The sequence below is a fragment of the Populus trichocarpa genome, chromosome 18, assembly GCF_000002775.5.
Source record: "Populus trichocarpa isolate Nisqually-1 chromosome 18, P.trichocarpa_v4.1, whole genome shotgun sequence".
NCBI classification, from domain to species: Eukaryota; Viridiplantae; Streptophyta; class Magnoliopsida; order Malpighiales; family Salicaceae; genus Populus; species Populus trichocarpa.
The window spans coordinates 14930022-14988242 of NC_037302.2; the positions used below are offsets into that span (position 1 = coordinate 14930022).

Here is a 58221-nt window from a genome sequence, read left to right on the forward strand (position 1 = left end):
GGATAAATTTTGATTTTTTTTTTTTTTAATTTTTAATGTGCTGATATCAAAAATATTTTTTAAAAAATAAAAATTATATTATTTTAATATATTTTTAAGTAAAAAATACTTTAAAAATAATAATTATATTTTTTATTTGTTTTCTGGTTATATTTAAATTTTCATCAACATTCCTAACATAAAATAATAAGGATTAAGAGATGGGAGACAAAAAAATAAAGAAAAAGACAAGGCAGTTCAAAAGAAGAAAAAAAAAGAACAATAGTAAGAGAAAGAGGAGAGAACCAAAGTGGAGCAACTAAATAAACTTTATAATTACTAATATTAAATTCAAAATATTAGTATTTTTATAAGTACTTAGCCATCACACTTTTTTTTTTCCTCAGGATGGGTCCGACAGACAATCACCATCATGCATTTACAAGTTCGTGAGACCATTGCCATATGCGCTTTGGTCCCCGATAGCGTTGCTTTTCCTCGAGATGAGCCCGTGAGACCATTTCCATCATGCATTTATGAGTTCCTGAGACCATTTCCATCTGTACATTGGTGATTGGTCCCTGAGACCGTTGCCATCATGCATTTTTCCTCGAGGTGAGGCCGTGAGGTGAGACCATTTCCAACCATCATGCGTTTTTTCCACGAGATGGTTAATTCTTAAGCTTAGAAGATAAGATATATCAACATTCAGAGTTATTCGAGTGTCATCATTCTAGTATATTTTATTTTTTTTATAGGTTTTATAAATATAATGAGAGAAAGAAAAAAAGAAAGATAAATAAAGCAGTCCCAAAAATAATACAAGAAGAAACAATAATGAGAGATAGATAAGAGAATAGATGGGAACAGTTTTTATTAACTAAATAAACTTATATTATAAAGTTATAATTATTAATATTAAATTCAAAATACATACACATTGCACATATTTAAATATTTTAAGTGGTTTAATAAATTAGATTTTGACTAGGCTGTGGATTGATTTATTTAGAGATTAACTTATCAATCTTGAATTTAATTTAATAATGCTGATTAAAACAAACAACATCATAGAAAAAAAATAATTGAATTACATAAAAGCAATTAACCGAAAACTTGTATTCTTCTTATAAAGTAACCCAATGTCAGTTTTTTTTTTTTTATGAAAAAATATGAATAAAAGGTTAACACTAGAAAGCTCACTTTGCAGGACAATGATGGATACATAAGACTTGCTACTTTCTTTACGGAAATGAACAACAAATGATAATATTTCTAAAATACGTCTTGTTATTGTCATGACAATAAGTTTCTATTTTTTTCTTTCTATAGTTCTTATCAATCTATTTTTTGTAACATAGTCAACACGTAAGATTGATAGGAATTTGCAGTGTGAGATGGGTTTGTGAGACTATTGCTATTTGCATTTTTTTTCACGATATAGGCTAGCGGGATGGTCCATGAAACCATTACTATCAAGCGTTTTTTGTTTTTTCTACGAGACGGGTCCATGAGACCATTGCCCCATAAGCTTGAGAAGGGGTAATATGCTTTAATTTCAACATTAATCAATAACTCTTAATATCTTTCATTTTATATATATTAAAAGTAAATATTAAAACCTATTATATTAGTTAGTTATAATTATTCTAACTAATTCATATTTATTTTGATATTGATATCCCCATCCATTTATAGTTAGAGAAAAAAATATTACCTGTTTTTATTTTCTCTTCTTGTCTAAAAGATAAGACATGTGAACATTCAGAGTTATTCAAGGGCCAATCATTTTAGTAGATTTTTTTTATATCAATTAAATACTTTATTCTTGTTTTCTTTGATGGAGTAACTTTGATCAAAAGAAAATGAGTTTGGGTTTTCCTTCAGAATAACTAATTCATATTTATTTTGGTATTGATGTCTCCATCTATTTATAGCTGAAGAAAAGAACATTACTTGCTTTTATTGTTTCTTCTTGCTTGGAAGATAAGATATATGAATATTCAAGCTGTTTGAGTGCCACTCATTTTAGTAAATTTTTATTTTTCTTATATTAGTATACCAATTTTTTTATTATTATATTAATTAAATACCTTTTTTCTTGTTTTCTTTGATGGTATGACTTTGATCAAATGAAATTGAGTTTGGGTTTTCCTCCGGAATAAATAATTGTTTTGATGAATAAATAATTATCTCCCCATCAAGTTTTTGCCCCACCACTTTGATGGCTCACTATAGAGACAAATTTGGTCCATCTTTTGGTTTCTAATTCCATGGCTTTGGTCTGATTTATTATCAGTCATTCTCCAAATATCTTTGTTTCTTGATAGACTTTTCCTGGATATGTCCTAGATGATATTGTTTTTCAAATAAAAATCAGATAAAATTTGATTTTTTTATTTAAAATTATTTATATATATATTTATTGAATTTTTTAATATAATGATATTAAAAGTATTTTTTTAAAAAAATAAAAAATATATTATTTTAATTTATTTTCAAATAAAAATACTTCAATTATTATCCAACTTTAAATCTAACTTGAATTCAGCTTGTCGTTGTTAACTATTTGATTTTCACTATAATTAATTGCTTTATCACGTTGACGCCAGCAGTCAACAACTATCTTACATTCCCTTGGCATCGAATTCCATGCCTTTGCAAAATATCAAAGGCTCCAGTGCCTCTCTAGTAATAATTAATTTTATTTTCCCCCAAATACATGTTTTAATTATTTATCGAAATAATTAAATTAATTACACCAAAAAAACAAAACAAATAGATGCAGTTACCATACTATTCCACAATTAATTGTTTTTTCGATTGGATAACTCTTGAATCATCAAGTAGTGAAACACAAGAAGAATCAAGAAAATAAAGAATAATCAAAGTGCAATGTGAGATCGGTTCGTAAGACCATTGCTATCAGGAGTTTCTTCGAAAGGGATGATAAGAGTCAGTGAGACCATAATATATATATATATATATATATTAAATGCTATGTATTTAGAATTTTGAGGGATTGAGACAACAAAAATGGACCAGTTTTTATTAACTAAATAAACTTATTTTAGGAAGCTATAATTATTAATATTAAATTCAAAATACATATTGCAAACTCTTAAACATATCATTTGGTTGATAGAAATTATTTTTATAAACATATGTGACTTAACATCATTAATCAAAAACTTATAATATCTTTCATTTTATATATATTAAAAGTAAATATTAAAACCTATTATATTATTAATTCGGATGCGAATTATAATTCTAAACTGTTTTTAAAAAATTCTCTATATACTATAAAAGTCATCTTCTTCGGACCATACAGTACCCAAAAAATAAAAAATAAAGAATTGCATGAAAGTAATCAACCGCAACTTATATTCCTTCTTGAAACGTTGACCCCCAATCAAAGTTTTTTTTTTTTTTAAAAAAAAAAATGAATAAAAGGTTAACGCTTTGAGCTCACTTTCCATTTCCTTGACAATAATGGATACAGAAAAGTTGCTCCTTTCTTTCCAGAGATTATTAGTATATTTGCACGTATATTAACTTTTAAAATGTTAAAAAAATATTAAAAGTATTAAAGAATGTTTTAACTTTTTTAGTAGCGGCTATGTCTGATTAATTTTTTTATAATTTTTTTATTTTTTATAAAAAAAATAATATTTAAATTATTCTTTAAGGATTCTATATAATTTTTTTATAAGTGTTTTTATTATTTTATAAAAATAAATTTACATTATACTTAAAGCATTCTAAACAGAAATTTTAATTAACTATTTAAAAAAAATAAAAGAATAAAAACACTTGTGGAGCAAAAATAAGAGCTCTATATTCCAAGGTCAATATAGTAATTTTACTATAAAAAAATGAAATGACAAATATAACTTCATAAAATATATTAAAGATAATTATACCATGACAAAAAGATAATCTTATCCTTTTTTTTGCAACAACAAATTTATAATTATACAATTATAATGAATAGTAATTTATGAATAGATCCGCACTAACATAACTGGGAGCTTTAATGTTTTTGATAATGATATTAAGTGATCAGCATTTATATTAAGATGGGGCTATTAATTAAATGTTGATGGTGTTAGTAACGATGGTTTTCTTTAAGGATGACTGCCTCTTGGTTGCTTGAAAATATATGTTTTTTTTTTTAAAAAAATTAAGTATTATAGTATTATAGAAATTTTTTTATTATTGTTACTTTTTATTCAATAAACTATAATGCTAATAAAAACTCCTTTTGTTTTGAAAAAAAAAAGTACATAATTCAAAAAATATATTTTTCTTTTATAATTTTATTTACTATTTTTTTTAATATTTGTTTTTATTATCTTATAATTGAATAAAAAATTCCAAAATTTTCTTATAACAGCGTGCGAGAAATATCCTTGAAATTTCTCAATTTCATCTTCAAAGTTTAGTCTGTAACAATTGCCTTCTATAGTTTTTATGCTTCATCCATTTATATAAATATCAGTGTTGTTTTTAAAATTCAAGGATAAAAATGTTTCTTTTGTAAGACTATAACATCCATGTTTAACCTCTCTTTTTTTTTCGATTCATTTTTTTTTAATTTTACTTTTTTATAAAAAAATAAAAATTAAATGGTCTTTGATTATAACTAAATCATCAAAAATTAAATTTGAAAATTAAATTAAAAAATATAAAATTTTATATAATCTATCCTCAATATTATTCGAGAAAACAGTGAGGCCTTGCGGAGTAAAAAAATCCACGCAAGCAATACTTAATAATATCAAAACGAAAACGAAAGGAATTGTGATGAAGAGTACATTGCCGTCCTCTGCCATCATGCATTTTTTACTCCATTTTTAACCAGAGTTGGGCTCGTTAGAATTGGATGATTTTTCTCTCCTTTGTAAACTAGAAATTAAAAAATAATAAAAATAAATTTTTTATATTAAAATTAAATTAAAAAATATTAAAATACTAGAATAGTATAATTTACATGATTTTTAAAATTTAAAAACCAAAATGCATCATTTACAAAATTATAGCATTGCACTCATATTTGATGTGTTTCCCTTCTTGTTTCAATTCTATCTTTTTATAAAAAATTAAAATCAATTGAGTTTAATTAGAACTAAATTGTCAAAAACAAATTGAGAAACAAATTAAAAAACATAATTTTTTAAATAGTTCATTTATAATAATATACAAAAGAATGAATAGTAAAGTCTTGATAAGAAAAAAAAATCAACGCGAGCAATACTTAAGGGTGTTTGGAAGTGTGGTAATTATTGGTTTTTAAAGTGTTTTTCGTTTGGAAATGTATTAAAATAATATATTTTTTTATTTTTTAAAAAATATTTTTGACATCAACATATTAAAATGATATAAAAATATTTAAATAAATAATTTAAAATAAAAAATTTATTTTTTTAAAAAATAATATTCAAACGTAAAACAAACATGGTAGTATCAAAATGAAAACAAATGTAATGAAGAGGACACTGCCGTCCTATGCCATCCTGCTTCTTCTTCTTTTCCACGAGATGGGTCCGTTAGATTATTGCCATCATGCATTTTTTTCATGAGTTGGGTCCGGCAGAACATTTCCATCATGCATTTCTTCCATGAGTTGGGTCCGTTAGACCATTTCCATCATCCATTTTTCTTCAAGATGGGCCCGTTGGATGGTGCCATCGTGCATTTTTTCCCCATGAGGTGGGTCCGAGAGAACATTTCCATTTTCCAGCATGCATTTTTTTCTAAAAGATATTCAGATTAAAAGTATTATAAAAAGAAAGTACTATAATTTCCATGTTTCATCCGTTTATATAAGTAAAGAGTCACACAATATATATATATATATATATATATATATATATATATATATATATATATATATATATATATATGAATAAATCTCAGAGTTGTTTTTAAATTTTATATAAAATATTTCATTCTCATCCAAAAAATATTAAAAAGTAAGAAAGAAAAGAAAACTTAATAAAAATAAAACAGAAAATATGACAAAATTTGAGAGAATTAATTCTTCTAGAAATCCTAAAATTCTATTCACTTAATTCTCATTCATCAACAATAACTAATATTTAAAGAAGTGATCAGTAGTGTTTTTTTTAAAAAAAACTTGTCATGTTTCTTTTAAGATATTCAGATTAAAAGTATTATAAAAAAAACAAAGAGATTATATATATTGAACAAAAATGTTAAATGAATGAATTCAGATTATGAATTATGTATTAAAATAAAATAAAAAAAGTTGTTTTTAAAATATTTTTTTAAAATTAATTTTAATATCAATATATCATAACGATAAAAAAATATATATAAAAGATAATTTGAAACAAAAACATTATTTAACAAAAAACATGATTTTAAATTTATTCGTAAACAATCTTTTAGTTTAAGAAATGAAGCTTCTAACTTATGTGGCTGCTAAGTGTGTTTTTCATAAAGATATTTTTTAAAATTACTGAGATTTTTTTTCAGATTTTTTAAAAAAAATTTATTTTGCTTAAGAAAGTCAGTTTTTTTCCACGGGGTGGGTCCGTAAAGTCCTCTATAAAAGCCCGAACCTCCTCGCTAGCTGTCCTCTATAACAAATATTGATCACCGTTTATCTTTTGATATTAAGATGTTGTTGGTTTTAGTAATTCTGATGGTTTCGCTGCAAGGATGGGTGCCTCTTGGTTGCTTGGAGGAAGAGAGGATCGCTCTGTTGCACCTCAAAGATTCTCTTAACTATCCCAACGGCACCTCCCTTCCCTCCTGGAGAATAGCCCACGCCCACTGTTGTGATTGGGAAAGTATTGTCTGCAACAGCAGTACAGGTCGAGTCACCGTACTCGATCTTTGGGGCGTAAGGAATGAGGACCTGGGAGATTGGTACCTAAATGCCTCCTTGTTCCTTCCTTTCCAACAACTCAACGTTCTCTACTTGTGGAATAATCGTATAGCTGGTTGGGTTGAGAACAAAGGTTTGCTCTCTTAAGTATTACAAAATATTTATATTACTTTTGTATTTTTAGAATTAATGAAATAAGGTGTTGTTTAATTAGTACTATCATTTTGGAAGAAAATAGAAAGCATATTTAGTAAAAAGGAGTAATTTGTTTAATTCCTTACATTATTAATATAATCATTTTGGTTCTCATTGAGGGTGAAATGCAGCTTTACATGTAAATGCATATTCATAACGAACACTAAGCCAGTGATCATGGAAGCAATGGACAAGTAGTAAATTATAATCTTAATTTCTTTCAACCTCTTTACATGAATTCATCGTACCAATTACATGCCTCTTCATCAATAATAATTCAGTTACTCCAATAATATCTTTTTTATTATTATTCTTTACATGAAGTCTTTATTTATTTATTTATTTATTTGTTTATATAGGTGGTTATGAGTTACAGAAATTGAGCAATTTGGAGATCCTTGACTTGGAATCTAATAGCTTCAATAACAGTATTCTATCATTTGTAGAGGGGCTTCCATCTCTCAAATCACTATATTTAGATTATAATAGACTTGAGGGGTTAATAGATTTGAAAGGTTAGTTTTTTTTATACACTATTATTTTTATAAATATTAAATTTAATTAACACAATTATATATCTATTAAATTTAATTTCAAAAAACACAATTAATGAGTATTGTATTAATTTATTTTTTTATATAAATATCAAGAATCTTTGAGCGGCTTGGAGGAATTGAGACTGGACAACAATAATATTAGCAAGTTGGTAGCCTCAAGAGGTAATAATTAGTAACACATTCACATTACCTAACTGGCTGGTAGCATCATGAAGATAATATTAATTATTCTTGTTTCTTCCCTAACTAACTTGCAGGTCCAAGCAAGTTGAGGACTCTATCCCTATATAGTATCACAACCTATGGAAGTAGCTTCCAGTTACTGCAATCATTAGAAGCATTCCCAAACCTCACAACACTTTATCTGGGATTCAACGATTTTAGAGGAAGAATATTAGGTGACGGTAAGTCATAAATTATATTATATATAGTGATGTTTATATATTTGGGTTTAATTGAAAAATACAATTTGCTACTTTTGAACAAAACAGAGTTGCAAAATTTGAGCTCCTTGAAAATGTTGTATCTGGACGGTTGTTCTCTAGATGAACACTCCCTTCAAAGTCTTGGAGCACTGTCTTCTCTAAAAAATCTTTCATTGCAAGAACTTAATGGCACTGTACCGTCTGGAGGTAAATTAACAAATTTCAACTCCACTATTACTTATCATTGATCATTTTATTTCTCTCTGTACCTGCTACAATTAGGTGTCTGTATAGATTTCTTCTTTTATGTTTTAGCAACCTACAAAACAAGTCTTGGAGAGACAATTAAATCTCAAATTTAGAAACTAACTCAATTGAAATCTTTATTATTTTAAAATTCTATCATCCATTTAATATAAATAATATTTCAATTTAATTTTGCCCCTCCTCTCTCTTTCTCAACACTATTTCAGTGCAATGTAAATAAAATGATAACATAAAAAAATAATTTCTTTAATGAAAAGGTAACTTCATACATAGAGAGTGCTATTTTTAGGAGAAGAATAAATTAACAATGGTGTATTTTTATTTTTTGGGTTAGATGCATAAAAAATCCTTCTCTTAAATGGACAGTACAATTTCTACACTTAACTTATATTTTTAGTTTTTTTTAGCCATGATTAATAAGTAATGAATTATTTATAATTTTAATTCCTTCTACGCTAATATAATTTCTTGTTTAATTGATCTGGAAGGCTTCCTTGATCTCAAGAAGTTGGAATACTTGGATTTGAGTTACAATACTCTCAATAATAGTATCTTCCAAGCCATCGGAACGATGACCTCTCTTAAAACATTGAAATTGGAGGGTTGCAGTCTAAATGGCCAAATACCTACAACACAAGGTAAGGTTAGGTTGATGACTCTTATTCTCTCTCTCTCTCTAGGTTATGTATTTTCTATTAGACACTCAAAGTTTTATTTTTTTTCTAAACTATAATGTGATTAAGCTTATGTAACTTAAATCATCTTGAAGAGTTATGTATGTATATAATTTCTCTTTTATGTTTTCGCAACCTACTAAACAAGTCTTGGAGAGACAATTAAATCTCAAATTTAGAAATTAACTCAATTGAAATCTTTATATTTTAAAATTCTACCATCCATTTAATATGAAAAATATTTCACTTTAATTTTGCCCCTCTCTCAACACCATTTCAGTGTAATGTAATTAAAATGATAACATAAATAACAATATAAATTCATATATAGAGTGTGCTATTTTTAGGAGAAGAATAAATTAACAATGGTGTATTTCTTTTTTTGGGTCAGACATATAAAAAAAACCTTCTATTAATTGGACAATATAATTTCTACACTTACCTGATGTTTTTTATTTTTTTAGCCATGATTAATAAGTAATGAATTATTTCTAATTTTAATTCCTTCTACGCTAATATAATTTCTTGTTTAATTGATCGTGACAGACTTTCTTGATCTCAAGAACTTGGAATACTTGGATTTGAGTAACACTGCTCTCAATAATAGCATCTTCCAAGCCATCGGAACGATGACCTCTCTTAAAACATTGATATTGGAGGGTTGCAGTCTAAATGGCCAAATACCTACAACCCAAGGTAAGGTTGATCACTCTTATTCTCTCTCTAGGTTATATATTTTCCATTAGACACTCAAAGTTTTAATTTTCTCTAAATTATAATGTGACCAGGCCTATGTGACTTAAATCATCTCCAGGAGCTAGATATGGGTGACAATGATCTTAGTGGTGTCTTGCCTTCATGTTTGCCAAATTTGACTTCCCTTCAACAACTCTCTCTCTCTTACAATCACTTGAAGATTCCTATGTCATTGAGCCCATTATACAACCTTTCAAAACTCAAGTCTTTTTATGGTTCAGGTAATGAAATATTCGCAGAAGAAGATGATCATAATCTGAGCCCAAAGTTCCAGTTAGAGTCCCTCTATTTGAGCGGTATTGGACAAGGTGGTGCATTTCCCAAATTCCTTTACCATCAGTTCAACCTGCAATCTTTGGATCTTACAAACATCCAAATAAAGGGAGAGTTTCCAAATTGGTTGATTGAGAACAACACATACCTACAAGAACTTCATTTAGAAAACTGTTCTCTTTTGGGTCCATTCTTGTTGCCAGATAATTCTCATGTGAATTTGTCATTCCTGAGTATATCCATGAATCACTTCCAAGGCCAAATCCCTTCAGAAATCGGAGCTCGTTTGCCAGGGTTAGAAGTTTTATTTATGTCTGAAAATGGTTTCAATGGAAGCATTCCTTTCTCATTGGGTAACATTAGCTTGCTGAAAGTGTTAGACGTGTCCAACAACAGTTTGCAAGGGCAGATCCCTGGATGGATAGGGAATATGTCTTCTCTTGAATTCTTGGACTTATCAAGGAACAATTTCTCTGGTCTTTTACCACCTAGATTCGGTTCTTCCTCAAAATTGAAATTTATTTATTTGTCTAGAAATAACTTGCAAGGGCCAATCGCAATGGCATTTCATGACTCCTCTGAGATATTCGCATTAGATCTTTCCCATAATGATTTAACTGGTAGAATTCCAGAATGGATTGACAGGCTATCTAACTTGAGATTTTTACTCTTGAGTTATAACAATCTTGAAGGTGAAATCCCAATTCATTTATACAGGTTAGACCAATTAACCCTAATTGATCTTTCTCACAACCACCTTTCTGGTAACATCCTCTCTTGGATGATATCTACTTATAATTTCCCAGTAGAAAACACTTACTATGATTCTCTGTCCTCATCACAACAATCCTTCGAGTTTACAACGAAGAATGTATCCCTTTCTTATAGAGGCAACATTATTTGGTACTTCATAGGAATTGATTTCTCATGCAACAATTTCACAGGACAGATTCCTCCTGAAATTGGAAACCTCAGTATGATCAAGGTATTGAACCTTTCGCACAACAATTTGACCGGACCAATTCCACCAACATTTTCTAACTTAAAGGAAATAGAGAGCTTGGATCTTTCCTACAACAAACTGGATGGAGAAATCCCACCTCGACTTATTGAACTATTTTCTCTAGAAGTTTTTAGTGTGGCTCACAATAATTTGTCTGGTAAGACTCCTGCGAGGGTTGCACAGTTTGCCACGTTTGAGGAGAGCTGCTACAAGGACAACCCTTTTCTTTGTGGAGAACCGCTACCCAAAATATGTGGTGCGGCTATGCCACCATCACCAACGCCAACTTCAACGAACAATGAAGATAATGGTGGCTTCATGGATGTGGAGGTTTTCTATGTGAGCTTTGGGGTTGCATACATCATGGTGCTGCTGGTGATAAGTGCAGTTCTGCGTATAAATTTATATTGGCGACGAGCTTGGTTTCACTTTATTGAGGTGAGCATCAACAATTGCTATTATTTTCTTGTAGACAATCTTCCCATTTTATCCAAATTTGGATTTTCATAGCCTTGATGGTACCAAGACTTGGTGCATCGTTGTGTATTCTAGTTTTAAGATTTAAACAAGTTTAAAGGCAAGCTCAAGCGATGTTGTATTAATTTATACAATTCCATTCGGTTTTGTGGGTTTTTATACAGCAGGACTTTTCAATTCCATGAGTTTTTACTTCCCTTGTATATTACATTATTACTTGATTTTTTTACTGATGATCAATTCAAATTTACAACACAAATATCCAAAAATATGTAATATTAAAGGGAATACATTACAACACAAATATCAATTCAAATTTATTTCACTGATTGTATATAAGCTTGTGAGCACTTAGATAATTTGCTTGATCTACAACTTCAGTAACTGAGAGTATTGAGCTGTCTTAGATTGAGTTTCCCAGTTAATATCAAAGGGTAATGTCGAGAACGAATCCCTTCTGGGCTGACCCTTGCCCATATGGCACTCCCCACTTGAAATGGATGGCCCCCCGGTACTGAGCAAATTAATGAATCAAAGCAGTCTCGAGATTCCACATAACAATTCATCTCCACTTCTGAATACTCTAATCTCAAACATCCAGCATATACTGCAATGCTTGATTAAAGTCATTTGATTACGCTTAGACTAGGTATCAGATGTTCCAAAAGTGATGTACAGAAAACTAGAAAACCTTGTATTTGATATCATTAGCTTTCACCTGGAGGTAAAAAGAAAAAAATTAAACTTCCTCTAAAAAAAAACTATAAAATGAGAATTACAAGAATAATAGATCCAATTAGACATGGACAAATATCCGGTGAAAGAATACATGAAAATAAAGTTAAGTCTCTTGTTAGAATCTTTAATTACCTCCACTTGCTTAAGAACACAACATACCATTAAACATTTTGGCTGTAGTCATCAACCAGAAGATACAATCCCTCCGAATGCACTGCTCAATGGCTGAAAGAGGCCACCAAGTTTTCAACTTTTCCACCTCTATATGCAACCGATATTTGGAATGTAACCTTCTCTCTTCATCTCCTCATTCAGCAATTGGTATATGTTCTCCGAATGATGATGTAAGCTGCCACCAGCATGAAATTCATGAGCACGAGCTCCAACGTCAATCCAGCTACAGCCAGGGGTTTTAGAGACACCACACTGCGTCATCTTTGCAGAATCATCCCACCTTCTCATATTTGCATATATCTTAGATGAGATAATTGCATCTCTGGAAACAATTGAATGACCCTTTCACCAACATCTGCATTTCTACGCCTCTGACAGGCACCAAGCAATGACCCCAACACAATTTCATATTGTTTTCCAGGCATCTTCTTGATTAAGTCCCAAGCTTCGTTCAGAAGTCCTGCTCGCGCACAAAGATCAACCATGCAAGAATAATGCTTGACTTTTGGGACCAATCCAAATGACAATTTCATTGATTCAAACAATTGGCGGCCTTCATCAACCAATCCGGCATGCACACATGCAGAAAGTACTCCTTGTTGTATTAAACTCAATCAATCTAGAAGGTCAAGGAAGGCAGCCACCAGCTGTCACCGCCCAGCCACCAACCGCCCAGCCGCCAGCCACCAGCTGTTTGCCGCCACAGCCGCCAGCCGCCTTCACACTTGAAGGTTGAATTTTCTTGTTTTGAATCGTGTATAAATAGCTAGCTAAGCTTATGTTATTTTGTGTGGGAGATAATAGAGAGAAACACTAGAGAGAAAGAGAGAGGGCGTGTATTAAGCTTTTTGTGTTTGTAAGCTTTTGTTTCTTGAAATAAAACAGTGTGTTTTATCCCCTCCGAGTGTTTCAAAGCCACCACCAGTGGTTTCTCCCACCAACAATTGGTATCAGAGCCCCGTTCGTCAGAAAACAGAAGTGTTTTGGGAGATATCTGAATTTTCAAAGTTGTCAAAAACACGTTTTGATCATTCTACAGTGTAGAGCTCATCCATACGAACTCACTGGTGCAAGAATCAGCGTCATCGGAGCCAGCGGTAGCCCACACGCGCCACCTGAAGATTCTGCACTGTTTGACCACGCGCAGCCGACGCGCCCAGAGGTTGAAGACGAGTGCCGTCCACGCGCGCCATATTTGAGCCGTTTAAGCCGAGCCCAGCTGAGCCGTTAGCCGAGCCTCCAGCCGCGCTGAAGAATATTCCCGAGAATATTCCCTTTTCAAGCCGAGCCGCTCGTTAGCCGCAGCCGAGCCGATAGAATATTCCACAGAATATTCCCGGTTCAACCCAGCGAACCGCCCGCCGTACAGAATTGGTTTTTAGACCGGTTCACCCATTTTCTGACTCGATGTTTACAAAGTCGGACCGGTTCCCTACTATTTGAACCATTCCGGATCGATCTACAGTGTCCGTTTGGTCAAATACGTCTCCCAGAAGGAGATATAGTCATTCAAAGAGCAAAATGACTACAGAAAGTACACAAACACTCATCCCGAAGCTGACGAAAGACAACTATGATAGTTGGTGCATCAGATTAAAGGCATTCCTTGGTTCACAAGAGTGTTTGGAGATTGTACACTATGGTTATGATGAACCAGAGTCCAAAGAAGAAGAAGATGCTTTACAAGAGGCACAGAAGCAAGCCTTGAAAGTCAACAGAAAGAAAGACAACAAAGCAAAGACGATCATCTATCAAGGTCTTGATGAAGACACATTCGAGATCATTGCTTCCGCTGAAACATCACATGATATATGGGAGGCTCTCCCAACAAAAATACAAAGGTGCTGACAGAATCAAGAAGATTCGTCTTCAATCTTTGCGAGGTGAATTTGAGTTATTGCAAATGAAGTCCTCATAATCTATTTCTGATTATCACACAAGGATTATGGTGATAGTCAATCAGATGAGGAGAAATGGAGAAGCCATCGTCGATTCTCGAATTACTGAGAAAATTTTGAGATCCCTAGATCCAAAATTTGATTTTGTTGTTGTCGCCATTGAAGAGTCCAAGGAAGTGGACAAGTTGACAGTGGATGAACTTATGAGTTCTTTGCAAGCTCATGAGCAGAAGATTGTAAAGCGAAATGGAGATAAGGCCATCGAGCATGCCTTACAAACAAAGTTGTCGCTCAAAGACAGATATGAGCAAGGGGAGACTTCAACAAGTGGGTATACCACTCAAGCAAGAAGTCAACAATCCAGAGGAGGATTTCAGCAATTCCAAGGAAGAGGATCTTGGAATACAAGCTTTAGAGGAAGAGGTGGGAGAAACACCACCAGAGGAGGTCGAGGACAACAAGCATTCACTCCTAGAGGAAGAGGAGGCGGTTACAATAACCGTGACAAGAGGAATATCCAATGTTATAGTTGCAATCAATTTGGGCACTATAGCACTGAATGCAGAAGGAAAGCTCCGTTGGAGATACGTGAGCAAGCCAACTATGCAGAGAAGGATGACAGAGAAGAAGCTGCATTTCTTGTCCAACAAGAACTTGGCGAGAAACAGGAAAATATATGGTATCTAGATACTGGAGCCAGCAATCACATGTGCGGCTACCGAGAGTTATTTAGTGATCTAGATGAGACCAAGCAAGGTCTAGTTACTTTTGGAGATACCACAAAGGTTCCATTCAAAGGTAAAGGCAACATCCCAATTAAGTTGAAGAACGACGATTCCAGCTACATCGCCAATGTCTATTATGTCCCAGCCATAAAGCAGAACCTGATCAGCTTAAGTCAACTTATGGAGAGAGGTTATACTTTTTACTCGAAGAATTGTCATCTGACAATTAGAGACAATAATTGGAGATTAATTGCCTATGTGAAAATGTCCAAGAATAGGATGTTTCCTTTGAACATCCAGTATGATGCAGCAAAGTGTTTGAGTGCCATCACCAACAGTGAAGAATGGCTCTGGCACCTGAGGCTTGGACATCTGAATTTCACGAGCTTGAAGATGCTAGCAAGCAAGAAGATGGTCAAAGGTATGCCTCACATTGATCATCCATGTCGCACGATGCGCGACGTCGCGGCGATCGTCCACCCTCGCATGTAATGTAATGGGGGGATATATATCTGGTCAATGTAGGGAGACAAGGAATTCGTTGTCTCTTAGCAGTGAAAAATGGTGTGGGAGTCGCCACCTAGTATTTTGGTCACTAGGAACCCTAACTGGTCTCAGAGATCGGGTACGGGGACTGGTTGCGTAAAGGGAAGGTATTAGCACCCCAAATACGCCATACCTAAGGTAAGCTGCATCGTTTTATTGTCTGATAAAATTTAAGGTGTTTTCGTTGTGTTTCCTAGTTGTTGGTCCGTCCATGGTTCAAGAAAAGTCCTCCTCAATAAGGAGGTCCTTATCTTATCGGGTAAAAAAAAAAACCTAACCGTTCTAACGTCTATGTAAAAAATCATATTTTTAACATCAGGAATACATTTTACATATAAATTCTTAATCCCAAATACTAAAAGAGGATAAAAAGATTTTGTTAGAATTTTTGAAATATTGGCCTAGTTCTCATGGCTTGAATAAACTGGTTATTAAAGCCAAAATGCATGCTAATACATATATTGTTTTTTTGAAATTTCCTTTGTTGTGTGAAAATATGATGTTATAATATTTATATATATATGTTGGAGAGACTAGGCCGTATTTTAAAACAAAACATTTTTTTAAATATGTATTTTGGTACGTTTTGACGCAAATCGGGTATTTTAATACTGGGTTTGTATCCTTGCGGTATAAAAATACAACCAAATATTAATTCACTTTGATAAAACAAATGCAGAAAAATCAACAATATTTTCAAAGATATTTTTAGAAAATTTTTGAAAGCAAAAGACATTTTTTATTTTGAAAATCTTTGATGTTTCGATGAAAACCGGGTATTTTAATACCGGATTTTGTATCTTTACAGTATAAAAATACCAACCGATATTAATCAAAATACAGTAATAAAATTACAACAAAATCACATATATTTTTTATAATTTTTTTATAATTTTTATAATTTTTTCATATATATATATATATATATAAATAATACAAAATATAATATATATAATATTAAATAAAATGGGTTGGGCTGGTCCGGCCCAACCGACTGGGCCGGACTCAGGCCCAAAAGGGATGGGCCGATTTCGGCCCAAAATGGATTGGGCCGATCTCGGCCCAAAAAAACTAAAAATTCTCTTCCGGACCAGACCCGGCCCAGAAGACAGGGCTGGGCCAGGATCCGCCTGGCCCAAGCCAAAACGGGCGGGGGGGGGGAATTATTTTCCCCCCACCCCTGCATGCAGAACGCTACTCGTTCTGCATGCAGAGAAGGAAAAGGAAAAACAACGCGAGAATGAGGGGGAAGAAAAGTTACCTGGCGCGGAGGCGGAGGCGGTGGCTTGCTGCGTTTCGGGCGGTGCTGTGGTGGAGGCCGGTAGTGGTGTCGCTGCTTACTGGCGGCGGCTCCAAGCAGCGGCGCTGCTGTCTCAAGCGGCGGAGAGAGGGATTCTTCCTCTTTCCTTCTCCTCTGTTTCCTTCCTTCTTCTTCTTCTTCCTTAGTTTTCTTTCCCCCTGTTTTCCTTTCTTTCGGTTCTCTCTTCTTCCTCTCCCCTTTCTCTCTCTTTTGGTTTTTTCCGTTCTCCTCCTCTCTCCTCTGTTTTTCTCGTTTTTTTCTCCGTCCGTTCTCCCCTGTCTCCCAGCGTTCTTAGGGTCCTATTTATAAAGCCAAGGGCGTGGCTTTGTACTGTTCTCATGGGGAGCAGCCGGCTGGTCGGCCATTGGCGCGACTGCCAAGGTTCGGCCCCCCTCCCCGGCTTTCTGGCAGGTGCGCGGTGGGTGGTCGGCCATTGTGTCCGGTCGGTGGGCTCCAGGCGAGAGAGTGGCCGGCAAAAAATTCAAATTAAAGCAACCCTTTTTCCTTCTTCCCCGCTGCGTGATCGGGGGAAGAAGATGAACAGTGTCGTTCAAAACGACACCGTTCTGCTCTTTCTTTTCTTTTTTTTTGAATGTATGAAACGGCGTCGTTTTGGAGAAAACGCGCCGTTTCATTTGAATGTGGCGCCAAAACACGCCAAATTCCAAATCAGCCCTTAATCATCTTTTTTTCCTTCAATTGCATCCCTGCCAATTTCGGTCTCCGCCCCTCTTGTTGGCCGCGTTTTTCACTTTAGTCCTTGGCCTCTGATTTATGCAATTGAGCCCTTAATTGATCAAAAACTTCCAATTTCTTCAATTAGGCCCCTGAATCAATTAATTCCAGCCCCTCCATTTACGCGCCTCTTTCAATTTGGTCCCTGGTTTCAGATTTTCTCAATTAAGTCCCCAATTGGCCCTTAAACTTCAATATTTATGCAATTAGGCCCCTGATTTGACCTAATAAATTCCTAAAAAATATATTTTGGCCCCAGAACTTAAATTTCTTCTAATTAAAGCCCAAATAGACTTAAAAATCAATTTTACTTACAATCAAATCTCCTATAAATTCATTTAAAAATCCAATTAAGTCCATAAACATCCAAATTTGGGCTTTTCTCCTAAAAATTCAAATTTTCCTTCTCAACAGGTTTTTCCTCCTTCAAGAATATACTGTCAAAAATCCAATCTTTGTATTTTTAACCTCATTGACCAATTTTCCAACCATTTTCTGAGCGCTTCTGCCTCCTGTTATTTTTCTAACCTCCTTTGGCTATATATTTTTATATATATTTTGTGGGGACCCAAAAATGGGTTACAACAATCCAGATGAAGTCTGTGAGAGTTGTGTCCTCAGCAAACATCACAGATCCAGTTTTGCCAAAGAAGTCAACTGGAAAGCAAAGAGGCCACTGGAGTTAGTACACACAGATGTGTGTGGCCCAATAACACCTATGTCGACTGGACAAAATAGGTACTTCCTCACTTTTATTGATGATTTTAGTAGAAGGACGTGGATATACGTTCTGAAGAGGAAGTCAGAAGTATTCAATTGTTTTAAAGATTTTAAAGCAATTATGGAGAAGCAAAGTGGCTACATGATCAGAACAGTGAGATCTGATCAAGGTGGAGAATATACAGCAAATGACTTTGAAGCCTATTGTACACAACAAGGCATCAGACATCAGACAACACCAGCTTATACACCACAGCTGAATGGTGTAGCTGAAAGGAAGAATCGCACGATTCTTGACATGGCAAGAAGTCTGCTCAAAGCAAAGAAGTTGCCCAAGCAATACTGGGCTGAAGCTGTATCATGTGCAGTGTATCTACTGAATCGCTGCCCAACCAGAAGTTTGCAAGGAGTCACTCCAGAAGAAGCATGGAGTGGTCACAAACCAAGTGTTACTCATCTACGAGTCTTTGGTTGTGTGGCATATGCAAAGATCCCAGATGCAAGAAGGAGAAAGCTCGATGATAAAAGCGAGAAATGCATCTTTGTCGGATATGGTGAAAGAAGAATGGGATACAAGCTGTACAATCCCATCACGAAGAAGGTGATTATGAGTAGAGATGTTATCTTTGAAGAAGATAAATCTTGGGAATGGAATGATGATCAAGAAGCAGTCAAATGGATCAACATTGATTTGATCCTTGAAGGTGAAGAAGTACCAATAGTACTTGTCGAAGAACCGATTGTGCCAGCAGCTGAACCACAAAGTCCGGTGATTATGCCAGCAGCTGAACCACAAAGTCCGGTACACAGATTCCCTGTATTCAACAGGAGGAACACACCAGGAGCATCATCATCAACACCACCATCAGCATCCTCATCGTCAGAAGGACCAAGAAGGATGAGAAATCTTGACGAGTTGTACGATGCCACGCAAGTCATCGAAGATACAACTCTATTTTGTTTCTTTGCAGAGAATGACCCACTTGGCTTCAACAAAGCTATCACAGAAGAGAAGATAGAAGCAATGGATGAAGAAATGCATGCCATTGAAAAGAATGATACCTGGAAGCTGACTTATCCACCAGAAAGCAAGAAAGCAATAGGTGTCAAATGGGTCTATAAGACAAAGAAGAATGCAAAAGAAGAAGTGCAAAAATACAAAGTCATCGAAGAGGGAAACACTTATCAGAATGAAGTTCATGCTTGGCATGACATCCCTCGATTGAGTTTAAAGGGGAGATTTGTTGTATTAAACTCAATCAATCTAGAAGGTCAAGGAAGGCAGCCACCAGCTGTCACCGCCCAGCCACCAACCGCCCAGCCGCCAGCCACCAGCCACCAGTTGTTTGCCGCCACAGCCGCCAGCCGCCTTCACACTTGAAGGTTGAATTTTCTTGTTTTGAATCGTGTATAAATAGCTAGCTAAGCTTATGTTATTGTGTGTGGGAGATAATAGAGAGAAACACTAGAGAGAAAGAGAAATGGTGTGTATTGTAAGCTTCTTTGTGTTTGTAAGCTATTTGTTTCTTGAAATAAAACAACAGTGTGTTTTATCCCCTCCGAGTGTTTCAAAACCACCACAAGTGGTTTCTCCCACCAACACTCCTATGAAAGTGATGTCATTAGGCTGAACAGTGCCATTATCCTTTGACATGCGTCTGAATAATGATAATGCTTCCAGGGCCTGCCCATGGAAAGCAAGAGCAGAAATCATGGCATTCCATGAGACCTCATTTTTATGAGGCATACTCTCAAAAACCCTGAGTGCATCATCCAAGCTCCCACATTTTGCATGCATATCAATTAATTCACTCGCAACGTAGACATCGTGCTGGAAACCTCTTTCTGATGCATGTGTCTCAACCCATTTCCCCAAATCAAGGGCCCCTATTGTGGAACATGCAGACAATACTTCAATCATTGTGACTTTATCTGGATTAGGACCTGCCTCTCTCATTCCGTTGAATAGTACAATTGCTTCATTGGAAGCTCCATTATGTGCACACATATGAAGTGATAGTTGAACAAAAAAAAAATCATATTAACTTGAAACGCATTTACAAATTTCATATATTTGTGTGGTTTTTATTTCATAGCTGATTAATTAGGAAGAATTCAAATTTCAAGTTAGTTTAAAGGAACAGAAATAAACACAATTCTACTATATGTGACAATTACAAAGTATAAAACCGATCTAATTACCATGTGATAATGGCATTCCAAGTGACAACATCCTTGTTTGGCATTGAATCAAAGACCCTCCTCACACATATCAAATCCCCACACTTACCATACATGACAATCAAGGCAGACCCCACATACGAATTTACCTCCATCTTCTTCTCCAAAACAAGCCCCTCCACCCATCTCCCCAAACCCAAATCCCCACACGCCCCAAGAACATTCACCAACGTCATCTCATCTGGCTCAAACCCCTCCTCCCTCATTTCCATAAACAACCCAATTGCCTCTTTAGCAAAACCCATCTTAGAATACCCAGAAATCATCGAATTCCACGACACCAAGTCTCTGTCACCCATTTCATCAAACACCTTCCGTGCAAACCCCATTTCACCACAACTTGCGTCCATTGTAGTCAAAGAATGATTCACATGCTCATCACCATCCAAACCAGCCTTAAACACCAGACAATGACCAATCTTTCCATGAACCAAACCCCAAACATTCCTTCACGCTATAAACAAAAAAGGGAATGTGAAATTATTTCCTTTTAGGCCTAAAGACTTCAACTTGTAATACAATTCAACACAAAAATCATAAGCATTGTGTGTGGATTTGTTTTAGTAGGTTTTTCGATTTGCCTTGTTTTATCAGAGATAAAAGCTTTTCAGTTAGGGTTTGATGAGGTTTTTTTTGGGTTTGGAAGTTGAGGTTGGATCTTCCTGTACTGAATTCATCACAGAATATGGATTTGTCTTTGTATTTTTCTTTTCTTGGTACCTAATATTTCTTGAAGTCACAACTGATCTAAAGGCAAGGTTGTCCTAAAAGAATTTCAGCAATTAAGCTTACATGATATATTCACATACTAAGCACCTTACCAGTTCTTGCTGAAGTTGCTTAATTTGCTGGAAAACAGCATATCTCTCCTCTGTCATCTAAGAAATAAGAGCACTTGCCTGAAATCACAAATATCACTTCAAGCACATGACAAGGTCTCCGTATCAACATCCTAACAAGTCTATTTGGTGTCAAAGAAACAACATTTATACACCACGGGGACTTCATAAAAAAAATTTGTTTTCCATGCATGTGACTTTGAAAGAAGACGCAGGAAGAATGTATATCCTATAATGTGGAGAAAATTAAAGATGCAGTCCCACCAAAATTATCCAAAGGTTTCATAAAATATTGAGAATGGTGGTCAAATCCTAGTCATGCAATTGTCAATGAATGAGAGAAAAATACAGCCCAGAAGTTGGTAACCTCAAGAGGTAAGTAACACATTCACATCATGATTGATGAGTAATTGGTATGGCAACTTCACTTTCAGAGATTATTCTGTATGTAGTGCATCGTGATTGTGTTCTACTGTTTTTATTCATGAATATTTTCATGGCAATAATTGCTATGAAACAATGTACCATCTCTTCAACTACTGAGCTTTCCTTTATATTTACAGCTGTCATTTGGGGGACAGAAACCAGGATAGCAATGTCTCTGACATGAAGTTTGGATGGCTTGATCTCTTTGCATCAAGAATGTCAAGTTACTTAAATGTATTATTCACAAGGTGACTACATGTACCAAAATCTAGTGTTTCAGGTACTGTGTCATCTTGCCTGTTCTTGTGGAGCTTTCTCAGTTGACATTACTTTTTTTTTATCTTGTAATGAAGTCTTGGGAAACATTTTTCACGCTTAACTTTATATATTTCCATTTTCAGATTGCTATAGTTAAAGTTTTGTATGAAATTCGTTTATTGAGTGGAAAGAGCTATTGGAAGTATGGATGCAAATGAAGATGGTTTGTTAGATCTTTGAATTGGTGTGTGGATTCTGGAAAGCTTTGAATCCTAGACATTGAGGTAATTAACATCTTTGACTCTTAATTTTGAACCAGTCCAGATTATAATTCTTCTTGTTGCCATTCTAATAATCCACAGCCACCGTTACTGGTCTGTCACCTTCTAGATTCTGAAAAGCCTTTCGTTTGCTGCTCCTTATGGTCCTCAATCCATGTTTGTTATTATTATTCCAATTATTATTAAGAATTGAAGCTGCAAAGCGGGGGAAAGAGAAAGAAAGACTTACCTGGAGCTGCTACTTAAAGACGAAGACGATGGTGATGGAGGGCTGGCTAACCAATGTTACTTTCTTCCCCTCTACTTCTGTTTTTCGTTCACTTCACCTCTGTTCTTGCTTTTCTCTGCTTGTTTTCTCTCTCTTTTTTTTTTTTTTTTTTGCCTTCTCTTGTTCCCTCTGTCTCTCTCTGTTCTTGTTCCTCTTGGTATCTCTCTGTATTATCTGTGTTTGTTCATTTCGTCTGTGTTTTTTTTTTTTTTGTATTATCTGTCTGTGGTTCTCCCCTTTTTCGTGGCCTTTCTCTATTCGTCCTGGTTTCTCTGGGTTTGTATTTGGTTGGTTGGATCAACAACCTACGGTGAGGGGAAGTTGAAGTTCCCTTTTGCTGGAGGAAGGTCACAAGTCTCTGTGTCTTCTTTATGTCTCTGTTTTTTCCCCCATGCCTCTTCGTCTCTGTGTGTTGTGGTCTTTATAGGGCAAGAGAATGCCCCTTCATCTCTCCCGGGATAGTGTGGAGATTAGCACGGTCCTGTCATGCTTGAGAAAAAAAAATGCCCATTACTGGACTGTTAGGGGCACATTGTGGAGGAGAGATACTGGATAGAGACGTGACCATGATCTACTGCCGTTTCTGCTGAATCGGTGGGATGAAGGAGATGAATAGTTTGCGTTGAAACGGCGTTGTTTTCACCTGAAAAGGCTATTTTAATTTTTCTCCTAGATCAATTGCAATTGAAACCCTGTTGCCATTTACAAAACAATTTTTAGTTTTCAATTTAATTAATTCATTCTTTACTTAGCTATTTAACTTTTAATTATTTTAATTGAAACCCTTGTAAGTGCACAAAAAGTTGCAACTGGTGTAGACAGGATAAGAGCACATGGACATGCACTGACTAAAACAATCAGTGCTAAGTAAAACCAGTGATCACGGTTATGAACTCGTAATGCTACTGGAATCAGTGCTACGCCAGCCGGCATGAATATCACCGCTGCAAATCTGAACAATGAACTAAAATGAAAACTTTCCCACAAAATGAAAGGAAGGATTGTCTAGCAATGGAGCTGACGATTCATTCTAAAAGAATGATGTGAAGGACTGTCCAAATACTCGTTCTCGGTACCCTACTTCAGTGAAAGCCTATAAAACTGGATGAGTAATTGGACTGCAGTATGCCTAACCTGGAGTATAGTACTGAGCGAATTTGTCTATGAATCTTCGAGTTTTAGACTTGCTGTTTCGAGCTTCTTCCACAAGCTTTGCCATTTTAGCCGCCACACAGTCTTCAGCTAAAGCAGTAGTTCTAACACCCCATTACCACCAAAGCCAAAATGCATTCAAAAACAATTCATAGAGTGTCAGAGAGAACTATTGACACCATTTAAGTTAACAGTTCCAACCCACACTACGGAATCCACTTGTTTGGTAACGGGAAATGACCCTCCAGTTAAAGTTTTCTCATCCACTTCACAGTTACCATCAACAACTCCATCAATTGGTATAACTTCACCAGCCTTAACTGCAAGAACAGTGTTTAACTTGACCTCATCAACATCTACTTCTTCCCTAGTGTTGCACATGTACGCGCAATATCGGGGTCGATTAGGAGTCGCCATCTAGCTAGTTGTTTGGTTCAGGGTTGCTAGGAAAACTCAGGTTTATTGGTATTGTCAGAGATTCGAGGGTAAGGGACTGGTTGTTGCTAAAAAAGGTATTAGCACCCCTAGCACACCTTACTTGAGGTAAGCTGCTTTGTAGTTGATGTGGTTTAGATGTTTTGACGGCTGTCCATATAAAGGCTTTTTTTGTGACATTCACAATTCTTTCAATAATCGTTTTAGCTATATGAAATGATAAACACATGATGTATTAACTACATATTCAGCTTCACATATTAACAAAGTGACTATAGATTACTTACTTGAATTCCATGTGAATGATGTCTCCAATGTAGAAAACAAAACCCATAGCATTACTCTTTCTATCATTCATATCTCTAACTCAATCAATATCACTATAGCCTACAAAATCAAAGCTATTAGAATATTCATAAAATAAGCCAAAATCAATAGTATAATCGATATATCGAAGAATTCACTTTAAAGCTTTGAAGTGAGTCATAGTTGGTATTTCCATAAACCTACTCATAAGTCCTACTCTAAAAAAAATATCCAGACGAATACATGTTAAATATCTCAAACTCTCAACTAGGCTTTTGATTAATGTTGTAGAGTTTATCTTCTTCCCTTCATCATTGCTTGAGTACATCTTCACTCCACACTCAATTGAAGTATTTATTTTTGTACAATTCTTCATTTTGAACTTCTTGAGAATCTCTTTTATAAATTTATCTTAGCTTACAAAGATTTTATGTATTTATTTTTGTACAATTCTTCATTTTAAACTTCTTGAGAATCACCTTTACAAATTTATCTTAGTTTATAAAGATTTGATCTTCTTCTTGTTTCATCTGAATCCCAATAATATTTGTTATAAAAAAGAAAGGAGACATTGCTTACCCAATTCATGTCATTGTTTGGGCTTGAGTTATTTGGGTAGGCATTGTTTCAACATGGTAGGGCTAGGTCGTTCTGTCGTTGTGGTAATTGGTTAAGAAAGAATATCATATCTATATTACTAATTTATTTATTTATTTTAATTAAATATAAAATCATTTTTAATCTTGTGGTAAGAATAGATCTATGAACTTAATCTCAAAACTTGAAAACTAATTTGAAGGTATTAAGTGATCATAAAAACAAAAAACTAATATGTTGGCAATTTTATTCTAAAATTAATAAAGGATGACAAGCAAGAACACGTTTGGAAGGAAACAATCTACTTTGAATTATAATAATTAAGTTAATGAATAATATCCTTGGTTGAAGGGAAGTAGCATATTGGAAGAACGACTTGTACCGCTAATTTACAGTCACCTTATTTAGAACTTCTACTCTAAATTTATTATAATCTATTGTATCAATTGGTTAGATTGTATATTAATCGAAAGTAAATTTCTTATTTTAACAACTTTAAAGATGCACCTCCATCTAGTGTTTTTTTAAAAGATTTAACAAGTTATTACTTGTCTCTAATAGTGAAAATAATAGTTTTGTAGCCCGCACTACGCTACAAGTCACATATGTTTTCAATGTAAAAAAAAAATATAGATTTTAATAATATTTTTTTATTAGAAAAAAAGCTTAGATCGTGTCAAAGTTAACCCAGTCTATAATTAATTAATTAATTAATTGAGAATTTTAGCTCATTGGAAAAGTTGTTTATGGACTTTTGTTTTCCGGGGAAAACTCCCTTAAAACCCTTGAGCACCACCTTCTCTAAAATATCTATCTTTGCCTTAATTCTGGGTCTCTATATCTTTTTAAGATCAATTAACAAGTTTCAACTCAAATCTGTATCTTCTCTAGATATGTCTGTGACTGTGCCCCATAAAGAATTCCTCTTCTTCTTTGGACCTTGATGTTCTCACAACCTATCTAACAACTCGTCCATCAAGTTTTTGATCCCCAATTAAGGTGGTTCTACGTCTTGAAGAATTCTTAAATCCTGCGTAACTTGAATTCACGACATAACTCAAAGAAAAGAAAATCAAGTCCCCCAAAGCGGGAGCAAATTACACCAACACTTTGTTCCAATTTCCAGAATCCATTTCGAATCACTAATCATCATCAATAACGAACAAGACAATCTTGATAAATGAGATTTTACCCTGTAATTTTAATGTATAGCTATCAATGACCTGAAACAAGCAAATTAAAATTCAAAGTGTGAGCATTGAATTTCTTGTCAGTTTACACCTTTCTGTGGTGTTTCCTCTTTCCATTGATTGAAGAGCGTCTAAAAGGAAAAACTGAAGAGGCAAAAGTTCTGTTGTACAGTGAAAAAGAGCATGAGAAATACACAAAAACAGAGATGCATGAATCCTTCTCCACTAGCGGCTCCCGTCCATCGGATCATTGTGGTTTCAAGACTGATGCCCAATCATTGCCCTCTTTGTTCGATTCCTCAGACCTTTGGGAAATTGCATATTCCATATAAAAGATGCCCCGAGTTTTAGAATTTACTCTGGGGGCAAGTCTGTGCAAGGGCATAAGGGGACGGAGGATTTGACAAGGGCTGAGGGGTGGTGAGATGTTATGTCAAGAAATGATTTTGGAGAATTTCTTTATATTTGTTGAATAACTAAGATAGGAGTCTAGATCAAGGCAAGAACATAGGCTCTCCAAGACGATGGACCAGAAGGAGAGAAGGAAGGCTCATTCAGCTACACACTGACTCTTAGAGCATGTTTGGGAACGCGGCTGCGGCCGCGTTCCTAAAAAATTTGAAATTTTTTTTTTTTTTGCTAAAATTTAATATGGTTTGTACGTTTTGGATCGTTTTGATGTGCTGATGTCAAAAATGATTTTTAAAAAATGAAAAAACATCATTGACATGTATTTTGGCACGAAAAGTTATTTGAAAAGCACTCGCAACCACACTGTCAAACACGCTCTTAGTCTCAAAGAAGAAACAATTACTTGGCTCTATATCCTTAGCACATCAAACACTCCTTTGCACATTGCTGCACTCCTCGGTCATGCCGAGTTTGCCATGGTGGTGATGCAATGCTGTCCTCATTTACCATTTTTTGTCTTTATGCTCGTCAGACATGTACATGCTTCATTTAAGGAATCTATCTATACACAACCGCGCTAAGTTATTTCCGCTTCTACTTCTTTTTTATTTATAATAGTCGAGTATTATTATAGAAAGGTGGTAGAGCCAAAATTAGAGGCTAGCTAGCATAAAAGAAAAACAGAGGCAGGGGGCGGAAGTAATAACATATCCAACCTTTTGAGCCTATTTGCTATAACGAATCTCTAAACAAACCCAAATATCTGTACGTAAAGCTTTTTTTCATTTGTGTTCAATGGATTGAGAGCCGGGAGGTGTTATTAATCCGGTCTGGCTTAACGATTCAACTTGATCGTACGGAGAATTTAGTATTTTAATCTTAAACTAGATTTTATTAAACTAGATAGGAGTTCACCCGATTAAACTATATTAATCTATTAGGTCAACATATGGTCTAGTTAAAATCCAAGTGAAACTAGATTTAACTTTTTAAATATTTTTTAAAATGATTTTATTATAATTTTTTTAAAAAATATCTTAAAAAAATATTATTTTAAATTGAATCACTCAATCTACGACTTGAATAAGTTTTATAAGTATAATGAGAGACAAAAAAGAAAAACATATAGATAAAGCAGTCCCCAAAAATAATACAAGAAGAAACAATAGTGAGAGATAGATAACAGAACAAATGTGGACAGTTTTTATTAACTAAATAAACTTATGTTACAAAGTTATAATTATTAATATTAAATCCAAAATACATACACATTGCACAAATTTAAATATGTTAAGTGGTTTAATAAATTAGATTTTAACTGGGTTGATTAGGTTGTTGATTAATTTATTTGGTTAATCAGGTTTGATTGAGTCAATTCTCACTTGAATTTTTTAAAACCTGAATCAAGTTAGGTTGTAGATTAACTTATCAATCTTGAATCTAATTTAATAATGCTGATTAAAACAAACAACATTGTAGAAAAAATATAATTGAATTGCATAAAAGCAATTAACCGAAAACTTGTATTCTTCTTATAAAGTTACCCCATGTTAATGGAAAAACATGAATAAAAGATTAACAATAGGAAGCTCACTTTGCATGATGGATACATAAGACCAGTTGGATGGTCCATGAGACCATTGCTATCAAGTGTTTTTTGTTTTTTCTACGAGACGGGTCAATGAGACTGTTGCTTCATAAGCTTGGGATCATGGATAATATGCTTTAATTTCAATTTAGTGTATAAAAAAGAATTAAATGCTTAAGCATAAAAAATAAATCTCAAGAGTTAGAATGCAACCGCCGATTAGTTAATGGAAAATGGACCTTAGATTAATATATGACTCATCTTTCAATGGAAATTTAAATGCTTTACTGGAATTAGATACTCTCTTTCTCTAATATCTTTTTTTTTTTGTATTTGTTTTCTGGTTATATTTAATTTTTTATCAATATTCCTAACGTAAATTGCTATGTATTTTGAATCTTGAAGGATTGAGAGATGGGAGACAGAAAAGAAAAGGAGACACGACAGTTCAGAAAGAGAAGAAAAAACAATGGTGAGAGATAGATGAGAGAACAAAAATGGAGCAGTTTTTATTAACTAAATAAACTTTATAATTACTAATATTAAAATCAAAATATGTACATATTGCAAATATTTAAACATATATATATATATATATATATATATATATATATATATATATTAATCAACTCTTAATATCTTTCATTTTATATATATATATATATATATATATATATATATATTAAAAGTAAATATTAAAACCTATTATATTAATTAGTTATAATTATTCTAACTAATACATATTTATTTTGGTATTGATGTCTCCATCTATTTACAGCCGGAGAAAAGAAACGTCACTTGCTTTTATTGTCTTTTCTTGCCTGGAAGATAAGGAATGCGAATATTCAGAGCTGTTTGAGTGCCACTCATTTTAGTAGATTTTTATTTTTCTTATATTAGTAAACCAATTGTTTTTATTATATCACTTAAATACTTTTTTCTTGTTTTCTTTCATGGTGTGACTTTGATCAAATGAAATTGAATTTGGGTTTTCCTCCGGAATAAATAATTGTTTTGAGGAATACATAATTATCTCTCCATCAAGTTTTTGCCCCACCACTAAGATGGCTCATGTAGAGACAAATTTGATACATCTTTTGGTTTCTAATTCCACGGCTTTGGTTTGATTTATTTTCTGTCATTCTCCAAATATCTTCTTTCCTGATAGACTTTTCCTGAATATGGCCCGGTTGGTACTGTGTTCCAAATGAAAATAGAATAAAATTTAATTTTTTTTATTTAAAATTTTTTGATATATTGATGTTAAAAATATCAGTATCATATCAATCATATAAATTTTTTGATATACTTTCACTTTTTATTAATTTTAGTATATAAACTTTTATTTTCTCATATCATTGTTCCCATTTTTTGTATCATATCAATCATATATTTTCATAAAAAGTCCATCGGTTTTCATGTTTTTCCGATAATGTGATTTTGAAAAGAATTAAATTTTAATAAAAAAAAATAGGTATAAAATTACTTTATAATGGAGAAGATATAAATGGAGAAGTGCTGTGTACGTAGAAAGCAGTTTTTTTGTTTTTTTTATTTCTAAGCTTTCTAATTGAAAGGGAACGTTATACTGCTAGTGATGTTGATGTGATTCCATTATTTTTATCTTCTTTCTTGCCTTCTGAAACGACTTGGTCAGATTTTATTAAATTTTTAGTTTGCTCCTTGAGATTTCTCAATTTCATCTTCAAAGTTTAGTTTGTGACAATCGCCTTCTATTTATAATTTCCATGCTCCATCCATTTATATAAGTAATTGTAACACAGAATATATATAAATCTCATTACTGTTGTTTTTAAAGTTTATATAAAATATTTCATTCTCATCCCAAAAATATTAAAAAGTAGGAAAGAAAATCCAAATTAATAAAAATAAAAGGTATGTGAACCTTCAAGTGCCACCCATTTTATTACATAGACCAGATATTTATCCATCGCTTCACCACCGTGAGTTATATTTTTTTTAATTAACATGTTTTTTATTTAAAAAAAATTAAATAAAAAACAAATACACACAAATATAATCAAATATATTTGTAATGGTGGTTTTTTCCACGGGGTGGGTCCGTGAAGTCCTTTATAAAAGCCTGAACCTCCTCGCTAGCTGCCCTCTATAACAAATATTGATCAGCATTTATATTTGATATTAAGATGGGGCTATTAATTCAGATGTTGATGGCGTTAGTAACCATGGTTTTTTTAGAAGGATGGCAGCCTCTTGATTGCTTGAAAATATATGTTTTTTTTTAGTTTAAATTATTAAGATGGGGCTATTATTGTTACTTTTTATTCAATAAACTATAATGCTAATAAAAACTCCTTAAAATGGACAATCGACCTTAGATTAATATATTGCCCCGTAAGCTTGAGAAAGAATAATATGTTTTAATTTCATCTTGTATAAAAAAATCTCATTTTAGTGTGTTAGAATGCATCGACCACTAATTAATGGACAATCGACCTTAGATTAATATATTATCATTTTTTTTTTGTATTTTTTTCTAGTCATATTTAATTTTTCATCAAGTGATTAATATGTATAATTCAATTTTTAGTTTGCTCCTTGAAATTTCTCAATTTCATGTTCAAAGTTTAGTCTGTAACAATTGCCTTCTATAATTTTCATGCTTCATCCATATATATAATTAATAGTAACACAGAATTATATGAATAAATATCAGTGTTGTTTTTAAGATTCAAGGATAAAAGTGTTTCTTTTGTAAGACTATAACATCCATATTTAACCCTTTTTTTTTTTATTCATTTTTTAATTTATTTTTTTATAAAAAAATAAAAATTAAATGGTCTTTGATTATAACTAAATCATCAAAAATTAAATTTGAAAATCAAATTAAAAAATATAAAATTTTATATAATCTATCCTCAATATTATTCGAGAAAACAGTGAGGCCTTGCGGAGTAAAAAAATCCACGCAAGCAATACTTAATAATATCAAAACGAAAACGAAAGGATTGTGATGAAGAGTACATTGCCGTCCTCTGCCATCATGCATTTTTTACTCCATTTTTAACAAGAGTTGGGCTCGTTAGAATTTGATGATTTCTCTCTCCTCTGTTTACTAAAAATTAAAAAATAATAAAAATGAATTTTTTATATTAAAATTAAATTAAAAAAATATTAAAATACTAGAGTTGTATGATTTACATTATTTTTAAAGTTTAAAAACCAAAATGCATCATTTACAAAATTATGACATTGCACTCATATTTGGCGTCTTTCCCCTCTTCTTTCAATCCTATCTTTTCATAAGAAATCAGAATCAATTGAGTTTAATTAGAACTAAATTGTCAAAAACAAATTGAGAAACAAATTAAAAAAACATAATTTTTTAAATAGTTCATCTATAATAATATACAAAAGGATGAATAGTAAAGTCTTGACAAGAAAAAAAAATCAACGCGAGCAACCCTTAGAGGATGTTTGGAAGTGTGGTAATCGTTGGTTTTTAAAGTGTTTTTTGTTTGGAAATGTATTAAAATAATATATTTTTTTATTTTTTAAAAATTACTTTTGACATCAACATATTAAAATGATATGAAAATATAAAAATAAATAATTTAAAATAAAAAAATTATTTTAAAAAAAAATAATATTTAAACATAAAACAAACATTTTAGCATCAAAATGAAAACAAATGTAATGAAGAGGACACTGCCGTCCTATGCCATCCTGCTTCTTCTTTTTATCCACGAGATGGGTCCGTTAGATTATTGCCATCATGCATTTTTTTCATGAGTTGGGCCCGTTGGACCATTGCCATCATCCATTTTTCCATGAATGGGCCCGTTGGATGGTGCCATCGTGCATTTTCCCCCCATGAGATGGGTCCAAGAAAACATTGCCATCATGCATTTTTTCCTAAAAGATATTCAGATTAAAAGTATTATAAAAAGAAAGTACTATAATTTTCATGCTTCATCCGTTTATATAAGTAAGGAGTCACACAATATATATGAATAAATCTCAGAGTTTTTTTTAAAAGTTTATATAAAATATTTCATTCTCATCCAAAAAATATAAAAAAGTAAGAAAGAAAAGACAACTTAATAAAAATAAAAACAGAAAATATGACAAAATTTGAGAGAATTAATTCTTCTAGAAATCCTAAAATTCTATTCACGTAATTCTCATTCATCAACAATAACTAATATTTAAAGAAGTGATCAGTAGTGTTAAAAAAAAAAAAACTTGTCATGTTTCTTTTAAGATATTCAGATTAAAAGTATTATAAAAAAAAAAACAAAGAGATTATATATATTGAACAAAAATGTTAAATGAATGAATTCAGATATTTTGAATTATGTATTAAAATAAAATAAAAAAATTTGTTTTTAAAATTAATTTTAATATTAATATATCTATCATAACGATAAAAAAATATATAAAAGATAATTTGAAATAAAAATATTATTTAAAAAAAAAACAAGATTTCAAATATATTCGTAAACAATCTTTTAGTTTAAGAAATGAAGCTTCTAACTTATGTGGCTGCTAAGTGTGTTTTTCATAAAGATATTTTTTAAAATTACTGAGATTTTTTTTTTAGATTTTTTTTTAAAAAATTATTTTGCTTAAGAAAGTCATGAACATTGTGCCCTCTATAAAAGCCTAAACCTCCTCGCTGCCATTTGCAACAATTAATATTGTAATAGTTGATATTAAGATGGGGCTGTTCCTTCAGATGTCGATGGTTTTAGCAATTATGATGGTTTCGCTGCAAGGATGGGTGGCTCTTGGTTGCTTGAAGGAAGAGAGAATCGCTCTCTTGCACCTCAAAGATTCTCTTAACTATCCCAATGGCACCTCCCTACCTACCTGGAGAAAAGGCGACACCCGCTGTTGTGAATGGGAAAGTATTGTCTGCAGCAGCAGAACAGGCCGAGTCACCGGACTCTTATCTTTGGAGCGTAAGGAATCAGGAACTGGGAGATTGGTACTTAAATGTCTCCTTGTTCCTTCCTTTTCAACAACTCAACAGTCTCATCTTGATGGATATATAATCGTATAGCTGGTTGGGTTGAGAAGAAAGGTTTGCTCTCTTAAGTATTACAAAATATTTATATTACTTTTATTTTTTTAGATTATAATAGACTGGAAGGTTTAATAGATTTGAAAGGTTAGTTTTTTTTATATATTATTATTTTTATAAATATTAAATTTAATTAACACAATTATTTATTAAATTTAATTTTAAAAAACACAATTTATATTTTGTAGTTAATTAATTAATTTATTTTTTGATAAATATCAAGAATCCTTGAGCAGCTTGAAGCACTTGGGTTTGGGCGGCAACAATATTAGCAAATTGGTAGTCTCAAGAGGTAATTAGCAATACATTCACATTACCTACCTGGCTGGTAGCATAATGAAGATAATATCCATACAATATTAATTATACGTTTCTTCCCTAACTAATTTGCAAGTCCAAGCAGCTTGAATACTCTATATCTAGGAAATATCACAACCTATGGAAATATATCCCAGTTACTGCAATCATTAGGAGCATTCCCAAACCTCATGACACTTTTTCTACACCATAATGATTTTAGAGGAAGAAAATTAGGTGACGGTAAGTTATATATTTTACATATAGTGATGTTTATATATTTGGGATTAATTCAAAAATTCAATTTGTTATTTTTGAACAAACAGAGTTGCAAAATTTAAACTCATTGAAAAGTTTGTATCTGGACCAGTGTTCTCTAGATGAACACTCCCTTCAAAACCTTGGAGCACTGCCTTTTCTAAAAAATCTGTCATTTTCTGCTCTCAGCAGCACTATACCTTCTGGAGGTAAATTAACCTTTCTACTTTTTTTTTTTATGCCTGCTACAATTAGATATATCTATATAGAATTCATTTTTTATGTTTTAGCAACCCACTAAATAAGTCTTGGAGCGACAATTAAATCTCAAGTTTAGAAATTAACTCAATTGACATCATTAGTATTCTAAAAGTCTACCATCCATTTAATATTAACAATATTTTAATTTAATTTTGGTCATCTCTCAGCACCATTTCAGTGTAATGTAAACACAATGATAATATTAAAAAAATATAATTTGTTTAATGAAAAAGTAACTTTTTATATTGAGAGTGCTATTTTTAGGAGGAGAATAAATTAACAATGATATTTTTATTTTTTCCTTTTTATCAGACATATCAATTTTTTCCTTTTTATCAGACATATCAAAAATCCCTCTTTTAATTGGACTCTACAATTTCTACACTTCCCTTCCCATTTTTTTAGTTTGTTTTAGCCATAATTCATTAGTAAGGAATTATTGTATATAATAACCTCTTAGGAGAGTTGAACAAAGAAATCATGGGAGATTTTGTTTATATATACGTGGACTTTTTTTTATTATCTTTTTATATGTGGATCAATCAAAATAATTTACACTGATAGATTGATATTATAAGATATTATTATTTTCAAAACCATAAAAAAAGACAACTTGAGTGCTTTAAATATCTTGAAAATGATAGATTACAAAATATGAAATTATAAAATAAAGAATATTATTTTTTAAATTTACTATGACATATAAAAAGCAATCTAGAGAGAGAGAACGGTTCAAGTCTTATCAATCTATAGAAAGAGAAAGAATTAAGAAAGAATGTTAATAACACTCATTAATGTCGTGAAGAAATTTATTTTCTCTAAAGAATATCAATTTAATGTAGATAAAGAATATATAACCCATTTTCCTTAGCTGATAAAATATTTAATTGACCGGAATTAAGACCATCTTGAATTCTACCAAAGAAATATCTTGCCAATAAAGCATTTTCTTAAAAAAATATATATGGAATTAAGAATATCAGTTTTGATAGTTTCACTTATGATTTCCTTACATGTTAACAAAATATGGCTTTTTCTAAAAAACAATTATGAAAAAAATAATAGTGTGATATAGGTTGATGAAATTATAATATTTTAAACTTGAATTTTTATTTTATTTGTATATCCTCTCTTTTTTAATATTAATCTGGAAAATTAAAAAAATAGTAACTAATTATGAGTCAATTAAATAAAAAAACTCAAGAAACATGAAAAAAAACATAAAAAATACACTACCCAACCAATAATTGACTAGGACCATGTGACGCCCACCACCGAAACTAGTAACTTATTAGCAATTTGCTTACTAGAGAAAATTGACCATTAAAAGAGAATTAAATTCAAAATTTAAAATCAACTCAATTAAGATACTTATTATTCATTTTATAAGCTGCTGCTTTTTAACTCTTTCATTTCCTTTATAATTTTAATTGTTTCTATGTTAATATAATTTCTTGATTGTGGCAGGCTTCCTTCATCTCAGGAACTTGAAATTCTTAAATTTAAGTTACAATACTCTCAATAATAACAGCATCTTACAAACCATCGGTAAGATTGATAACTCTTATTCTCTCTCTCTCTCTTTAGGTTATATATTTTCTATTAAAAACTCGGAGTTTTAAATCTTTTTTTAAAATTATAATGTGATCAGGTTTATGTGACTTAAATAATATCCAAGAGCTACATATGTATGACAATAATCTCAGTGGTTTCTTGCCTCCGTGTCTGGCGAATTTGACTTCCCTTCAACATCTAGATCTCTCTTCCAATCACTTGAAGATCCCTGTATCATTGAGCCCATTATACAACCTTTCAAAACTCAAGTATTTTGATGGATCGGGTAATGAAATATTCACAGAAGAAGATGATCATAATCTAAGCCCAAAGTTCCAGTTAGAGTCCCTCTATTTGAACAATCGTGGACAAGGTGCGAGAGCATTTCCCAAGTTCCTTTACCACCAAGTGAACCTACAATATATGGATCTTACAAACATCCATATAAAGGGAGAATTTCCAAATTGGTTGATTGAGAACAACACATACCTACAAGAACTTCATTTAGAAAATTGTTCTCTTTCGGGTCCATTCTTGTTGCCAAAGAATTCTCATGTGAATTTGTCATTCCTAAGTATATCCATGAATCACTTCCAAGGTCAAATCCCTTCAGAAATCGGAGCTCATTTGCCAAGGTTAGAAGTTTTATTGATGTCTGATGATGGTTTCAATGGAAGCATTCCTTTCTCGTTGGGTAACATTAGCTCGCTGCAAGCGTTCGACCTGTCAAACAACAGTTTGCAAGGGCAAATCCCTGGATGGATAGGGAATATGTCTTCTCTTGAATTCTTGGACTTATCAGGGAACAATTTCTCTGGTCGTTTACCACTTAGATTCGACACTTCTTCAAATTTGAGATATCTTTATTTGTCTAGAAATAAGTTGCAAGGACCGATCGCAATGATATTTTATAACTCAGTTGAGATATTCGCGTTAGATCTTTCCCATAATAATTTAACTGGTACAATTCCAGAATGGATTGGCAGGCTATCTAACTTGAGATTTTTACTCTTGAGTTATAATAATCTTGAAGGTGAAATCCCAATTCAATTATCCAAGTTGGACCAATTAACCTTGATTGATCTTTCTCACAATCACCTTTCTGGTAACATCCTCTCTTGGATGATATCTACTCATCCTTTCCCACGACAATATTATTCCTATGATTATGTGTCCTCATCACGACAATCTTTGGAGTTTACAACGAAGAATGTATCCCTTTATTATATAGGCAGCATTATCCGGTATTTCACAGGAATTGATTTCTCATGCAACAATTTCACAGGAGAGATTCCTCTTGACATTGGAAACCTCACCAAGATCAAGGCATTGAACCTTTTGCACAACAGTTTGACTGGACCAATTCCACCAACATTTTCAAACTTAAAGGAGATAGAGAGCCTGGATCTTTCCTACAACAAACTGGATGGAGAAATCCCACCTCGACTTACTGAACTATTTTCTCTTGAAGTTTTTAGTGTGGCTCACAATAATTTGTCTGGTAAGACTCCTACGAAAGTTGCACAATTTGCCACGTTTGATGAGAAGTGCTACAAGGACAACCCTTTTCTTTGTGGAGAACCGCTACTCAAAATATGTGGTGCGACTATGCCACCATCACCATCACCAACTTTTACTAACAATGAAGATAATGGTGGCTTCATGGATATGGAGGTTTTCTATGTGACCTTTTGGGTTGAATATATCATGGTGCTGATAGTAATAGGTGCAGTTCTATATATAAATCCATATTGGCGACGAGCTTGGTTTTATTTTATTGAGGTGAGCATCAACAATTGCTATTATTTTCTAGTGGACAATCTTCCCATTTTATACAAGTTTGGGTTTTCATAGCCTTGATGGTACCAAGACTTGGTGCATCTTTGTGTATTCTAGTTTTAAGATTTAAACAAGTTTAAAGGCATGCTCAAGCGATGTTGTATTAATTTATACATTTCCATTCGGTTTTGAGGGTTTTTATACAGCGAGGGCTTTTCAATTCCTTGAGTTTTTACTTCCCTTGTATATTACATTATTACTTGATTTTTATGATGATGAATTCAAATTTACAACACAAATATCCAAAAATATTTAATATTAAAGGGAATACATTACAACACAAATATCAATTCAAATTTATTTCACTGATTGTATATAAGCTTGTGAGTACTTAGATAATTTGCTTGATCTACAACTTCAGTAACTGAGAGTATTGAGCTGTCTTAGATTGAGTTTCCCAGCAAATATCAAAGGGAATGTCGAGAATGAATCCCTTCAAGGCTGACCCTTGCCCTTATGGCACTTCCCACTTGAAATGGATGACCATTCGGTACTGAGCAAATTAATGAATCAAGGCAGTCTCGAGATGCCACATAACAATTCATCTCCACTTCTGAATTCTCTAATCTCAAGCGTCAAGCATATGCTGCAATGCTTGATTAAAGTCATTTGATTATGCTTAGACTAGGTATCGGATGTTCCAAAAGTGATGTACAGAAAACTAGAAAACCTTGTATTTGATATCATTAGCTTTCACCTGGAGGTAAAAAGAAAAAAGTTAAACTTCCTCTAAAAAACACTCGAAAATGAGAATTACAAGAATAATAGATCCAATTAGACATGGACAAATATCCGGTGAAAGAATACATGAAAATAAAGTTAAGTCTCTTGTTAGAATCTTTAACTTGCTTAAAACACTAACAAATCAAAATGCATTTCTTCTCTTCCACTTCCACTAGCATGTCCTTTAGCTTTATCATATTTCCAGCTGCAATTGCCACAACAAGGAGAAAGTTAAGAAAGCAAAGAAGCAAAGAAGGGAGCATTAAAAAACTAAACTGGCCTTATTTGTTTCATGAAAACCACTCTCCTGGAAACAACTTTACTATGTTTGATAAACTACGAGAAACCACTTTTCTAGAAAGTGGTTTCAAACATGGAAAACACAACCCTTTTTCCTAAAGGAAAGTGTTTTCCTCTTCTTTAACAAAGAATAAACCCCACACCCTAAAGGATGAATCACCATAGAATACTACATTTGTACAGTTGCAAACCGTAGCTCAAAAATACCATAAAAAAGCAACATAAAAAAAAACCGTAGCTCAAAAATACCATAAATTACTTGGTGCCTGGATTGTGGTCTTGATAAAACTTACAATATCTTTTGCGCCAAACGAAGGTCGTTTTTCATCATTTGGAGCAGTAAGCATGGATGTCATAAGGCCTCTAGTGCTTGTCCCAACAATGAAATCAAAATAATATGCAATCCTCGCGTCCTTGCTGTCCACATCCAATTTCTATGTATAGAACAATAATGAAACGAGGCTGCCTATATACAGTTCTTTTGTGTACAAGATTAATAAAGGAAAATATAAGCAAGCATGTTGAGAGAACAAATTAACCTGGAGCTTTGACTCAAGAACACTTGGGACTTCACTAGAAATGATATTTTTCACTTCTCCACAATCAATGCTAAGGATTGTAATGAAGTCTCCCTAATGCTCTGGTTCACCAGAACTTCCATTCCCTAAAAATTTAACAAGGATCATAACAAGTACAATATGGAGTACACTGCATTTAAATGTATATAACTCAATTCTTAAGATTGTCAACAAAATATCATGTTATTGGAACCGATGAAAATGCTAGCTTTGGATGGGTCTAATTAAGGGCTCATCCATATTGTATTACAATTACATCTAACGTATAATATATATTAGATAAACTTAAAAATAATAATTAAAACAACTTATTTTTTATGATATAGTTAAACACGAAAAAAAATATTTTTTAACTTATTTTTTATAACACTGCTAAATATCATAAAATAATTCACTTTTAAAAAATTTATTTTTTTATAGAAACTACTTTCCAAGCAGAAACTACAATCAAGGCCTAAAAACATTTTACACTTCATTTACATCAACTATTGAAATTACAACGACCCACTAGGGAAAGACAAATAGATATGGAGTCGCGTTATGAGGCAATTTCTGCATAAGTTCTAATCGTAGATTGGGTTTTGTTAGATTCCAAGTGAAGTCTGTTCAGAAACTAAACATCGTTCTGGCTTTAGAGAAAATTGGAAAAAAATAACTGAAAAAACTGAACCGTGAAAAAAAACTGATTAAACATATTAGAATTTTTAAAAAAACTGATCGATTCGGTTTCGGTTTTATAAGCCTGAAATCAAAAAAACCAAACCAAACTGAACCTAAACAAAAAAAAACCAAACCAGAAAAAACTGAGTCAAACTGAAAAAACCGAACCGAACTAGAACCGGTTTTTGTTCTAAAATAACCGAACCGAACCTGATCGGTTTTAACCGGCTTCGGTTTAAAAAAAAATTGATTATTTTTTTAATAAAAACTAAACAAAAAAAAATAATCACCCCTACTGTAACTGTACCCCCTAAATAATTCCTCTTTTTCTTTGGCCTTGATGTTCTCACAACCATTAAGATGGTTCTATACCAAATAAATAGAGACAAATTTGGGAAATGCTTTGGTTTTATTTATTTTCTGTTATTCTCCGAAAATATCTTCGTTCCTTCCTTGATAGAATTTTCTTGGAAATGATGAGCTACCACTCCCTTTTGACTTTGCTGGCCTACCAAATAAATAAAGAATTCCTCTTGGGAATAATATCTTCAGAATAAATTTAGTTGTACCAAGCAATGAATCACACGGGAAGATTGAAAGAATAATTAAATTCTTTTTATGGAAAAACATGAATAAAAGGTTGACGCTGGCAAGCTGCTCACTTTCCATGAAGTTGATGGATATAGAGCCCCCCCTACTATCTTTATGGAAATCACGTCTAGAAAACCATGCTTTAATTTTAATATTTTAATATATTCCTCAATTATCATTAAAAAGAAGAAGAAGAATACAACCACCGTACGTCTAATTAATGGAATGTTTAAGATATATTGAAGCAATTGAGGTTTCAATTTCTTCACAAGAAACCAGTAAATAAAAATAACTCAAAAACAAAAAATAGGAATGTGAAGAAAAAACACACTCATTACTCTTGCAAGGCTATCAGCAAGAATATTAAGAACCAGCTGCCATTTCTTATCAATCAAAAATATTTAAGAAAAAAATTCACTAATAATAAGATTAAAAGTAAATTAGTGTGTTATTTATTGAAATAATTAAAACCAGCTCAATTAATGCCTCTATAATAATAAGGTTTTTTCCTAAAATAAATGTGTTATTTATCAAAATTAGCAGTTTCTCTATGTTCTTAATCAAAGGTATTTCATTAAAATATAAAAAGCAGTTTCTCATTATGGCTGTGGGAAATTGCCGCTCAAGTTCTAACTTTTGGGTCTTTATCAGTCAAGCATGCTTTCATTATTTTAAAAATAAATTTATTTTATGATACAAATGAATCTGCTAAGTGGAAGAACAACCGTGCTGAGGATGTAGAAAGCAGTTTCTCTATGTTCTTTAATCAAAGGTATTTCATTAAAATATAAAAAGCAGTTTCTCATTATGGCTGTGGGAAATTGCCGCTCAAGTTCTAACTTTTGGGCTTTTATCAGTCAAGCATGTTTCATTATTTTAAAAATAAATTTATTTTATGATACTAATGAATCTGCTAAGTGGAAGATGATGAGCTACCAGTCTACCACTCCCTTTCCACAATCAATTTTATTTATTTATTTATTATGATTTAGTGTTATGTTAATCAGGCACCATGATATAAAATAAAAAAATAGTGGGAACATAAAAAACATGTTTTTATGTTTGAATATGTAATATATACGGAAGGAATAATATTGTAAGAATAAATTTAGTTTTATGGCGTACTAAAGTTTAAATAGGTGACTTTAGAATCACCAAGCAGTGAATCACACGGGAAGATTGAAAGAATAATTAAAGTGATTTTACTAACATCAATTTGAATTGCATAAAAGTAATTAACCGAAAAGTTGACCCCAAGTCAAAGTCTTTTGTCGAAAAAAATTAAAGTGTTTAAATTTTTTTATGTTTATGTTTATGTTTAATAGATTTTTTAAAATATATATATTTTAAAATTATTACTGACGGCGATAGACATAATTTGTTTGTATATTCTATAGAGTTGAAAAACAATCACTGCAAATGTCATTGTTTACTCACCGATAGAATAACAAATAGTCTGTTTGACAGTAACATGTCAGTTCAATAACGAACATACCAACAAAAAAAATCTCCAATGAATTGACATACGGTTTTTCTGTTGGTGATATGTTATATTTAGTGATGGAAGTGGGTACAATTTGTTTTTGCATGATTTGTCTGTTTATAAATTCATCTGCAAAACTATTACCAGAAAACCACAAATTACTAACGAGAGTTTTTTCGATGAATTATTTCTGTTCATGATCACATCGACAAGTTTTATGTTGATGGACTATGAGTATAAATATTGACAGAAAATTTCATCAACAAATCTAAAAATTCTGGTAATGATGGATGATGAGTTATCCATATAAATCTCAATAAACTTCTCTTGTGGCATTCACAATTCTTTCAATACACATGATGTATTAGCTACATGTTCAACTTTACATGTTAACAAAGTGACTATAAATTACTTATTTGAACTCAATGTGAATGATATGTCTCCTATGTAGAAAACAAAACTCGTAGTGCTCTTTCTATCATTCATATCTCCATCTCAATCACTATTGTTATAACCTACAAGATCAAAATATTAGAATATCTATAAAATAAGCTAAAATCAACAACACCTTTGATAAACAAAAGAATTCGCTTTAAAACTTTGAAATGAGTCATAGTTAATATCTTCATAAACCTACTCATAAGTCGAACTCCAGAAAGAATATCTAGATAAGTGTATGCCAAATATCTCAAACTCTCAACTATGCTTTTGAATGTTGTAAAGCTTATTTTCTCTCCTTCATCATCGTTAGACATCTTCACTCCACACTTAACTAGAGTATTTATTTTTATATAATCCTCCATCTTGAACTTCTTAAGAATTTCATAAACTTATCTTGGCTTATAAAAATTTATTCTCTCCTTCATCTTAATCCTTAAATAGTATTTGTTATTAAAAAGTAACAAGACATTGCCTACCCAATTCATAGCATTGTTTGGGCTTGAGTTATATGGGTAGGCATTGTTTCGATATGGTAAGGTTAGGCTGTTCTGTTGTGGTGTTAAGAAAGAATATTATATCTATATTCCTAATTTATTTATTTATTTTAATAAAATATAAAATCATTTTTAATCTCGCGGTAAGAATAGATCTATAAACTTAATCTCAAAACTTGAAAACTAACTTGAAGGTATTAAGTGATCATACAAATAGAAAACTAATATGTTGGCAATATTATTCTAAAATAAAGGGTGATAAGCAATAACATGTTTGCAAGGAAACAATCTACTTTGAATTATAATCATTACGTTAATGAATATCCTTGAATATTGAAGAGAAGTAGCATTTTTTTTTTGGCATAGTTTTGAAATCCAGCCCGGCCCGATGGGTCGATCCAAAATTCGGACCGGGGGCTAGAACCAAGTTAGGTTTAAGAAAAAATAGAAAAAGTCAAAACCCAGGGTGACCAAGCAAAAAACCTGATTGCAACCCATTGATTTTTGTTTTTTTATTAAAATGATGTCATTTTGATTTTTTAAAGAAATTGAAATGGACCCGGACGACCTGGTGACCCGATCAAAACCTGATGATCTGGTTAAAATTTAGAACATGGGTCTTGAGTCGGGTTAACTACTGAACCGGTTCCAAAACTATGTTTTCTGGATAGAATTTTCTTGGAAGTGATGAGCTACCTCTCCATTTCGACTCTGCTGGCCGACCGTTCTGGGAGAATATTTTGTAGACCGTGTTGACGCCAGCAGTCAACAACTATCTTACATCCCCTTGGCATCGTGTTCCACGCCTTTGCAAATTATTAAAGGCCCCAAAGCCTCTCTAGCAGGGGCTGAAAAAATTAAAAATTAAATTAAATTAAGAAAATAAAATAAAAAACTGAAAAAATTAATCTAAAAAAAAATTTAATTAAACCGATTATAATATTTTAAAAAATATTCAGTTTGGTTTAGTTTTGATTTTATAAACCTGAAATTAAAAAACCGAACCGAACAGAAAAATAAAAAAACCAAACCGAAATCAAGCCCATTAAAAAATCCCAAAAATCCCAAAAAAATATAGTTTTTGGTTTTTAATATAAAATAACAGAACCAAACAAAAATCAATCGGTTTGAACTGGTTTCGGTTTTATTTTTTGTATTTTATAAAATTTGGGTTTGGTTGTTTTTATAAGTAAAAACCGAACCGAACCGAAAATGATTACCCGTACTCTTTAGCAATAAGATTATTTTTTTTTCCTTCAATTCATGTGTTATTTATCAAAATAATTAATTTAATCGCATACAAAAAAAAATCGATTCAACTACCATGCATGCCATTTCACAATTAATTTTTTTTTATTATGATTTAGTGTTATGTTAATCAGGCAACATTTAATTACCATGATATAAAATACAAAAACAGTGGGAAGATAAAAAAAAAAACATGTTTTTTTATTTTTTTTTATTTTATAAGTATAAATTTTACTCTAATTTCATTCTACAAATATTGTAAAAAAATATTTATTTTAAATTTATTTATATTTTTATTGTTAAAAAATTAAAAGCTAATCTAAAAACAGTTAACTCTACATCATTATTTTATAAACGAATTGAATACATAATAAATACCGAGTGAAAGAATAAATTTAGTTGTATAACATACGTACTAAAGTTTAAATAGGTGACTTTAGAATCACCAAGCAGTGAATCACACGTACGGGAATATTGAAAGAGTAATTAAAGTGATTTTATTAACATTATTGTAAAAAAAATAAAATTGAAATCACGTCTTTTGTGGAAAAAGTTGACCCCAAGTCAATTAATAGAAAAGTTGACCCCAAGTCAAAGTCTTTTGTGGAAAAACATGAATAAAAGGTTAACGTTGGCCAGCTCACTTTCCATGAAGATGATTGATACAGAGCCCTCCCTACTATCTTTATGGAAATCACGTCTAGAAAATCATGCCTTAATTTTAATATTTTAATATATTCCTCAATTATCATTAAAAAAAAAAAAATGCAACCACCGATTAATTAATGGAAATGTTTAAGATTGAAGCAATTGAGGTTTCAATTTTCTTCACAATAAACCAGTAAATAAAAAAAACTCAAAAAAAAAAAACTAGGAATGTGAAGAAAAAACACACTCATTACTCTTGCAAGGCTATCAGCAAGAATATTAAGAACCAGCTGCCATTTCTTATCAATCAAAAATATTTAAGAAAAAAATTCACTAATAATAAGATTAAAAGTAAATTAGTGTGTTATTTATTGAAATAATTAAAACCAGCTCCAATGCCTCTCTAATAATAAGGTTTTTTTTTCCCTAAAATAAATGTGTTATTTATCAAAATTATCAATTTAACAAAAAAAAAACTAGATTAAAAAGGGAGCAATTTTTATTATGATCTGGTGCTCTTTTAATTAGGCAACATTTGATTATTATCGTGATATAAAATACAAAAATAGTAAGGACAAAAAGATGTGTTTATATGTATTTTTTATTTTAAAAGTATATAATTTTAGAAACAATTTTCTGTATTGTATTTTTAATCAGATATGTTTTTAGTTTTTGAAAATACAAATAGAGGAAGAACAACCGTGCTGACTGCTGAGGATGTAAAAAGCAGTTTCTCTATGTTCTTAATCAAAGGTATTTCATTAAAATGTAAAAAGCAGTTTCTCATTATGGCTGTGGGAAATTGCCGCTCAAGTTCTAACTTTTGGGTCTTTATCAGTCAAGCATGCTTTCATTATTTTAAAAATAAATTTATTTTATGATACAAATGAATCTGCTAAGTGGAAGAACAACCGTGCTGAGGATGTAGAAAGCAGTTTCTCTATGTTCTTAATCAAAGGTATTTCCTTAAAATGTAAAAAGCAGTTTCTCATTATTGCTGTGGGAAATTGCCGCTCAGGTTCTAGCTTTTGGGCTTTATCAGTCAAGCATGACTGATGAAATTGCCGGTCATTTTTCATTATTTCTTTAATGGGTCCAAGAGGGTTTGTGGGAAATTGCCTGCCTCTGAGCTGTTTAATTGAAACCACTACTGATGTTGATGTGATTCCTTTTATTTTATCTTGAAACCAACTGTGAAACGACTAGGTCAGATTTTGGTAGATTCTTAGTTTGCTCCTTCAGATTTCTCAATTGCATCTTGAAATTTTAGTTTGTAACAATCGCCTTCTATAGTTTGTAAGAAAAAATGACGAAATTTGAGAGAATTAGTTTTTCTAGAAATCCTAAAATTCTTTGTCAATGTGATATCCCTTACATTCTCTATCTGATCCTTCATAGCTTATTCTTACTGAAATACTAATGTGAGAGTTAACTTTGTCAATGTGCCAATATTATTATTAGTAGTATTATTAAAAAATAAGAATAATGAATTTATCTTCTTTTATAAAATTTGATGATCAATCGATCTTATTTATAGGTTTTAAGGAATTGATCAAGAACTATGATGACTCACTTCAAGTGATTTGTTTGAAATTGGTTTGAGGATTGAAAATCTATAGGATATAATTAATAACTTGACTTTAATTTAAAAGGATTAATGTACATCATGAAATTTCAACTAATATATATATATATATATATATATATATATATATATATATATAGGAACTGCATGGCCAAAAAAAAACGAGGAAGTATTTTCAATATTTTAGCTAACCAATGCCTACTTGGTCATTGATGAATTGTTTATATTGGATGTAAATATATTGCAAACAATTATCCACATCCAAAGTTAAGGGTATGTTTATAAAAATTAAATTTTTTAGGACCCTCCTTTTCAATTATTGAAATCTTGAAGGATAACAGAAGAAGTATACAATATCACTTTGTGACAATAATAATGGAAGGCAATATATAGACAAAGTGAAGAAAATATTAGAGCAAAAGATGTTTTTCCAACCCACTAATTAATTCCTTCAAGAGGAAGATTCTCTATTTCTTGAAAGGCTGATTTTGCACTATTTTTTCTTGCGCTCGGAATGTATTCACACTAAATTTAAAATTCAGGAAAACTAAATCTATGATTTTTTTTTATATAAATTGATTTTATTGATAATTTTTTTATCATCCCATAGTTACCTTAAGTAAACCTTACTTTTATTAGAGAAATCCAGGTCAATGCTATACAACTCATTTTCCACGACGATGATGGGTCGATGTAGAGGATCAGTTGCTACTTTCTATGTGTGGAAAATCATGCCTTAATTTTAATGGTGTTGGCAATTAGACGAAACAGTATGGTTGATAAAATGAATCATGCCTTCTCTTGACAATAAGTCTATTGTTCATAACACAATCAACAAGTAATTCATTCACAAAGAATATTAAGAGCTAGCTTCATGGAAAAAAAATACACTCTCATGATCGATTTTTGGAGTTGAACCTGAATTGACTAAGTAATTTCTCATTTACGAATGATAATTTATATATATTTTTTTTAATTATTACTATGATTAATTTCCTGTAATTTGGTCGAATGATCTAATTAAGTATTTAATACCAAAACGAAAAGGATTGTGATGAAGAGGACACTGCCGTCCTTTGCCATCCGAGATGGGTCCGATAGACCCATTGCCATCATCCATTTTTCCACGAGATGGGCCCTTTGCTATCATGCATTTTTTCTTCCACGAGATGGGCCCGTTGGATGGGTGCCATCATGCATTTTTTCCTAAAAGATATTCAGATTAAAAGTATTATAAAAAAAAACGATTATATATAATAAAGATAAATATTAAATGTATCAATTCAGATATTGTGAATTATGTAATAAAACTAGCTTAAGAAAGTCATGAATTAATATTTAAGAAAGGGTTATATACTACTAGTGATGTTGATGTGATTCCATCTATTTTTATGTTCTTTCTTGGCTTCTGAAACGACTTGGTCAGATTTTGTTAAAATTTTAGTTTGCTCCTCCAGATTTCTCAATTTCATCTTTAGAGTTTAGTTTGTAACAATCGCCTTCTATAATTTTCATGCTTCATCCGTTTATACAAGTAATAGTAACACAGAATATATATGAATAAATCTCAGAGTTGTTTTTAAAGTTTATATAAACTATTTCATTCTCATCCAAAAAATATTAAAAAGTAGGAAAGAAAAGCCAAATTAATAAAAACAAAAACAAAAAATATGACAAAATGTGAGATAATTAATTTTTTCTAGAAATCCTAAAATTCTATCCACTTAAATTCTCATTCATCAACAATAATGTATATTCAAAGAAGTGATCAATGGTGTTGAAAAAATAAAATAAAATAAAATACTTATCATGTTTTTTTAAGGTAAAAAAACAATATTTTATGTTTTCATGAATTTAAAGGAAAAAAATATTTAATATAAACTCTCATCATTAAATTAAAAAATTATAAATTTTACACAGTTCTTCTATATTATACGAGAGGTTGAAGAATAAAGCCTTGTCGAGTAAAAAAATCCACGCTAATACTCTCACCATTAATGCTATCAATTGTTTTTTCTACGAGATGGGTCCGTGAGACCATTAATGCTTAATATGCTTTAATTTCAACTAACTTAATTCTCCTTCTTTTGTTTTTATCATTCTTTAAATAACTATTTTAATATATTCTTCAATTATCATTAAAAAAATGTAACCACCGATTAATTAATGGAAATGCAATTAAATGCTTTATTGTAATTGCCATGTATTATGAATTTTGATGGATTGAGAGATGCAAGATAGAAAGAGAAAGAAAGAATGACAAAGCCGAAAGAAGAAGAAGAAAGAACAAAAGGGATGGAGAGAGATGAAAAAACAAAAGGTGTACCAGTTTTTATGGACTAAAGTAAACTTGTGTTAGGAAGATATAATTATTAATATTAAATTCAAAATACATATTGCAAATATTTAAACATTTCATGTGGTATATTTCAAAATACATATTGCAAATTCATAATAATTTTTTGATAAATAAATAAATTTTTTTATTTGATTGAAAAAAATCCTTCATGTTATTATCACATGAAATTATTATAAAATCATACATTGTATATAAATATCTAAATATTTTCTTACACTTCTTTTATTATTATGTTCATTCATCATCATCAAGTTCATTTGAATTTATCTTTTTACATTTGAGTTTATAAGTTATTTTGATTGTTATTTATTTTATTTAATATAATTTATAAAATTAATTTTTTTTTCAATTTCATTCTCTTTTAACTTTTTAATTTATAAGATTTGTTTCTTATTATTTTAATAAACTTGAAAGAGAATATTAATAAGTTATTTTAATATTGATTGGTATATTTCTTGTATTTAAAGAGAAAAGAGCTATGAATTTAATCTCATAACTTGAAAACTTTCCAAAAAATTATTTTATTCTGAACGCTTAATATATTATACAAGGTTTCAAAATAAAATTTATATAATTCTTTAATATACATCATCCATTTAAATGAAAGTTTTTTAGTTTTCAAACTTATATAAGTTTATATTATTTTATATTTATTTTATATTTATTTTTTATAAAATAAAATAAAATAATAAAATTTAAACTCGTAAACACTTGATTAATAAAATTTAAAAATTATAAAACTATCTCATATTAAAAACTTAATTCTATAACTATTTGCGTTTTTTTTTCCACAAGATGGGGCCGTAGCTTGGGGGCTCTAAAAGCCTAAAACTCCTCGCTGCTATTTGCAAGAGATACTTATTTATAGTAGTAGCAATTTAGTAATAACTAGATTTGTCACTCATGCTTTACAGTGGTTAGAGTAAAAAAATTCTGATGTCAAAAACAAATACTAGGGTAAAAGAAAATCTAAATCCTGAGTTATTGGTTCAAGTAATAATCCAAACAATACTAATAAAAGGAAAATTGTAAAAATTAATAAAGCAAAACTAAAAAAAAAATATAAGCTTAAAAAAAAATAAACAAACTCAGGTTAATTTTTTAAATTTGATCTAATATCTAAAACTTGCAACTCGTTAAATTTTAGACACAACATTTATATTAAGATGGGGCTATTAATTCAAATGTTGATGGCGTTAGTAACGAATGGTTTTCTTGGAAGGATGGTTGCCTCTTTGTTGCTTGAAAATATATGTTTTTTTTTAATTTATATTATTATAGTTTTATAGAATTTTTGTTAATATTGTTACTTTTTATTCAATAAACTATAATGCTAATAAAAACTCCTTTTGTTTTGAAAAAAAATTACATAATAGAAAAAATATATTTTTCTTTTATAATTTTATTTATTGTTTATTTTTCTTAATATTTTTTTTATTATCTTATAATTGAATAAAAAATTGGATATGCCGCGGCTGCCCAAATAAAACTTGGATAAAATTTTATTTTTTATTTAAAATTTTTTATATATTTTTTTTTAATTTTTTAATATGCATATATCAAATATATTTTTAAAAAATAAAAATTATATTATTTTAATATATTTTTAAGTAACAAATACTTTAAAAAATAGTTATTATTTTTTTATTTGCTTTCTGGTTATATTTAATTTTTCATCAACATTCCTAAGATAAATTGCTATGTATTTTGAATCTCGAAGGATTAAGAGATGGGAGGCAAAAAAAAAAGAAAGAGAGACATGGCAGTTCAAAAAAAAAGAAAAAGAACAATAGTGAGAGAGAGAGAGAGGAGAGAACAAAAATGGAGCAACTAAATAAACTTTATAATTACTAATATTAAATTCAAAATATGTACATATTGCAAATATTTAAACATATCATGTGGTTTAATAGAAATGATTTTTTAAAACATATATAGCCTAACAATTAATCATCTCTTAATATCTTTCATTTTATATATATTAAAAGTATTAAAACCTATTATATTAATTTGTGAATGTATTAACTTGGATGTGAATTATATTTTTAAAATGTTTTTTTTTTAATCTCTACACTACAACTAACTTAAGAAAGTCATGTTAATCAGGATCATAGAGTACAAAAGAAAATATTGAATTGCATAAAAATAATTAACCGAAACTTATATTCCTAAACGTTGACCCAAGTCAAGTCTTTTCTATGGATCCAAATAACTTTAAGGATGCACCTCTTATATTAATATAATATATTTAAAAAAATTCCCTAAACTACTGTATTTCTCCAACAGCGAAAATATATGGTGGCAATCCTCCAATCTCAAGAGTACTAGAAATAAGTATTTTAGAAGTACTTAGCCGTCATGCATTTTTTTTTCCTCAGGATGGGTCTGACAGACAATCACCATCATGCATTTATAAGTTCGTGAGACCATTTCCATATGCGCTTTGGTCCCCGATAGAGCTGCTTTTCCTCGAGATGAGCCCGTGAGACCATTTCCATCATGCATTTATGAGTTCGTGAGACCATTTCCATCATGCATTTTTCCTCGAGGTGAGGCCGTGAGACCATTTCCAACCATCATGCGTTTTTTCCACGAGATGGGTAACTCGTAAGCTTGTTTAATTTTTGTTCCTTAATTAAGAAGGGATAATATACTTTAATTTAAACATATTAATGTGGTTTAATAGAAATGATTTTTATAAACAAGTATGGGAATGATAATAATTAAAAATATTATTGTTTCAATAATTGAGAAACAAATTAAAAAAACTATAGTTTTAATAGCAAGCTAGAAATATCATTAGTTTTCACTATTCTTAATTTGTGACAATAATATAGGTAAAACTATAGACAACATGAAGAAAATAGAACAAACTAACTACCTACTAATTAATTCCATGAGGAGGAAGAGTGGGAGATTCTGAAAGGTTAATATTGTACTATTTATCTTGTAAATCCCTTGAATTTATCCACATCAAATTTAAAATTTAGAGACATTAAATCTATGATTTATTTATAAATAAATTTTATTGTTAATATTCTTATTATTCCATAGTTACTTTATGTAAACCTTACATTTAATTATTCTGTAAATAAATTTATGGTCAGACACTAGTTTATCAAGTACTTAAATAGAAAAAAAATCAATTAGAGTACTTGAATGAAAAAAAAATATTAAATATAAGTACTTTACATATCTTTACTATTCATAAATTAAAAATAAAATAAAATCAATCCAAACTCATCTAAAAAAAATAACTATGACATCATCATCATTATGATAATAGAATTAATAAAGATATTTTATTTATCAGATTTCATGAAAATAAATATTCAAATTGAAAAAAAAAAAATTGTGTCCAAGTTTTTGGTATTGATATCTCCATCCATTTACAGAATAGCATCATCTATTTTTATGATTTTCTTGCTTAGAAGATAAGATATATGAACATTCAGAGCTATTCGAGTGTCATCCATTCTAGTATATTTTATTTTTTTTTATAGGTTTTATAAGTATAATGAGAAAAAAAAAAGATAAATAAAGCAGTCCCCAAAAATAGTACAAGAAGAAACAATATGGTTATGGCAACAAATTGGAAAGGGTTAACACATGGATTGATTTACTTAGAGATTAACTTATCAATCTTGAATTTAATTTAATAATGCTGATTAAAACAAACAACATCGTAAAAAAAAAAAAATTGAATTACATAAAAGCAATTAACCGAAAACTTGTATTCTTCTTATAAAGTAACCCAATGTCATTTTTTTTTATGAAAAAATATGAATAAAAGGTTAACGCTAGGAAGCTCATTTTACATGACAATGATGGATACATAAGACTTGCTACTTTCTTTATGGAAATGAACAACAAATGATAATATTTCTAAAATACATCTTGTCATTGTCATGACAATAAGTCTCCTTTTTTTTCTTTTTATAGTTCTTATCAGTTTATTTTTTATAACACAATCAACACGTAAGATTGATAGGAATTTGCAGTGTGAGATGGGTTTGTGAAACTATTATCATCTGCATTTTTTCCACGATAGAGGCCAGTGGGATGGTCCATGAGACCATTGCTATCAAGCGTTTTTTGTTTTTTCTACGAGACGGGTCCATGAGACCATTGCCCCATAAGCTTGAGAAGGGGTAATATGCTTTAATTTCAACATTAATCAATAACTCTTAATATCTTTCATTTTATATATATTAAAAGTAAATATTAAAATCTATTATATTAGTTAGTTATAATTATTCTAACTAATTCATATTTATTTTGGTATTGATATCCCCATTCATTTATAGTTAGAAAAAAGAATATTAACTGCTTTTATTTTCTCTTCTTGTCTAAAAGATAAGATAAGGCATGTGAACATTCAGAGTTATTCAAGTGCCAACCATTTTAGTAGATTTTTTTTATTATATCAATTAAATACTTTTTTCTTGTTTTTTTTTATGGAGTGACTTTGATCAAAAGAAAATGAGTTTGGGTTTTCCTCCAGAATAACTAATTCATATTTATTTTGGTATTGATGTCTCCATCTATTTATAGTTGGAGAAACGAACATTACTTGCTTTTATTGTTTCTTCTTGCTTGGAAGATAAAATATATGAATATTCAAGCTGTTTGACTGCCACTTAATTTAGTAAATTTTTATTTTTTTTATATTAGTATACCAATTTTTTGTTATTATATCAATTAAATACCTTTTTTCTTGTTTTCTTTGATGGTATAACTTTGATCAAATGAAATTGAGTTTGGTTTTCCTTCAGAATAATTAATTGTTTTGATGAATAAATAATTATTTTCCCATCAAGTTTTTGCCCCACCACTTTGATGGCTCACTATAGAGACAAATTTGGTCCATCTTTTGGTTTCTAATTCCATGGCTTTGATTTGATTTATTTTCAGTTATTCTCCTAATATCTTTGTTTTTTGATAGACTTTTCCTGGATATGCCCTGGTTGGTATTGTTTTTCAAATAAAAATCAGATAAAATTTCATTTTTTTATTTAAAATTATTTATATATATTTATTGAATTTTTTAATATACTGATATTAAAAGTATTTTTTTTAAAATAAAAATATATTATTTTAATTTATTTTCAAATAAAAATACTTCAATTATTATCCAACTTTAAATCTAACTTGAATTCAGCTTGTCGTTGTTAACTATTTGATTTTCACTATAATTAATTGCTTTATCACGTTGACGCCAGCAGTCAACAACTACCTTACATTTCCTTGGCATCGAATTCCATGCCTTTGCAAAATATCAAAGGCTCCAGTGCCTCTCTAGTAATAATTAATTTTATTTTCCCCCAAATACATGTTTTAATTATTTATCGAAATAATTAAATTAATTACACCAAAAAAACAAAACAAATTGATGCAGTTACCATACAATTCCACAATTAATTGTTTTTTCGATTGGATAACTCTTGAATCATCAAGTAGTGAAACACAAAAAGAATCAAGAAAATAAAGAATAATCAAAGTGCAATGTCAGATCGGTTCGTAAGACCATTGCTATCAGGAGTTTCTTCGAAAGGGATGATAAGAGTCAGTGAGACCATAATATATATATATTAAATGCTATGTATTTAGAATTTTGATGGATTGAGACAACAAAAATGGACCAGTTTTTATTAACTAAATAAACTTATTTTAGGAAGCTATAATTATTAATATTAAATTCAAAATACATATTGCAAACTCTTAAACATATCATTTGGTTGATAGAAATTATTTTTATAAACATATGTGGCTTAACATCATTAATCAAAAACTCACAATATCTTTCATTTTATATATATTAAAAGTAAATATTAAAACCTATTATATTATTAATTCGGATGCGAATTATAATTCTAAACTGTTTTTAAAAAATTCTCTATATACTATAAAAGTCATCTTCTTCGGACCATACAGTACCCAAAAAATAAAAAATAAAGAATTGCATGAAAGTAATCAACCGCAACTTATATTCCTTCTTGAAACGTTGACCCCTAATCAAAGTCTTTAAAAAAAAAAAAAAAAAAAACATGAATAAAAGGTTAATGCTATGAGCTTACTTCCCATTTCCTTGAAAATAATGGATACAGAAAAGTTGCTCCTTTCTTTCCAGAGATTATTAGTATATTTGCACGTATATTAACTTTTTAAATGTTAAAAAAATATTGAAAGTATTAAAGAATGTTTTAACTTTTTTGGTAGCACTATGTCTGATTAATTTTTTTATAATTTTTTATAAAAAATAATATTTAAATTATTCTTTAAATATCCTATATAATTTTTTTATAAATATTTTTTATTCTTTTATAAAAATAAATTTATATTATACTTAAAATATCCTAAACAGAAATTTTAATTAACTATTTAAAAAAAATGAAAGAATAAAAACACTTGTGGAGCAAATGCATAAGGGTTCTATATTCCAAGGTTAAAATAGTAATTTTACTATAAAAAGTGGAATGACAAATATAACCTCATACAATATATTAAAGGTAATTGTACCATGATAAAAAGATAATTTTATCTTTTTTTTTGCAAGAACAAATTCATAATTATACAATTATAATGAATAGTAATTTATGAATAGATCCGCACTAACATAACTGGGAGCTTTAGTGTTTTTGATAATAATAATAAGTGATCAGCATTTATATTAAGATGGGGCTATTAATTCAAATGTTGATGGTGTTAGTAACGATGGTTTTCTTGGAAGGATGACTGCCTCTTGGTTACTTGAAAATATATGTTTTTTTTTAAAAAATAATTATTATAGTTTTATAGAAATTTTTTTTATTATTGTTACTTTTTATTCAATAAACTATAATGGTAATAAAAACTGCTTTTGTTTTGAAAAAAAAAATTACATAATTCAAAAAATATTTTTTTCTTTTATAATTTTATTTACTATTTCTTTTTATTATCTTATAATTGAATAAAAAATTCCAAAATTTTCTTATAACAGCGTGCGAGAAATATCACTAGTTTTAACTATCTTTAATTTGTGACAATAATATAGGTAAAACTATAGACAAAATGAAGAAAATAGAATAAACTATAGTTTTAACTACCCACTAATTAATTCCTTGAGGAGGAAGAGTGGGAAATTCTCAATTTTTTGAAAGACTAATATTATACTATTTATCTTAAAAATCCCTTGATTTAAGATAATAAAATATAATTTTAAATAAAAAAAACTTTCAAAAATAATGCTAGCCAACTTTAAATACCATTAAGATGAGGTAACACTCCCTTTTTTATTCGGCTCGCCTTCCGTTCAAATAGAATTTTCAAATCTAAATTGAATTCAGCTTGTTAACTATTTCATTTTCACTATAATTAATTAATTGTTTTATCACGTTGACGCCAGCAGTCAACAACTATCTTACATTCCCCTGGCATCGAATTCCATGCCTTTGCAAAATATCAATTGCTCCAGTGCCTCTCTAGCAATTATTAAGATGGCACACTGTAGAGATAAATTTAGTCTATCTTTTGGTTTCTAATTTTAGGGCTTTGATTTGATTTGATTTATTTTCTGTCATTCTTTAAATATCTCCATTCCTTGTTAGACTTTTCTTAAATATGCCCTTGATTTTTTTATTTAAATTTTTTTATATATACATTTAAATTTTTTGATATGCTGATTTTAAAATATTTTTTAAATAAAAAATATTATTTTAATATAATTTTAAATAAAAAAATTTCAAAAATAATGCTCGCCAACTTTAAATATCAATAAGATGAGGTAACACTCCCTTTTTGATTCGGCTCGCCTACCGTTCAAATAGAATTTTCAAAAGAATTCAGCTAAATTGCCAAATAGAATTTTCAAATCTAAATTGAAGCTTGTCGTTGTTAACTATTTCATTTTCACTATAATTAAAAAAAAAAAAAAACAAATAGATCCAACTACCACGCCATTCCACAATTAATTTTTTATATTATAATTTAGTGTTATGTTAATCAGGCAACATTTAATTACCATGATATAAAATTCAAAAATAGTGGGAACAGAAAAACATGTTTTTATGTATTTTTTATTTTAAAATTATAAATTTTGCTCTAATTTCACTCTAAGACTATTGTAAGAAAATATTTATTTTAAATTTATCTATATTTTTATAGTTCAAAAATTAAAAATAAAATAAAATCAATTGAAACTCATGTAAAAGGAGTTATTTAAAAGGAGTTAACTGTGATGTCATTATTTTATAACAAAACTAACAAAGATATTTTATTAACCATTTTGTAAAATCAAAAGTTTTTAAATAAAATAAATATATTGCCCCGTAAGCTTGAGAAAGAATAATATGTTTTAATTTCATCTTGTATAAAAAAAATCTCAATTTAGTGTGTTAGAATGCACCGACCACTAATTAATGGACAATCAACCTTAGATTAATGTATTAACATTTTTAAATAGTTCATCTATAATAATATACAAAATGATGAATAGTAAAGTCTTGACAAGAAAAAAAAATCAACCCGAGCAACACTTAGGGGGTGTTTGGAAGTGTGGTAATCGTTGGTTTTTAAAATGTTTTTCGTTTGAAAATGTACTAAAATAATATATATTTTTTATTTTTTTAAAATTATTTTTGACAACATATTAAAATGATATTAAAATATTAAAATAAATAATTTAAAATTAAAAAAAAATTATTTTTTTAAAAAATAATATTTAAACATAAAACAAACATAATATTTAAACATAAAACAAACATGTTAGTATCAAAATCAAAACAAATGTAATGAAGAGGACACTGTCATCCTATTATTGCCATCATGCATTTTTTTCATGAGTTGGGTCCGGCAGAACATTTCCATCATGCATTTCTTCCATGAGTTGGGTCCGTTAGACCATTTCCATCATCCATTTTTCTTCAAGATGGGCCCGTTGGATGGTGCCATCGTGCATTTTCTCCCCCATGAGGTGGGCCCGAGAGAACATTCCCATCATGCATTTTTTTCCTAAAAAATATTCAGATTAAAAGTATTATAAAAAGAAAACACTATAATTTTCATGCTTCATCCGTTTATATAAGTAAAGAGTCACACAATATATATGAATAAATCTCAGAGTTTTTTTTAAAAAATTTTATATAAAATATTTCATTCTCATCCAAAAAATATTAAAAAGTAAGAAAGAAAAGACAACTTAATAAAAATAAAAACAAAAAATATGACAAAATTTGAGAGAATTAATTCTTCTAGAAATCCTAAAATTCTATTCACTTAATTCTCATTCATCAACAATAACTAATATTTAAAGAAGTGATCAGTAGTGTTAAAAAAAAAAAAACTTGTCATGTTTCTTTTAAGATATTCAGATTAAAAGTATTATAAAAAAACAAAGAGATTATATATATTGAACAAAAATGTTAAATGAATGAATTCAAATATTATGAATTATGTATTAAAATAAAATAAAAAAAGTTGTTTTTAAAATAAATTTTAATATTAATATATCATAACGATAAAAAAAAATATAAAAGATAATTTGAAACAAAAACATTATTTAAAA

General features: G+C 30.6%; 1 protein-coding gene across 2 annotated transcripts; it reads left to right on the plus strand.

Annotated features, from left to right (window-relative positions):
* The first annotated feature begins 6598 nt into the window (after positions 1-6598).
* Positions 6599-37730, plus strand: LOC18101669 (receptor-like protein 56). 2 transcript variants are annotated; one of them, XM_006379925.3, is made up of 9 exons: positions 6599-6971; positions 7393-7548; positions 7684-7752; positions 7848-7994; positions 8082-8222; positions 8771-8920; positions 9503-9652; positions 9745-11318; positions 37406-37730. In XM_006379925.3, the coding sequence occupies exons 1-9, from the start codon at positions 6629-6631 to the stop codon at positions 37583-37585; spliced, it is 2910 nt and encodes a 969-aa protein (XP_006379987.3). In that variant the 5' UTR covers positions 6599-6628; the 3' UTR covers positions 37586-37730. The 2 variants fall into 2 exon arrangements, with proteins under 2 accessions (XP_006379987.3, XP_052304801.1); XM_052448841.1 differs by having other exon boundaries at positions 9745-10677; positions 36765-37730.
* The last annotated feature ends 20491 nt before the right edge of the window (positions 37731-58221 follow it).

Excerpts from the sequence above, each read along its gene's own strand:
- LOC18101669 (XM_006379925.3), top strand. The coding sequence starts at position 6,629 with ATGTTGTTGGTTTTAGTAATTCTGATGGTTTCGCTGCAAGGATGGGTG. Across the intron at positions 7,753-7,847 it reads CAAGTTGGTAGCCTCAAGAG|GTCCAAGCAAGTTGAGGACT; the intron begins GTAATAATTAGT and ends ACTAACTTGCAG. Across the intron at positions 9,653-9,744 it reads CCAAATACCTACAACCCAAG|GCCTATGTGACTTAAATCAT; the intron begins GTAAGGTTGATC and ends TAATGTGACCAG.